The sequence below is a fragment of the Cryptomeria japonica genome, chromosome 3 (genome assembly GCF_030272615.1).
Source record: "Cryptomeria japonica chromosome 3, Sugi_1.0, whole genome shotgun sequence".
NCBI classification, from domain to species: Eukaryota; Viridiplantae; Streptophyta; class Pinopsida; order Cupressales; family Cupressaceae; genus Cryptomeria; species Cryptomeria japonica.
The window spans coordinates 811,317,359-811,389,447 of NC_081407.1; the positions used below are offsets into that span (position 1 = coordinate 811,317,359).

General features: G+C 36.6%; 1 protein-coding gene across 1 annotated transcript; it reads right to left on the minus strand.

The window, feature by feature from the left end:
- Positions 1-10,290: 10,290 nt before the first annotated feature.
- Positions 10,291-45,428, minus strand: LOC131054358 (protein RBL). Its single transcript, XM_057988856.2, has 6 exons — positions 45,054-45,428; positions 44,854-44,952; positions 41,314-42,404; positions 40,932-41,208; positions 11,045-11,265; positions 10,291-10,825 (listed from the first exon to the last, which is right to left on the minus strand). Exons 1-6 carry the CDS (start codon positions 45,070-45,072, stop codon positions 10,700-10,702), a joined length of 1,833 nt encoding a protein of 610 aa, XP_057844839.2. The 5' UTR covers positions 45,073-45,428; the 3' UTR covers positions 10,291-10,699.
- Between the last annotated feature and the right edge of the window lie 26,661 nt (positions 45,429-72,089).

Genomic DNA, 72,089 nt, shown 5'->3' on the forward strand with positions numbered 1-72,089 from the left:
AACAAAAATACATGGGAATAGTGAACCAAAATGAGAAACTACCTGCAAATGCTAATAAAGTACTAGAATGGAAAAGTCAAGATGATAAAGCTAAATTCATTGTTGTTCTTGCTCTCTCTCATTTTAAGTTACGTCATTATATCTAGCAAAATATTTTAAGGAAACCTTGAAGAATTTGAATACTTTGTTTGGAGCAAAAGTGGTTAATGCAAAATAAATTCTAAAGCCTCTTCAAATTTAAGATGGTTGATTGAGTCACTATATCTAGCCACAAACAAGCTAAGATCTCTCCTTCAACAACTAGCAAAATTCAATGCTACTATAGATTATGAGGATGATGAGGATGTCATAACTATATTATTTAACAATTTGCCTATGAAATTCAGCATCATTTCACTCTTAGCTATCTTCTCAAACTCTAGAAGAAGTGATTTAGCTCTTCTAGCTAAAGAAAAAAGGACAATTGTAGGAAATACAAAATATTGTTCTCAAATTGACATAGCATTATACACAAATCACAAAAGATTAGATAAAGACAAAGGGGGGACTAAACGCTACTATTGCAAGAAAATAGGCCATATGGCTTCCAACTGTAGAATTCAAACAAATGTTCTCAAAAGGAAAGTTCAAAGAAAAATTAAATGGTGCTAATGTAGCCATTGTTGAAGATCCTCTAGATCTTGAAAATAGTGAATGATTTATTTTTTATGCATTTTAATGAAGTCCACACTTTGAATGTAGGTAAAAATTTGATGTACATGAAGCTTATATGGATGGTTGCCTAGGTAGTTTGAGAGTCTATGGATCTTTGAAGCAATAGCCTTATAAAGGTTATGATCAAACCTGATGGATCTTTGTGGATGTAACTGAGTATGGATTGTTGTTCAATACATTTGGGAGATTCAAGATTCAAAATTTCAAAGAGATACTAATCTAAGAACTTTGAATTCAACTCAAGATAACACCTTTACAAGGTTTACAAGGCAACTTGATGGAAGTTTGCTTGGTCTATGTTTTATTTATTTTTAAAAGCTTTTAGTGATTTCATGAATCTAAGCATGTTTAGTTTGTTTGGCATTATGTTTGTTGGGTTTGTTTTTAGTGCAATAATCCTTAAGAGGAGGTGTTAGTTTAGAGTCTAGATTTGTCGATTACATATCTCAAACTCTATATAAGAAGATGAACATCTTTGTAATTGTTATCTCAATATCTAATAAATAATATTGTGTTCCATTCCTTTTTACAACACAATTCAAGACAAATTTAAAGCCTATAAAACCCTCTATGCCATGAAAAATTATATTTTATTGACTTTACTTGTAATGCCCTGCCAGGAACCCTAAAGGAAAACAACACAACTAGGCAACTAAGGGTGAAATTAAAAAAAAATTAAAAGATTAAGTGCATTAATTATAACAATAGCACGTTTAATAACACAGCGGAAGTCTAACACATGATTTCCTAAGGGTTACCAACGAAGATTAATTTGTAGATTATATTAACACCATGTTTAACCCAATTGTCCATTTAATTAGGTAAATTAAATGCTTGAGAATAAACCTACACATACATCTAAATTCCATAATGAAATAATCAAAGTATTCCAATGCATTTGTTTATCCATATTTCATTTATACATAAGATCAAACAATTGAATTAACATACATTCCACTGACATAATATTACAATATCCATAAATACATGGCTTCCAAAAATACCACGGAATCCAAAAGTTACAATATCAAGGTTACATAAAAGTCTGATACAATGACCACAAGGTCTCAACTGAACAATGATCACGAACAAGAGCTGGTACATGAACCACGAACCAAGAAACACCAACGAAGCCTTTCCTCGCTTGAAGATACAATCCAGAACATCCGATGGGAAGTGGCACTACCACCCAGCCATGTGATCCCGAAATGGAACCACCCCACCGTGCTAGGAGATAGTAGAAGACCCTCAAGCAAGCAAAATAAGACAAATACGAAATAACTACATGACTCCACAAATATCCATGTGACTCAACTCACAAACACTAGTGACTCTAAGGAGAGAGTGTCATTGCATAGCTTACGGTGGTTACCATGGTAGGCCTCCATAGGTCCCGGCCCCCATCCTGGGTTATCCTGCTAACCTCTCCCGAACCTCCGGCTCCATCTAAGTCTCATGCGGACCCTACCAATCCTTTCGTGAAGACAAGGTGGTAAGTTTGTCGTTCCAAACCTTCTTGCAACATTATGAGCCCTGTACTAGCACTCACCTATGCACGAGGTACATTATCTTAATTAATATTTAATCTACCCACCCCCTAATCAATTATTAGGTTATCACTTCTTAACTGACTTTCGAGGGGTTATCCTGCCATCCACTTCGGGCGCGGGCCCCGCTCCAAAGCCACTCTCTCTCATAGGACACTCACAGGAAAGGTCTCTCTCTACAAGAACTCTATGGCAAAACTTACAGCCATATCTAGTCCTGACAAACCACGGGTGAAGGATACACAATCACTAACCCAGGATTGACCATTTGGAACAAAACACACAATGGCTCGCATCAACAAGGTTATACAACAACACCTGACCAAGGGGGTACAACAACATATGACATAATGACAACTCAACTAGAATTACAATGAAATTAAGCTTGACTACTAATACCATTTACACAAGATCCTAATATGGGCAATCTTTTCTTTAAACAGCCAAAAGCATAAATAACTTGCAATTAAAGATTTTTCCAGAAAATAGAAAATACAACTATATTAATACAAGGAAATCAACGTTGTCATTTGTCCAATAAAGTTAAATAAAATCACATAAAAATTAACCCCCTAATTATATGTTCATGATTAATTTACAAATAAACCCGATGAGATTATATCAATAATCTAAATTAAATTAAAAATTAAAAATTATATATAATAATATAATATAATTACATAAATATAATATTATATAATTATATCACATTAAAATATGTAATAAAAAGAAGATTTAATTTTGAAATATCTTTCATTTCCAAAATAACATAATTAAAACCACAGAAAATACTATATATATATATATATATATATATATATATATTATTATTATTATTATTATTTTGATTTTTTATTTTTTATTATTTTATTTTATTTTATTAATTTAATTTATTTATTTTATTTTATTTTATTAATTTATTTTTATTTTTTTTAATTTTAAATTTATTTTATTTTTTTATTAATTTTATTTTATTTTATTTTTCTAAGGGTGCAACACCGGGACTTTACAGGAGGTCACCCATCCCAATACTACTCTGGCCCAACCTGGTATAGCTTTCCTGGAAGAAATTTGTAGAAGAGAACCAATCCTTCAACAAGCTTCCAAATAAATTTCTCTTCACTTAAATCCCTGACTTGTTTCCTGTGTCCCCCTAAAATAAAAACCTATTCCCCTTTTTAAACTAAAATTCTAGGTTGAATATATTTTTCCCAAAAACATAAATTTAGTAATAAAAGCAATTTTATTTTCTTTTCTAATTTTCTAACAAAGAATAAGTTAACATGCAATAATTAAAAATCATTTTTCTTTCTTTTCTTTTCTCATACAAATTAATTAATTTTCTAAATAAAGAAATTAAAGAAATACTTTATTTCTAATTAATTCTTTTATTCAATTATTCTTTTATTTATTTAATATTCTAGGAAACAATAAATGAAATTAATCTAATTTATTTTTTACTAAAATTTTAATAAAATATATTTCTAATATCATGCAGCTTGCAACTTAATTTATTAAATTCTTTTAATTAATTAAATTTATAATCTTAATGCATAAAATACATAATTCAAAAATACCAACTATGAGATAACTCCATAAATTTAATTAATTAATTTAAAACCACTAAACACACAAACTGAGCAAACCTCAAGCAACTACTCATAAAAAGATCAAATGACAAAATACGAAGGCCAAACAAACTGACAGGATGACCAATTGACAACACTCACATGAGTGTAACTGAGTAAAATAGGGTCAACTATTATCTCCTCCACTTCCATCGGAAAATATAAGGCATGCTCAGACCTCTGAAGTCAGGTGGAGACAATACCCCATACCTACCCGGTACTTGTACTTGCAATATCTTGCATCATCGAACCACACATGCATATATACAATATAGAAAACACAGCATACACACCGATGAAAGAGAATCGCGACGTTCTCTGTCTCACCGAAATGAGTGAAGAAAAATCGTCCCCTTGCATCCAATACACTCGCAGACACACAACATAAAATTCCACATTGCATAGATAAAGTAAAGTGTCAGTACATAGCAATAATCCATAAAATACCATAATTCACAAGTACTAAAATACTGCAAATAAATTATGCATCTCATATCCAGATAAAGCATGAAATAATGCCATATAAGTCTGAATAACACATCATGGTAATGTATTAACCGAAAGTAAACAATAATAAAATATGAGTCTAATAAGTTCAAACGAGTAGGGCTACTACATTACTAATTGTATTCTTTAATATGCATATGTTAAAGCAACTCGACCTCTACTCGAATTGATCTCATCTAATAGATGATATTAGTTAGACACCCCCGAGTTGAGGGGGAGGGGGAATATTGACCATCTCGAAATTGGCTTGGAATAATTGCTTTCAAGATAGAATTGGTCTAGCTGTTAATAGCATTGTTCAATAGTTATATAGTAAAGAAATGGTAGATTCATCCCCCACCCGACTACAATTTAGATCGGAAGCGATTGTCAGTTATCTATGGGAGATTTGTGCTCTTACTCATATGCACCCTCATAGAATTAGGACTAGAACTATGACTACATGTGTGCGCTCTACGGAACAGGGCCAAGATCTAAACACGCAAGTATATACATGTGTGTATATATGTTTATGCCCACCCATCTATCTTTGTTAGGTGTATTAATAAAATGGAACATGCACAATATATTAACATTGTTAATATTTGTGTTTATATGTTTCATTTTATTAACACTATTAACAAAGATATATACATGTGTACATAAACCCTCTTATCCTTGTAAATAGTGTGTGTACATATATCCTCCTATCATCGTTAATAGTATTTGTATGTATATACATACAAACGCATGCATCCTTCTCTTATGTGTCATATACATCCTCCTCCAACCATTGTTAATGGAGTGTGGGTAGAGGCTTCCTACCAAGAAATAGTGGCCATCTATATATAGAGAAACTGAAACAACACACTCCAAAACAAGTCACCAAAAAAATCTGTGCAATCAACTTTTAACCACTCTATTACTATATTAAACATGATATCAAAAACAATGTAATATGTTGATGTGTATCATTAAAAGTGACAAACTAAGAATAGAAGAGATTCTCCCCTCAGGAAAAAAAAAAAAACTATGCAATAAGTTTTAATCGTGTTATTAGTTCCTGCAAGATACTTATGCATCCATGAAGATCTTAAATAGATTAAATAGTTATTAGTCATTGTACTTAGCAACCAATCACTTTTAAAAAAAAATTAAACTAAAATATTTTTCTCTTTTCAAAAGTTAACATGCACAATTTTTAACAAAACTTATTTAAAAATATGATTTATTTCTCATTTGATTGGTCTATATTAATTTCTGTGGGCATAAAATTCAAATTTTATTAACAAAAAAATATAAAATTTGTATGCATAATCAAATCAACAAATACATCAAATCTCCCTGAACCACTCACTGAACCGCTCAACGTGCGTCCAGTGTGGGTTCGCCTCCCTAATCTCCCTCTTCATTTTGGGGAGCATTCTTGCTATGAGGCTATCAGCAACTCTATTGGTCATTTCTTAAAGGCTGATGATGCAACGTCTTCAATGGACCACACTACCTTTGCCCACATCTTAGTCGATATTGACATCTCCTCGCCTCTTCCAGGAGATGTGGTTCTCATGGTTGGGGATTGGCCTTGGACTCAACTGCTGGACTTCGAGGGTCTCCCCTTTCACTGTCGGAAATGTTTCTCTATGGGTCACCTCACTTCGGACTCCTCCATTTCTTGCCATAAAGGTGTTGCTACTTGGTGGAAGGATGCTACTGTCAATCACTTGACCATCCATGTTGTTGATCTGAATCCGGATGACTTCTCTCGTGAGGTTGAGGTGCCCCCTACTACTGTTGATGTTGCTTTTGATTCCACCGTGGCCCCTGGCACTCCCATGGGCTCACCTACTATCGTCGTTGACTCGCAGCTCTACTCTCTACCCATTGGTTCTGCTCTTGATGCCACTCCTCTGCAGCAGCTTGTTGTTGATCCCCTACAACCCCAAGTTGCATCACGTCAGCTGGTTTTTGCCCTGCAGCAGCATAACGTTGGCTCTAGTGATGGTTCCCAAGTTGGTTCCTCACTGCTTGAGCATTCTTTTGATGGTCCCAATGATAGTATCATCTGGACGGTTGTTTTTCGCAGGCGGAAGGGGAATTCCTCCCCACCCCCCAAACCCCCCTGGTCAAGGCTTGGGTCCCCCCCCCTTGCGCTGGGTTTGGGTTGTTGAAGGTCTAATAGTTGTTTGTTTGGGGCTTGCTCCCATATGCTTTTGTGTTGCACTGCATGCGGGCTTTTAGTTTTTCATAGTCTATGACTATGTTTAAGGGTTGGCGCCCTAGTTAACGCTACTTTTTTAATCAAAAAACAAATACATCAATCAAATGTCCTATCATATTAAATTCTGAATACAATATTTTATTAAACTGAAATATAATTCCACATGTTACTCTTCATTTTAAAATCAAATTATCAATTTTTAATATTTTTTTTAATCAACTTTTTAACCATAAGTCATTCAAATCTGTACATATATTAGTGCATTAAATATGAATTCAGATTTTCCTCTTGGTGAATTCTTTCCAACCATACATTTTTCATTGGCACATTTCCCCCAAATTATTTACGTTCATAGATTTTTCATTCACCTATACGTTTGTCATTCACTCGACAGACGTTATTAATAGCATGAATTTAATGTATAAATAAATTAGATAAGCAACATTATTCTATTATCACTATTAATAAAAAAATTATTATGTAAATTGGTATCATCTCTATCCATATATATGTTGCCATAACTTAGTTAATAATTTATAGATAAAGAGAATATTTTTTAATGGTAATTAAAATTGGTTTGAAGAGTTTGGGAATAAGATCAATTAAAATAAATAGATAAAAAAAATTAACATCTAATAAATTACTAATGTTGAAAGCTAAAATAATAGAATAAATTAAGATAAAACTGTCATTGGTGATTTTAGTTTTATTTTATTTTATTTTATTAGCTTAAGTATTTAACTTGATTTTTTCTTTCTAAGAAAATAAGAATTATTTTTACTTATAATAAATGTATATTGAAGTAAGAGTAATACTTAATTTCTATGTAACTATTCTTTTGTAAAAATAAAAGATGATGAATAATTATATAGTGATATAATGAACATTTTTGTATATGTATGTCACCACATAGACTTTGCTCTTAAGATTTATTTATTCTACATTAGAGTTTTATATTAAACTCTCTCATTTCATTTTTAAATATTTATTACAATTATCAATCCAACTAATAAATCTAGATTAATTGTGAACCTAATTGTCACATGTCACCCCATAGGCTTTGGCCTCAAAATTTATTTATTCTAAAATAGAACTATATATTCATTTATTTTCTTTACCTTCTCTCCAATATTTGGTTATGGTTTTATTTCCTCTTTCATTTCACATATACATATGCACATGCACCATTCATTTCTAGAGTTTTAAAAATTAAATTTCAAATATCTTAAATAAGAAATTGTGAATCAAATATTTTTACAATAAAATATTTTTAAACATGTTTGCCTCAAATGAACTTAAAAATAAAAGAATGTATTTTTATTGTTTAATATAGTGGACACATTTTAGGTTACGTTAATAATTGGTGCATTTTTTTGCTCTACTTGTGTAATAAACATTCATTCACAAATAGTTGGTGCATTAAATATCCCTTTTAAACTCTCTTATTTAATTTTTTAATATTTATTACAATTATCAACCCAACTAATAAATCTAGATTAATTGTGATTATAGATTGTATTTGTTGAATTAGTTTACATTATTTAATGAAGATTTTTTTTTCTTATATAAAATGTCATATGTCACCACATAGGCTTTGGTCCTAAAGCTTATCTATATTTATTTTTTTCTTCTTTACCTCCTCTCCAAGTTTTGATTAGGGTTTAATTTGTTCTTTTATTTCATATATGTATTCGTTTCTAGGGTTTGTAGCTCATAGAGTGACCTTACTTCCACCCATCTTATCCACCAATGATTTGACCCTTGGGTTTCATTTATATTTTTATTATTACCTAATTTTATAATTTATGTGAATCCCTACCTCATTCTTATATTAAATCTTCTTCTTTAGTAGGTTTAGGCTTCTAATTCTTGACATTCTTCAAACCCATACCTACACATCCATAATTTGTATTTACTAATCTTTGTTTCTTCCTCTCTCACTCATCTCTTTCTCTCAATCTCTCTTGACCTTTATCGCTTCCTTTACCTTTTCCTCTCTATCACTATATCTCTACCTACTAATGGCAGGAACTTGACGCTTTGCTTGTTATTATGAGATTTAAATAAAAAATTGTATTAGTGATTTAGGCACCTCTCCCAAACATGAATGATAAAGTTTACCTTAGGCTAATGATTAAGGTGACGTTAAAGAGATGATAAATGTGATGCATATAAACTTAAATAGTTCGTATTTGTATGTAATTTGTTTATAACTCGTGGTATTCAATTATAATATTGTTATTAACTGTTTGGCTTGACGAAAACGAAATACTGAAATCTCTTTTTTTTTCAGTGAAAACAAGACTCATGATATCTTCCTTTCCTTTTGAGAGGACACTGAAAGATAAAGAATCCAGAGGAAAACAAACTTTAACAATTAATGCCTCCAATAATTTTTCTCAAAAAACACAGTGAACAAGAAAAAGAGCTAAGTAAAATAAAAACAGCTATCTCATTCAGTATCTTTCATAACTCTTGTCCATAATAAGAATATAATAGCAGTCGACAAAAACTGTTCACCCAATGGTACAACTGCTAGTATATCATTTTTCTTAATTCATAATTGTCATAAGCGCCATGCAATTTTTAAAAGCTTAAAATTTATACCATTCTACCATCAATGGATTGAACTACGATACAAGTTTCAGTAGGCATTGATGACCATCTCAAATATCTTATTCCCATAATTATGTACGTAAAATTACAAGGGCTATATTGAGAAAAACAATTTTACCTTCCATCTTTTACTAGCATTCTCAGAGTGCTGTTAGTGATGTTGAACGAGAATCACAGATTTACTTAACAACACTCTCCCTCTTTCCAGGCACATAACAAACTTACTGAAATCTTAAACTACCTTTGACAGGACCACCTCTTTCCCAACACTCGCCAAACTTATCAAAATCTTAAATTGTCTTTGGCATCCCCCTCCTCTTTCCCTGCACACGCCAAAGTCTTCTATCCAACCAGAACGTACATAACATCCATAACCTTCAAGCCTACCTAGAGGTAATAAAGGAAAATTTGAGGTGAAGCACTGCTTGTATTATGTACTAGGGCATATTACATACTAGAACCGGGCATTGTTTTGTTTTCTTAAATAAACACATTGAAGACAAATATACTCGCTAATAAATAACTTACCATCTATTGATCTCTATCCATGGGTATCTCAACACCTAACGAAGATTATGTACCATTTTCCGACTAAGCAAAATGAATTTATGCTAGTGTGGCCAAAATTTCAACATGTTAGCTGCCAAAATTAAGTTGGTCCAAGAAAATCTCTTTTCATTTCCAAAGAATGGTAATTTGTGACAAATATAATTCCACTGGACAAAAATATCATGCTTTCTTCTGTGTTAGCATTTGCAAGACCATGTCATTATTATAGACTAATAGCAGAGCCGGTCATACATACCCTTGAGATACGTAAAAATTGGGTTAATGTGAAATTGCAAAAATTCAAAAAAGGCAGGAATTAAAGAAGTAATGCAGAATCTGGAGAACTAAAAAACAACATGCATATCAACACTGAATGAATTCCCAAATACTACAGTTATGAAAAAGATTTGGGAAAGGGTATAGCAAATGTAGTAACTTGTAAGTTATGAAACCAAAAAAAATCGCCCATCATGTAGTAATAACTCATAAGTTATGAAAACAAAACAAAAATTCCTGCTCAAGGATTCTGAACTATCTTGCAACTATGGTGCTTCCATTACATAAACCACAGGAAAAAGAATTTACAGAACCCTCCAAAAATGTGTATTGTCCATAAAAGGGAGTATACTCACTAGACAATAAAAATGTAACAATAAAACCCTAAAGAATGGAACTTGTATATGCTTTGCATGCCATGGTGCAAAAATTGATGCTGAAATTAACCAGATATACAGCATCACATATAGCACATTGTATGTGAATGCATGAAGGTTGGTCATGGCTTTAAACTCAAATTATACAATGTTGTTTTCCAACACTGTAATCAAAGCTCATGATTGACAAAGCAGCTCAAAATTCATAAACAAATGAATTTTGATTTTATATTCTGGAAATGCATTTTAGGGGAAAGAAGTTGGATGGGGAAAAACAATGACAAGATTTTACATATATCTTTCATTCTGAAAGCCATTTGCCTCATCTGTAGGTGAGCCGGCTGGTTCAAGATGATGCATTTGAGGACCAGTCTTGAGTCTTTTCTTACTGGTCTTTTGCGGCATGCCTGGAATCTGATGAAAAGAAACAAGAAACAAAAGAAATTAAATATAATAAATTATTTCAAAACATGAACATATAGAAATTCAAGACATTTTCTATTCTTGATATTAAATAATTATTTCACTGAAACTGACTATTTATGTATCCTGCAATACTCTATCTAGCTGCACTAGACATTCCTCTATCATCTATGTATTAGATGGTACAATAAAGTTTATGCAAGTAAATACCTCATCTCCAAATTCTCCCAAACCCTCCTCTTTATCCAGTGAACTACCTTCAATCAGGGCAAAATTGGTTGCAGCCCCAATGCTACTTTTTACTCCAGCCTTCTTCTTTGTGCTAGGACCATGCTTCTGAAATGTTTTGCGTCCCATTTCAGCCTGCATCTCTGCTCCTTTCTCTGATAGCTTCCGTCTCCTCCTAGCTCGGCCATTTAAACTCGTCTCATCTATAAAACATTTTGGAAGCATATTAGAGGTGGAGAACAAGTCAATGGAACCCATCCATAAATTAATGCCCCACTAGAAGAAAAAAACAATCTATAGATACTGAATCAGATTCATTAGGAAAGCAACACATGCATTTTAAAAATCAACATTTCAAGTTTAAAGTTAAACTAATATAGATCATTTATCACAATTCAAAATCATGATGCCTTCTTGAAAGTTACTTTCACAGACTCTATAGTCTAAGGCATGTTTATACATCTACATAAATGGACAAGAATACAAATTACTTACTAAACATTTGCATATATACCCAACTAAGGTATTAATTAACATGAACATTCTTTTATTAACATTTACACCTTCATCAATGCATCTACATGTTTAATATTTCCCGCCACTATTTTGGTTTGTTGCCCTTCAAAATCACAACATGTTGTCTCAAAGCAGTTCTATGCAGGATGCTATTTAGAGGGCCTTGAGTTTGAAAGATACTACAACCAAGGGCAAGCCTTACCCCAGGAGTGCACCATCAAGATCACATGGGAAACCATTTCAAAAGGATGTTTTGCAACTGAGGGCACTACCTCCTAAGCCAAGCAAGATGGAAATATCTAGGAATGAACTTTGAAGGAAGAAGTTGTGTTTCACATGCAAAGAGCCATGGGAGCCAGCGCATAGATGCTTGGGCAAGGGACAAGTACATTACATTTAAGTAGCACCCAAGGAAGATTCTAAAGTTGAAGAGTCCAAGCCTGAGATTGTGGTAGAAGAGTTGGAGCATGAGGAGAAAGAAGAAAATGCTTCTGGAAGCACACTTGCAGCACTTTCAGGTTCACCTAGATATCATTTGTTTCACATAAAAGGATCCTTACAAGGACAAAGGTGCCAGTTTTGATTGATAGTGGGGCCACCCACAACTTCATTGATGGGATGGAGGACAAAATATTTCAAAGGGATCAGTGTCACATAGCAGATGGGTAAACTATTCCATGCAACCAAAGGATCCAGCAGTTAGAGGTGACTCTAGGAGGGGACAAGATGCTAGATGACTTCTATGTGATTGATTATAGAGCTCTCAACAATAAGACAATCGAAAACCACTACCTCATACCCAGGATCAATGAGTTGATGAAAAAATTCACATGGCGGTGTAATTCTCCAAGATTGATTTAAGGTCGAGATATCATCAAAAGAGTTAGAGAGGAAGATGTGTACAAAACAACCTTCAGATGTCACTATGGGCACTATGAGTTCTTGCTCATGCCATTTGTATTTACCAATGCACTCGCCACCTTTTAGTCATGCATGATTTAGGCATTTATTGTGCAATTGCAAAAAGTTTGTGTTGGTTTTCTTTGATGATGTCCTGATTTTCAGTAGAACATGGGAGGATCATTTGAGATACATAGATGAGGTACTGGCATACTGGAGCAACGTTCATTCTACACCAAGGCATCCAAATGCGAGTTTGGTTTGACTGAAATGCTGTATTTGGGATTTAAGATAAGGGCCCAAGGGGATGGCATGAATGAGTAAACAATCAAAGCGATTCAGGATTAGCCTAGACCAAGGAATTTGTCACATGTGAGGGGATTTGTGGAACTTTGCAGCTATGGAGGTTTATGAAGGGGTTTTCACAACTTGTGACCCCATTGACAAATTTGACGAAGAAAGGAGCCTTCTCTTGGGGCCCTACAGCACATATAGTTTTTAGAAAGTTCAAGAAGGTAATGAGATCATGTCCTATTTAGCTATTCCAGATTTTTCACTTACTTTTGTATTAGAATGTGATGCTTTAGGAGAAGGAATTGGAGTAGTGTTGAAGCAAAATAGACACCGATAGCATTTGAGAGTAGAAAGCTCAAGGACATGGAGTGGAGCTTATCTATTTATAACAAAAAAATGCTAGCCATCATGCACGCACTAGCCAAATTCAGTTAATATTTGGTTTGTGGGAAGTTTGTGGTGAAAATGGATCATAATAGTTTGAAGTTCTTCCACCCTCAAAAGGATTTGAATGATAGACAAAAAAATAAGTAAGTTGCAAGCCTATAATTTTGACATTGAGTATGTTAAGGGGAAAAATAATGTGGTGGTTGATACACTCTCTAGGAAGCCATATTTTGCTCTATGATTAATACATATGCTGATGGGAAGGTTTCTATAATAGTAGAGATGCCAAAAACACCCTTGCTATTGACATTTTGGAAGGGAAGTTACAAGATGACAAGAACAAGGTGGTGGACAAACTTATTCTCTATAAGGATCAGATGTACCTTGTGCCAAAATCAAAGTTGAAAGAGAACATTTAGAGGACATGTCATGATACACCACTTGCTAGTCACCCAGGACTTCTCAAGACATACAACTAGGTAAGGGAGCGATTTCCATCAAAAAGGCTCAAAACGGATGTGTTGAGGCATGTTAGGGAGTGTGGGAGTTGCCAACAAAGCAAAACAGAGCATGCATTTCCAGCTGGTTTGTTGCAGCCCCTGCCATTCCAAACCCGGAAAGAGAGAGCATCTCTACGGATTCCATTATAGGTCTCCCAAAGGTGTAAGGTAAGAATTGAATCTATGTTGTTGTTAATAGACTCACTAAATATGCTCATTTTCATTCTATATCTTCAGAGTATAGAGCTCCACAAGTGGCTGATCTGTTCTTTAGAGAGATTTTTAAACTACATGGACTGCCAAAGAACATTATAAGTGACAAAAACGGCAGATTTATCAGCTTATTTTGGCAAGAATGTTTTGAATTGACAGATACCAAATTAACTCCAAGCACTAGTTATCATCTTCAGACCAATAAACAAACAATAATTCTATAAAATGGATAGAATGATATTTGAGGAACTATGCCACGAGGCAGCAAACAGCTTGGATAAAATGGCTCCACCTTGAAGAGTATTGCTACAACTCCACTCACCAAATGTCCATAGGTATGACTCCCTTCAAGACTTAGAAGAGTCCTTGGGGCTAGATTTTGGTTCAGCAATGCCTAGATATTGTGCATGCACTGATAATCTACAACAATCCCATAACCAACAAAAGATGTGTGTTGATCATCACCAAACAGAGAGGGTATTTGAGGTGGGAGACATGATTTTCTTGAAGTTGCAGCCCTATAGACAATCTTCCCTCGAAGGAAGTGGTGCTGAAAAGTTGAAGCCATAGTTTTACAGGCCTTGCAAGATCGTAAGGAAGATTGGTGGGGTTGCTATGAGCGGGAACTTCCAGAAAACAACAGGATTCATAACATTTTTCATGTGTCATGCCTGAAAAAGGCCCTTAGGCAGAAAATCACTCCCTCATTAGAGTTGCCAACCCTTGATGATGAAAGGAAATTGATTTTGGAACTGAAATCCATCATTGATATGAGGGAAAAGAAGCTCACAAATAAGGCCATAACAAAACATTTGGTGAAATGGAAGAATTTACCCCTTGAGGACACCACGTGAGAAGGAGCTAAGATCTTTAATCATCCAGATCTGACGTTGCTCGAGGGTAAGCAACACTGGATGGAAGGACTGTCATATCCCCTACATTTGCTGAGCCTGGTAATATCATATATTTTTATAAAACTGTTTATAAACATTAATTAATAGTAATGAAGTGTGTGTGTATATATATAATCACTTTTTCCTGGGGTCAGCACCAATGATAAACCTCATTTTCATGCCACTTGGCCCTTCCAACTTCAAGTGCAAACAGATATATAAGGAGCTCTCTTGTTCATGCTGAAGTATGGGAATTTGGTGAATTTCTCCTGAGCAAACTGCTTAACTAACTGCCTAAGACACAAACATCAGGGCAGGTGCAAATGAATCCTCTTTCAAGTCAGTGAATTTATTGAGAAAAGCTTCTAGTACTTGTTGGGCTGCAACTACGTAAGTTTGGGGGCTTGAACACTAAAGGCAGCAAGTTTTCCCAGGTGCAGAGGCCACCATGCAAAGTCAACACCACCCACAAGGCGCAGTATTCATCCATTTTGCCCATCATGACAACTGAAAGCCACCTAAGCTGCCACATCCCAACAATCTAAGAGGATCACCTGCTACTGAATCAACATAGCGCCAGGTCTACAGATTGCTGAGGCACTTTTATGTAAGACAGCTTATATCTGCTATCGCCCTAGGGTTGCTCTCTGTAAACTTTGTAATGTTTGCGTAAGAATCTATAAACTATGTAATGTTTGTGTCAAAATATTATGAGCAAAACAGTTTCAAAAGCCATATATGCATGAAGTGATCATTATTTGAATTGATAGAGTTCAATAAAATTTGTTGTTTATCTATGGTTAAGTGTCTAGTTTAGTAGTGGCAAAATTTTGCAGATACCTCATGTTATTGCTAGTAGTTTGGTTTGATTTTTGCAGATACACAGCAGGGTCAAGGGGCGGAACCCCCACCAGCAAGCACAAACAAGGCTTCAAAAACCTCACAAACCTCCATGACAAATGACTTTTCACAATTGTATCACCTTTCTTTTATTTCAATAAAAATAAAGATTATAGGGTGTTTTATAGAGTTTGGGAGGCATCAGTGGGGCCCATTGGCCATTAGGGTTCAGCCTTGGGCACTGGTTCCAAGAAAAAAAATTGTTCTTTTTTTTGCTTTTTTGTTTTTTTTTCACTTTTTCTTTCTGACCACAAGAGAACCATCCCAAGGACGTCCAAGTGTCCCCGCCATCCTGATGACATCCCTGGAGCCCTGCAGAGGTGGCGGTGTGGCGAAGGGATGTCTCCCCCAAGTCCCATTGTCCCAAAAATATCCCTGTCCCAGAAGCATGGGGATTTTTTGGGGGTATGTGTAATCATGATTCACTGCTTTAGTCCTTCAGAGTGATATGCAAAATAGACTAACTCAAACCACTTGAACCTTTCCATATGTTGACACTAAACCTATGTAGAAGTTCCTATCCAAGTAAAAAATCTCAACAGTTTATCAAATTTGAGATTTCAATGTTCGATATAAATGGATTAAGTATAGCAATTGTAAACACCTAAAATTGGCACATCATCATTTCACCTGATAACTTGACCATTTCCTCTATAATTGATTTAGTAAATCCATATTTACTCAATTAGTTATCCAGCTTTCATCCCTTTATTAATTAAATAATATTTAATTATTTAATTGATAGTATCACTATTCATCTATTAATGAAAAGTGGATAAAATAGCCAACTAATAAATATATACTATTTATTTAATTAGCCCACTAATCCCCCACTTGCACATTCTTAACTTTCAATAATCCCTTCAAATCATGCACATCCTCCAAAAATGTACATATGCATGAGCCTTTGTACACAGGATATGGACCTTTATACATGTGACATGGGCCTTGGTACATGTCACATGGGTCAAAGTTTTGCCCATATCCCCAAGGTATTTCAAAGTACCCTTTAAAGCTTGTCCATTCACTTCTTCCAAGGAAATCCTCAGCCATTGATTTCCTTTTAATCTTGGACTCCTCCCCATCCATCAACCTTATGGAAACACTTGTCCTCTCATCATCAACTCAATCCTCTCAAACAATTTGAGCCTTTGATCCCTCAAATTGATCCTAGCCATTCAAAACATCATCCCTCATCCAAAAGCCTATAAATTGGATGTAGCCTAACCCATTTTCATCTTAACCATGAGTGCAATGTTATGTTGTTGATAACAGCAGTCACATAAAATCATCTTGGTGCACAACCACCATAGCTTGGCAACAAGAGTAGGTGTTAGCAAGATTTTTTTGGAACATATTTGGGAACACTCATGCCAAAAGGAGAAAAAAGGTGACTAAAGAGCACCTCAAAAAAACATTTTCTTCATCCATACAAATTTTGTCTTCACACCAAAAAGATGGAGAGAAAGGAGTATCATGATGGCATTGACTCCGATGACACTAATCCATGTTCATATTAAATTGCTGACAATGTGAATACCATGTTCACTAACAAAGATCTCACTGAAATGGAGAAACAAGCAGCAGCAGCAGAAGCATTGGAAGATGACACACTTTATGATTCGATCAACCCGAGGAAGATAATTAAAATTTGCTTTCCAATTCAAAGCTGACAAATACTTGGAAGGAGAAGTTGTACATGTGAATTTTGAGCCTTTAAGGGATACAAGTCACGTGACATATCTAATCATTGATTCATGACAAATTGATGATTAAAATATGATCATGCATTCTCTACATTCATTTTTTATGTTTCTCATGCAATGTTTATATTGATTTTATGAATTTCTGTAATTTATTTTATTTGCCAAGTTTTCACTAAGTCAAATTTTTACACTGCCAAGATTTAGCCAAATCTGAGTTTTTGAAATGTGTTATTGTACTGGAATTATGGCAAATAGCAGAGACGACTGGAATTCCAAGGAGTGTAATGTTTATATAACTGGACTCGAGTACCCAGATTACATCCCATTTATGTGGGATACCAAATCAGGGTAACAAAATCTGCATGTAGTTGGATCCAAACAATAAAAATGACTTGGCCAAAACCAAAATATTGTGTTTCGATTGGGTGAGGGGGATGCAGAAAAAGCTTGTGCAAGTGCTCATGAATCCAACGATTTTCAGTTGCAAAGGAAACCTGGTGATGGCAAAGCCCTGTTCCACTTCCTTTTTCACTGGCAACGGCAACTTATCCTTCTAAGGTGGGCAAACTATGGCACATGGTACAGAACAAAAGTGATAAACAAGCTATAGATAAGCAAGCTAGCCGATGAGCTGGTGGTCCAAGGCCCCAATGTATTTATGTCAATGGGCTCTCCTTTACCTTTGTAAGATTATCATTTGGAAGAAGATGACGTGCGGTATTATCAAAGCCCCAGAAAAGCAGAAAAGCTCTGGTTATGAAGGGATCTGAACCACAATATTAACTAAAGTTAAGGAAATTGTAGAATGAGCCTTAAAACCTATCAGGGATTCATGGAAAGACAGAAATTAAAAATCAGCAAGATTGCTGATGGACACTTGTGCAGCCCATATACTCAATTTGGTGCACACCAAGATGGTCAAAATCAAGTGGATAGGAAAAAACTACAAAGAGGCCAAATACATTCAGACTTTTGAGGAAAAGTATCAACTATTCAGGCAAGATTTAGGATAACAAAATTGAAATTTTAGATTTCATCTGTCAAAGATACTTAACGCCTTATTGGTTTATTTTGTCTAAATTTTAGAACATGCATATTTTGTTCCTCCACTGATCCCACAAGAATAAAGTCTAAACATACTTAACTTGAACCCAGTTCAGAAACTGCAATCATGAACTATGGCACCACTCCTTGAATGAAAACATCCATGCATTCAAGCACATAATCCCTCTGTTACCCTGAGATAAGTGCTCACTAATTGGTTTACTACTCTTAAGACCTGTATATTTGAAATTATCATTTATGGCTCACAACTTGTACTTTGTAGAGATATAATTTAGCTGCACTATCTCTTAACTGCTATAGCCTATAATATCACACATTTATAAGGGATGAAAGCAGAAAGCTTTTACTGTAATGTCCCCAGTTCTAAGACCAAACATGGTGTGGTCCAAGGAGGGCCAACCTAGGACGCATTTGTGTCAATCAATAGCAAAAAAAATAATTAGACAGGTATGTCTGATATGTGGCAATAGTCTTGAGAAAGCTCCTTGTATTATCTTTATAAATGATAACAACATTCAAAGCCAATACAAAGAGCGAGTTATGAACATGCACGCAAGTAGCTACCAATTATGACTTAAGACCAATGATATGGCAAAGCAATGATAGCAATTGGACTTGTTTATGAGACAATGGTATCTCAACATCGCTATGAAATCCAAGTCAGCGATAATATTAGATACATATAAGGAAGCAGCGATTAGGTGGCAAATTGTTTATATGATATAGCAGCAAGTACCAAAGATGATTCAAGTCTTAAGATATCAAAGTTGGTTTTAATATATCAACTCCATAATAGAAAGTTTAGTAACATGATATACAACATGATGACTTTATGATAATGTTATATTGAGACATTCGGTGATCACAAGGAATTGTATGCGACTTCTCTCAAGATGTTACGCACTCAGAAGGTGCAATTATCCTATGTCTTATTAATAACTAATATTCATGTAAATGGTGCGATTAGCACAAATAACCAACATCCATGTAAAAGTGTGATTAGGATCCTAACAATCAACTATGATGAGATGCAAGGATGGGACATGTCTATCCCAAGCCAAGGGTTCGAATTGCCAAAACAATGAAGAGATGCAACTCCTCATATCCACATCTCTTCATCGCATATTCAAGAGATTCTCATATCACTCCAAGGGATCATCGGATGAGATCAGGAAGAATACAAAAGAATCTGCAAGAGGAAATCGAAGCATCACATCCTTATCGGAAGATCAATATTATCTAAGATTGAATTGCATTGTTGGCAATCAACTACTGTAACTGCAGACCGGTATGCTGCATTCATGTTTTAATGTTCGTTATTTACGCCTGCATTCTGTTTGGAATAATAATCAATGATTATACAATGTAAACTAATATACATATAGGAATATCAGACTTACATTTTCCCATAATAGGAATATCAGATGTATATTTGACTACATTCGTGTACATATGCATTCATAATAAATAACAGTTTATTATATTAGTGGCCTAGTCTTAATTCATCTACTAAGACCTATGAGTGGATAGGTCGGTGTGTGTACGGAAGCACAAGTAAAACCTCGCAAGTGATGGTGGGCCCAAGATGGTTAGGGACGTAGTCCTGGACCTTGTGAGAGCCTCCTTGTAGATTGGTGTCAGCACCCTATGACAGTGAATCCCCATCCCTTATTAGGATTAGGGAAGAAGTTATGATAGGACTAATGTAATGAATGTTGAATGTATTGCAAATACTAATTCATGTATTAGTTAGAAATATAAATTGATAAGGGAAGAAGTTGAGATAGGACTAATGTAATGAATGTTGAATGTATTGCGAATACTAATTCATGTATTAGTTAGAAATATGAATTGAACATGATAATGTATAGTAATGTGTGTTAATTCATTGAGAAACAGGCAGCCTCCTAGTAGGGGACATTAAATTTACGTTCTTGTTCTTCTGATAGGGTGAGAATGTATGAGCCGACTTTGCTGTTATGTATGATCAAAGATAACAACTCTATTGTTTCTACTTGTCTGCCATTTGTTTATAACTATGCCTCAAGGTCTGTGTTTGTGTTCAAGTTCAGCAAAAAAAAATAATCGGAGCAAATTTGTCAACTGATAGAATTCAAGTAAAAACTTGTGTTTAAGTTCAAATAATATAAATTTGCAATTCTTATTTTTAGTATAAGAAACAAATCAACGAGATTGTGAAAATAGGTAAACATTAATAAATACATTTGAGATCTATATAAAAATATGTCCATACAAAAAATATGAACCAAGATGCCAGTGATTTATCTAAGACAGCCAACTCAAAATAGATAATAAAGTAATAATAATATATATAATAAAGAAAATTGCTAGGGCCAGACTACTACTTGTTAGGTCAAGCGCTCAATCTGAAAGGACACAACTCTTGCCAAGGGAAAAGGTATGTGTGAAGAGGTACGTCCCTGCCCCAGAAAAAGATATAGAAGTAGAACAATTTCCCCAAGGAAGGGGCATCAAGAAGGGAATTGAATCAGATCAGACCAACTAAAAGCAGAAGAACAATTTTACAAATCAGAGCAGACCTATTACATCCAACATATAAATATATTAATACAGAAGATTATAAGCATTCCATTGAATATCATATCTATTCAAGGTCTAATAAGCAGACCCTAGAGAAGATCTAAGGAACATTTATGAGCAGAAATGTGTAAAGACTATGAGCAGATTATTCAGACATCATCAGTAGTTAATTTCAGACTTTATGAGCAGCAAGAGATCGAACAGGGGCAGACCTGATATAATCAGAATCAGGCATACAGATATTAGTATTACAACTGTGAATTGATGTGAAATAATAATTCTTGTGGATCTCAACTAGGAATTATGATTTTAGGGCAAAAACTAGGGCATGTACAGAAAAGGACATTACAAGTAAAGGCAGCCCAAGCAGATATAAAGCGGTGTAGTTAAGCATTATTGATTAGCATGCATTTGAATACTGATCAGATATGCGTATTTGGTGTGAATATTAAGAACATAATAAAAGCTTATAGGCAATTCATGTTTGATGGCAATTGTTTCTGGTTCTATCCTCTCTAGCTATGGTCTCTTGCAACATGGCTCCCTCTTCTTGAAGTGGGAAAGGAAAGAGGAGGTGCCATGACTATATATTCAACCCTCATGGAGAAGGGAAGGAGACATAAGGAACAAGTATATGGGGAAAAGATGGTGGGAAAATTTGTAAGGTGTATAGAAAACGAGATTCGAAACCCAAACCTTTGCTATTAGGTTTGCTGGATTTGGAAGCGAACAAAATAGGTTGATGGGGCACCTTCTGTAGGAATAAGAGATGCCACGACCAAATTGCTTTCAAATCCTAATCAATCAATAGGAGAAGTAATGTCTTCGATGCAGCACACTCACTAAGGTGGGCCTTTATGATGTCCAATGCAACCAACACTTGCTACATGATAACATCAAGGATGTGATAAATCAAGAAAGAACCTTTTTTTACTACTAACTACATGCATAGAAGTTTAGACCATGCAGAAGATAGCTAAGATACTCAACATCAAACTCTTGAGGAAATGGTTGATGTTTTCGTTTGCTGTGAAGATGAGGAGGAGGGCTTTGTTGAAATTCTTCCCCCTAAGAAATTTGCAAAATTCAGGAAATGTAAAGAAGCTGCAATGGCTTGGGCAGTTCAAATCCCCTGCCCTACCCACTCTTCCTGAAACTCTTGTCAGTCCTCTTGATAAAACTGAAGGGAGGGCCATGGTAATTTGTCCTCTTTTCCTGATATGAATACATTGCTGATAGTAGTGTTAGAAGTCAGTCCTAACCTTCGTTTGGCTGTTTTTATTCCAGTTTCAAGATCTTCATAGAATGTGGTAGTTAACAATGGCAATCCCTTTTGTAATTACAATATGATACTACAAATAGAAGGAAGCATTAGCTAATACTATGTTCTCATAGTTACGTATCTCCCCTACTAAATGTTAGGAAAAATGGTATCTCAACCTTGCAATAACAAGAGGTTACTATTGATAAATGAGCAAAGGGGTACCCCCCTTTGCCAGGTCCAAGGAGGGGAAGGGGGGGTGGCTCCCTTGTCAGCGGTTCGAGGACCACGTGCCCTAGCAGGGGTTTGGGGCAGCGCCCTCAAAAGCCACATTTTATGTATAATTTATCATTGTAAATCTTGACCATTTATTATTAAATCAAAGATCTAACAATGGATATTATGTGTGTTTTGCTTGCACTAGAAGACAACCCTATGTTATGAGGGTATTGTATTACGATTGTGCATTGTGATGTATTATGAGAGTCTAGCAACTATTGAGCTGCCTTTGGATATCCGTTGGTGCTACTCCTCTAAGAAGCTTGCTCTACAAATATATCATAATCTGTTGTTGATTTCTAAATAATATATTGGGCGGCTTTTGGAGAGTGGGGTTTTTCTTTTGAAAGGGTTATCCCCGCATAAATCGCTATGTTGAGGAATGGAAGTTATGTGTTATTTTTGTTTAATTTCTGCAAGTGTTGTAAAAATTTGAAAAATTTTGCATAACCCTCCTCTCAAGGTTAGTGTAGGACGTTCTTGAAGAAAACACACACATACTTATACTAAGAGTGGGGGTGAATCAGTATAAGACCAACTTTTTCAATTTACAACTTTAGTGATCATAAAGTAATAATCAAAGCATCCGCACAATTAAAATCTAACAATAGACGACACAAGATGCACATGGATTCAGGCGGAAAGCCGTACAAGAGAAAAACACGGCAAAATATTGCTTTTATAGAAAACTCCTTACAACTTCGTAGGCGCCAACCCACAAGAGACACCAATTCCCTCCAATGAGCACCAACTCAACAAAAGACACCGATCTCTTCGAGTGAGAGGCTCTAACCTCTTGAAATTGCAAAGTAGAAGGCACCAACCTTCAAAAAGCAAAGTGATTATGATGTTTTGGATCTGCCCTAGATCCTTTCAAGGACTTCAACAAAAATCTGCCCACTCCTTCACACAAATCTGCCTTGAATTTCTGATCTCTAATCTTCACTCGGAGCTGCAATATGATCTTCAAAACTATGCTCACAAATCTGAAATAACTTCACAACAAGCCTTTATGAATTTTGCATAAATTCACCATAGATGCTCCACAAGAATAAGACAAATTAATCTCATAAACTCTACTGTAGATCTGATCTAGAAATACAAATGATATTCAATGAATGGGTGTATAAATGATCCTCAACACTCCTCTATACATCTCCAAGAGGCACCTTCAACCAATAATCATATCCCTTCAACAAGGTCAGTCAAGGCAGCAAAGAATAATTATTTAATCTGAATTTACTACTTCCAAAATGGGCGTCATCTTCCATGAGGTCGGCCCTTGCATAATCATTTAACTTCCTTTTTCTAGTTTGGCCAGCAGCAAATTAATATTTATTTATATGTTATTTAAATCCCTTTTCAATGGTCGGCCAGCATTTAAAGTTTATTTCCCAAGGGTGGGTGCACAAACCTAGGAGGTCAGCCCTCTTTGGGTAGCCCAAAGAAAACAACATTTTATTTATTTATTTTGACAATTATTTCTCATAGCGCCGGCCATCATGAAAGACACATGGGTCAGCCTGTGGACGATTGTTTTGTGACCACACCAACACAGAATAAAGTTTTCCAACGGTCACTTAATACTCTCTTGATCAAAATCATATGTATGCTAAGATTACAGGAAGATCATAAATTGACTCCAAGTTTCCAACTACGTACTAGCGACTTTCTGAAGGATAAAGACTCGTTTGGTTGATGTTGTTGGTAATCCAAGGGGACTTATGTTTGGATCATTCTTTCACTTCTTTGTTGTGGCTGGAACTTCATCATCAGATATAGCAATTTTGTAATAGTTCTGCTTCAAACGAACTAAACTGGAATGAACTCAAATTAAAGGGGAAAGGGTTTAGGAAGACTAAGCTAAATCTAAGAACTCAATAGATAACAATGATCCAGGTGAGATCAACCACACTTTACTTCGCCACTAGTAGACAACTACATAAAGAGGGTGCAATCTTCAAAGGATGTGTTTGTAAAATTTTAAACCATCAATGAACACCATCAGAGAACAATGTTCATCCAACAATTTAGATTAAGAACATACATATAAGAGCTCGGTCCAACCTTGCACTGTAGATAGAAATCATCTATCAACAAAAGGTATGAGCAAGCGATCTCACCATAAAACAATGTGATCAACTTCGTTCATCTAAATTCTTGAAACAAATCTAAACTAATTGAGGAAGGTGAAACCATGCAAGCCACAAAATAACACAAGTTAAGACCATTAGCGAGCAATGTATCACTGTTCTTATCTTAATAACTTATCGCAACAATTTCATACAATCTCCCTACTTCACAAATGAAGGGGTGACCCCCTTTTATAGGCCTCCAAGAGGAAAATGGACGGCTGAGATTACAAACCAATCAATGGCTAAGATTAAACATGCAAAACCCTAATCAAGGTTTGACTAAGAGATTCCCAACCATGACGCCAAGTAGTGGGAATGATGATAAATGAGGAATCACGCCCACTATGTATTATTGCTCTCTACCCCAAAAATGGCGTCCATAATGCATTAAATGCCCATCACTCCTCAAAATTGTCCATTATGCATTAAATGAGCCACTGCTTCCTTGAATATGCCAATTGTCGTGCAATTAATCAGCCACCACTTGGTCAAAGTGTTCACTAGCTAAAAATGCACCATCATGCCGCCATGCATTCAATAGATTCTTGCCATGCAAGTGGACCCCGTCATCATAGGAACTTCTATAATTTTTTGGATTGTGCTTCATTAATACAGAATATTCTCTTTGCATGTTGCCAACTCATCCTTTACAAGAATCTTTCCATTCAGAGCTCACAAAAGATATTTTGGAAGATTTTCCTACCTTGGAAGAATTTTAACAATCTTTTCCACTTCTAAAGGATTCATGAACACCTGGAAATTTTGGAGAGAGAAAATATTTCAAGAGAGAGATTTTTGTCCTAAAGAAAAATTTGTGTTCTTGTGCACACCTCATCCTGAAGGTTGACCATTTTTTTCACATCTGGGGAATTTCCCTTTTCCGGAATTCTAGAGAGAGGAAGTCCTCACTTAGCCAATTTTCCTCGTGCCTTGAAATTCTTCACCTCAGGTGCATTTCTTCCCAGAGGAAGGAATATTTTGAAATTTTCCTCCTTGGCCTTGAATTCCACATTTTGTTTTGTCCTTGGGCACATTTTGAAGGTGGTGAAGGATTTCTTTGGAATTGACATTTTCCTCCTAGACAGTGTTTCCTACATTTTCTACTTGTCCTAGAGTGCATTTGCAAGGAAGTGGAGTAATTCTGGAAAATTAGACTTTTCTTCCTTGATGTCCCTTTGGCGTCCATTCCTTTCCTAGAGTGCATTTTCTCCATGGTGGACGAATTTTTGATGTGGAGGAAAATTCCTCCTTAACATCATTTTGGCGACCAACCTTGACCTTGATTCTACTTTGCCCCGAAGGAAAGAAATTCTTCATGCCTTAGCCAAATTTCACATTTTCCAAGGCCTTGAACATACCTAGGGCACATTTTGACCTTGTAGGAGGAATTTTGGTGTGAAGAAAAAATTCCTCCTTGACCCCATTCTAGCGCTCTCCTTTTGCCTTGGGTGCATTCTACTCGTGGGGGAATTATTTGAGTTGAAGGAGAAAATCCTGCAAGCTTAGGGAAATGCACTCCTCACCTGGTCCTGGGCGCAAATATGGAGTGGAGGAGGAATTTCCTCCACAAGGAAGAATCCTACCTTGCATGGTTTTGGCACCCTCCTCTTGCCTTGGGGGCTAATTTGAGGTGATGGAGGAATTTTAATAAAAATGGATTTTCCTCCATGTCTTGATTCTAGCGCCCATCTTTGTCTTGGAGCACTTTTGGGAGGTGTGATGGAATTTAGATAGATTTTGAACTTTCTCCCTTTGCCTTGGATTTTGAGCTCATCACCTGAATTGGATGCGATTTCTAGATTGAAGAGAATTTCTCATCTAAGGAATACTTTCCTGCCTTAGGATGGATTTTTCAATGCCTATTCCACTTCAGGAAAGAATTCCAAACTTAGCCATTTTTTGATCAATTGCTTGCTTTTTCAACTTTCTAGATTTGGAACTAGGTTTTCAACAATGCTCTGCCATCCGTGTCCTACCAACTACCTAAAATAGACTTGCCAAAAATACACTTACTAAAAATAGTAAGTACTTCTAAACATCAAATTAGGGCAAATCGGGACAGGGTGACACATACTAAAAATAGGCTGCTAAAAATAGTAAGTTTGTTTAAAGGCAAAATTAGAGGCCAATCCAAGACAAAGTGAAACTTACTAAAAATAGCAAGTGCTCACAATTCGCTCAAATTTCATTGGTAGCTTCCTTGAAGGGTCCTGACTTCAATGCTACATTCAAATTTTTTGAAAACCCTAAGGAAATGACCTCAAATCTAAGTCTGAAGGGCAAAAACCCTAAAATAGACAAAACAAGCTCCAGACTTAGTCAAATTCGCTCAAAACACTTGCAAACTTGATCAGAATTTATCAAAAATACTTGCAAACCAGGGAGACTGAAGGGATTGCTGCGAAAAGACCCAAAGAACCATAACCAAAAGACCACAAGGACCAAAAATACAAGGGGGTCCCCATTTGCAATGGGGTGATGTGTGAAAATGTCACAACACGACCATGTACTTAAAAAATGTTGTTTATATATATTATCTATGCTAAATATTATTTATTTTTGCCTTTGACATCAATGACAATTTAATCCAACAATCTCCCCCTTTGTAATTGATAACAACCCTGTAAATATGATCTTCTTGAAGCAACTGGATCAGCAACTCCCCCTTGATGTAATGCTCCCCCTTACTCAACTTCTCCCCCTTTGACATCAATGGCAAAGGGTATGTGGGGCCATCTGAACAAGGCAATGAATAGCTTGTTAATATCTCTTCACGGGTTTAGTTTTATTTAGATTAATTTTTCATTAGTTTATTTATTAGGTTTTTTTGTTCCGGTAGTTTTGTATAACAGTTTACAACTGTTTTTGCCTCCTCTTTATATCTGCTTGTTTATTTTATTTTGGATGTACAATTTTTTTATTGGAATACAAATTATATTCAGATTGCCATTCTTTCCATTCTTTTTTCTATCTGCTGCTAACAGAGATTCCAGATTGTTATTTTCTGCTGGGCTAACAGTGGTATCAGAGCTTTGGAGTTTGGAGTATATTTTTATGTGAAGCATTTGAAGATTGTAGCTTTCTACAAAATCAATATACGGAAACAAAAATTGATTCAGGTGAAATCAATTTATTTATTTGTACAAGAATTTTATATCTTGTTATATTTGGTAAAGTTTGGCAAGAGATTTTGAGCAATCCTATAAAACTCTGCAAATTCTATATACATTTATTTTCAATTTACAATGCAGTCCATTGTTTAATTGATTGGGGAAATATTAACTGGAAAAGATACTTGGTTGGAATGGCATAGAAAAATGGAAAATACATTAATGATTTATGGTATAAAATATGTGATGGAGATACCCAACCTACAGAACCAACAGATGTTAAAGAAAAAGAAATTTGGAATTATAAAAATTCAAAAGCCTTGGCTTTGATAAGAGCTTTAGTTAATGGAGATGTATATCGCCATATACAGGGATGCAAATTTGCTTGGGAAGCCCTTGACAATTTAAAAAATTTATTTGATTCTCATTCAGAATTAGAATTTATTCAGTTACAATTAAAATTGTTCAATCTTGAATTAAAAAATGGTGATGTTATGAGTTTGGCTTCTGAAATTAGAGCCATAAAACAAGATGTTAATGCTGCTGGTGGGAAAGTTGATATTTATCTCACTGCTTTTATTAAGTAACTCCTTCCAACACATTCTACTTATCTAGAGTCCCTTCAAGCAAGTAACCAATTGAAAACCATTACTTTTGATTTATTGGTTGAAAAGTTGGCTGAACGTGAAAAAGCTTTTGGAAGGAAAATAGATAATACTAATGAAAATGTTTGTTTTGCTCACCAAGAAAAACCTCTAAATAAGAGCTCTTCAAGAGGAGGTTATAATGAAAGAGGCAAAGGTAGAGGTCAATGGAGGAAAAATGATAATCAAAATGATAGGCAACATTTATATTGTAAAAGATGTGGTAGAAAAGGAAGTCATGAAGCACATGAATGCAAGTTGTCATGGGATAAGATAGAAAGTTTTAAAGAAAATACTTTTAAGCAAAAAGATAAAACAAAAGTTTATAATGATGATAAACATTCAGATGATAAAATTCCAGGAGCAGCCCAATTTGCTTGTGATAGTGATGGTGATCAATATGTGCAAACTGTTTTTGACTTTGCATCTAATTCCTCATGGTATGATTCTTGGATCTTAGATACTGGAGCCACACAACATATGACATTTCGGCGTGATTACTTTGAGGAATTTCATGAAAGTGCATGTGGTCCAATTTATTTAGCTGATAAATCAAGTCTCAAACCTATTGGAAAAGGAACTGTTCGATTTAAGTTGCCTAATCTTCTAGACTTTGTGCTTCATGATGTATTGTTTATTCCTCAATTGCAACGTAATTTGTTATCACTAGTATTGATTCGACAACAAGGCTACTCTATTATGTTAAAAGATGGGCAAGTTGTTGTTAGAAAACAATCAAATAATCAAATTGTATTCACTGGATGTGAGGATGGGAGATTATTAAAACTAAATGGCACTTCTTTTTCTAAAAATTTTGCATATCTTACTAAAGAAGGTAGTCTATCTCCTGTTCTTTTATGGCATGCAAGACTTGGGCATATTGGTTATGATAACATTCATATCTTGCAAAAGCATGGTGTTGATGGCTTACCTGTTTTGCCTAAAACAATTGAAAAATGTGAAGCATGTATTCTTGCGAAGCAACATAGAAATTCTTTTCCTCGCTCCACTTGGAGAGCACAAAGAAAATTGCAACTTATTCATTCTGATTTATGTGGGCCTTTACCAGTAAATTCTGTGGGAGGATCTAAGTATTTCATGTTGTTTATTGATGATTACAGTCGCATGACTTGGATTTATTTCTTGCAGAAAAAATCAGAAGCTTTTGAAATTTTTAAAAGGTTTCGTGTTATGATTGAAAAACAAGCTCAATCTCAAATTGGTACTCTTCGAACAGATAATGGTGGAGAATTTACTTCTCTAGATTTTTAGGACTATCTACGTCAAAATGGGATCCAACATCATCTTACTGTTCCAGGTACTCCTCAACAAAACGGTGTTGTTGAACGAATGAATAGAACTATCATGAATATGATTCGTGCAATGTTATATTTTAAAGGAATCAAATTACATTTTTGGGCTGAAGCAACAAGAACTGCAGTTTATCTTCGTAATAGATCTCCATCATCTGCATTACACCAATCTATTCCATATGAAGTGTGGTTTGGATATCCTCCTTCTGTTCGACATCTTCGCATTTTTGGTTCCACTTGCTATGCTTTAATTCCCAAGGACAAAAGAAGTAAGTTACAGCATCACAGTATTAAGTGTATTTTTCTTGGTTATTCAGAATCTTCCAAAGCATATCGGTTGTATGATGAAGTCAACAAAACTTTCTTTATTACATGTGATGTTGTATTTGTTGAAACCTCCAACATTGCTGAAAATTATGAATGTAAATTCAAACAGCTTGATACAATTACAATTTTGTCTCCTTTGATAGAAAACTCTTGTGAGATTCCACATATAGAATCTATATCTCTAAGTGATCTAATTCACGTTGCTCCATCAATAAAAGACCAAGAAGAAGCCCATCATGATGAGCTTGAACTCTCTGAACTATTAACCACTAATACAACATCTAGTAATGAAATGGTCACATCTTTTGTGCAACCAAAGTCTTCTCATAAGTGGGCAAAACAAGTCCAACAAACATTGAAAGATTTAAGACCTGATGAAATAGGTAAAACAGGTACAAGAAGCTCTTACAAAGCAAGGCTCCAAGCTCAAACCAATAGTGCAGATAACTTGGAGGCCATTGGTGAACTCAATCTCATAATTGACTCTGAACCATCATCCTATAATGAAGCCAAAAATATTACAGTATGGAGGAAAGCTATGCAAGATGAGTATGATGCTCTTTTGAAAAATGGCACATGGCAGTTGGTTGATCCTCCACTTGGTTGTAAACCTACTGGCTGCAAGTGGATTTTCAGGAATAAATATAAAGCAGATGGTACACTTGACAAACACAAAGCCCGACTTGTTGCCAAAGGTTATGCTCAAAAGGAGGGGATAGATTATGATGAAACCTTTGCACCTACAGCAAAATGGACCACCATTTGTGCTTTGTTGGCCCTTGCAGCTCAATATGGGTGGAAAATTCACCAAATGGATGTTAAAACAGCATTCTTAAATGGTGATCTCAAAGAATCAGTTTATATGACTCAACCAGATGGGTATGCAGTCAATGGAAAAGAACATCAGGTATGCAAGCTTGTCAAATCATTATATGGTTTGAAACGAGCTCCTCGAGCCTGGTATGAAAAACTTACCGAGTATCTCTTAAAGTTGAATTACCAGCATTTTGAATTTGATGATGCCACACTTTTTGTTAAAAAACTTGATAAGATTATTGTCTATCTTATTGTTTATGTGGATGATTTATTTATCACTGGTCCCGATGAGAATAATATTCAAAATGTGAAAGAACAACTGAAGCAAGGTTTTGATATGACTGATTTGGGCCATCTTCATTACTATTTGGGTATTGAGGTAACTCAAACACCTCATTTTATTTTTATCACCCAACAAAAATATATTGGTGAACTTTTGCATAAGTTTGGCATGGCTGATTGTAAACCCCTTAGTACTCCTATGGAACAAAATCTTAAGCTCTCTTCAGATGACCCTTCAGCATTGGTTGATGCAACTATCTATAGGAAACTTGTTGGTAGTTTGATTTATGCTACAACTACCTGTCCGGATATTTCTTTTGATGTTGGAGTTCTTTCAAGGTTTATGCAACAACCTAGAGAAACTCATTGGTTAGCTGCCAAGCGCATTCTTCGCTATTTGCAAGGTACTCAGCACTATGGGCTCAAATACTCCAAGACAAACCAATTTTCTTTGGTTGGCTATTCCAATTCCGATTATGCAGGTGATTCTACAGATGGAAAATCTACATCCAGGTATTTAATGTATCTTGGATCTGCTGTCATCTCTTGGAGATCTAAAAAGCAATCTGTTCCAGCTGCCTCTTCTTCCGAAGCTGAATATATGGCCACCTTTGAAGCAACTCGGGAAATCTTATGGTTTCGAAGAATTCTTGAAGACTTGCAGACACCACAGATTTCATCAACTCCACTCTTCATTGACAATCAATCTGCTATCAAAATGGCTAAAAATCCAATATTTCATGATCGCACCAAGCACATCAATACAAAGTTTCATCTAATTCGGCATTATGTGAAAGATGGCACCATATACCTTAAATATTGCCCCACTGCAGATCAACCAGCAGATATTCTTACCAAGGCTTTGGGCAAAGAAAAGTTTGAGAAGTTCAGAGAAATGCTCGGCTTAACCCCTTCAGTTTAAGGGGGGGATGTTAATATCTCTTCACGGGTTTAGTTTTATTTAGATTAATTTTTCATTAGTTTATTTATTAGGTTTTTTTGTTCCGGTAGTTTTGTATAACAGTTTACAACTGTTTTTGCCTCCTCTTTATATCTGCTTGTTTATTTTATTTTGGATGTATAGTTTTTTTATTGGAATACAAATTATATTCAAATTGCCATTCTTTCCATTCTTTTTTCTATTTGCTGCTAACAGAGATTCCAGATTGTTATTTTCTGCTGGGCTAACATAGCTCCCCCTAACATCACTCCCAATTTCTCTCTCAAGCACTCAAAAGTCTCTTTTGGAAGAGGCTTTGTGAAGTTATCTGTAATCTACTCCTTAGTAGCAACACACTCTGACTTTACTTGTTGCTCAGGTACTTGCTTCCTCAAGTAATGGTATTTAATCGGAATATGTTTTGTCCTTGAGTGCATAACAGGATTCTTTGAAATGTTGATGGCACTCATATTATCACAAAGTAAGGGGATGGGATTCTCATACTCAACCTTGATATCTTTCAATGTCTGCTTCATCCATAAAACGTATGTGCAACAAGTTGCTGCTGCAAAATACTCCGCCTTAGTTGTCGATAAAGAAAGTAAAGCTTAAGAGAGATTAGATTTCCACACTCCATTAGATTATGCTAGTTTCTAGATTTCACTATGTAAGCTTTATTTGCATCAACGTTTTGATCGTACTAAATGATCCATCATCAAGATGAGAAAGCTGAAGGAAGTAAATGAGTGAAAAGTTGATGCAAATAAAGCGTAGACAGTGAAATCCAAAAACCAAGCAGTAAACTGAAGCTTGTTTCTTTCTTAACCAAGATACAAGACAATTGCCAAGGATGAATGCTCCTACACTAGTGCTATTCCTATCATCAACACTACCAGCCCAATTTGCATCTGTATAGGCTCTAAGAGCGAAATCTTTGCCTTTTGGGTACCACAATAAAAAATCTGTAGTTCCCTTCAAATATGTCGATATTCTTTTGACTGCATTTACATGTGTTTCCTTCAAAGCTACTTGAAACCGTGCTACCAAACCAATTGCTTGCATAATGTCGAGCTGTGAAATCATAGATCTATCCATAGTCTAATTTGTTGTAGGAGATTCATCATCTTTGCTCAATTTGCAACCAGTAACCATAGTTGTACTTACTAGATTACAATCTTCATCCTGAACTTCTTATACTTGGTTTGAGAAATAAAGATCCCTTTAACTGACTGAGAGATTTGCAAACCAAGAAAGAAAGCTCACATAGCATAGACATTTCAAATTCCTTCTGCATATTGGAGGTGAAATATTGGCACATCTTATCATTGTTACCCACAAAAATGATGTCATCGATATATTCCACAACTATTATCAATTTATCACCTTCATCCTTGATATACAAGTTGCTATCCACTATTCCTCTTTTGAAGCTTTGCTCTTGATGATACTTGTCTAACCTTGAATACCAAGCCCTTGGGGCTTGCTTTAGTCCATAAAAAGCCTTCTTTAGTCTACACACATAATCTTCACTCTCTGACAAGATGAATCCTTTAGGTTGTTCAATACACACTTCTTCTAAATTTTCATTTAGAAAAGCTGATTTTAATAGCCTCTAATCTTGCAATAGGAGCAAATGTTTCATCAAAATCTATTCTTTCAACTTGTGCATAGACTTTGCACACAAGCCTCGCTTTGTTCTTTGTGACTTTCTCATCTTCATTCAGCTTGTTCCGAAAAACCCACTTTCTTCCAATGACGTTCTTGTCCTTAGGTCTTGGGACAAGCTCCCAAGTTTCATTCTTCTCTATTTGATTCAATTCTTCCTCCATAGCCTTGATCCAATGATTGTCTTCACTTGCTTCTGAAAAGTTCTTTGCTTCAACTTTAGAAAGCAAAGACAAGTTTGCATGCTCTATTGTATAGGCAAGTCTTCTTGTTTTAATTTGTTTGCCTTTGTTTCCAATAGTCAAATCTTCAAGATCATTCTTTTGAACAAACCTGGATGATGGAGTTCTTGGATTTCTTTGCTCCACTTCTTCAATTTCAGTCCCATCCTCTATCTCTTCTCCTTTGCAGCTTACTTCCTTTTGATAATCAAATTCTTGTACTATATCCTTTTGATGCCTTTCTTCGTCGACCCTCACATTTGCACTTTCAACAATTTTGTGCAGTCTCTTGTTATAGCACCTGTAAGCTTTGCTCCTTGTGGAATATCCAAGAAAGATACCTCAGTCGCTTCTCAAATCAAATTTTCCCAAATCTTCCTCATCCCTTCTTATGTAGCATTTGCTTTTGAAAACCTTAAAACACTTCACTGATCTAGGCCTTCCCTTCCAAAGTCATATGGAGTTTTGTTGTTATTTACCCTGATTTGTGCTCATTTCTAAATGTATACAACTAAATGAACCGCTTCTTTCCAAAAAGTATCAGCTATCTTCTTTCTCTCAACTACTCCATTCTGTTGTGGAGTTCTTGCAGCTAAATATTGTCTCCTTATCCCATGCCTTTCACAATATTCTTCAGCCTTATTTGAGGTAAATTCTCCTCCTCTATTAGATCTAAGGCATTTGACCTTCAGCCCTGATTCATTCTCTACTAAGGCTTTAAATGCCTTAAATTTTTCTATTGCTTCAGATTTTTCTTTAAGAAAAGCTACCCACATCATCCTAGAATAATCATCAATCAACAACATGAAATAGTTCTCACCTTGCAAACTTTTCATCATTGTTGGCCCACACAAGTCAAAATGAATAAGTTCCAAAGGCTTTGATGTAGAATTCTCCTTTGATTTGAATCTTGTCCTAATTTGTTTGCCATATTGACACTAGTTGCAAATACTATTTGAAGGTTTTTCAATTTTTGCCATGTCCCTTGCAGCTTGCTTTTCACTGATCTTCACAATGTTATCGATGTTCAAGTGTCCCATCCTCTTGTGCCATAGCCAACTTTTATAAAAGGATCTCCATTCAAAAATGCATGGCATGGCCAATGATAAAGCTCCTCGATGTCCTTGTGAATTCTACAAAATCCTTTGGGAAGACATTGGCCATAATTTGCACAAAGTTTGTCTTTACGTTGTTCATTCTAGGTCATTAGGTTCTATATTACAAAGGAAACATCAAATCCATGCCTAAAGCTAGGGATGTTGAATTGATTTGCAATTGATGGCCCACCACCTTGTTGATTGCCTCCTACAGGGTCATTGCTAAGGCTATTTCCCCTTCATATTAGGCACCTCCTCCCACTAATTGTCCAGTCAAAGCAAACTAATTTTATTGTAAATACCTTTTCCAGTTCACCTCAAAATATAACAGTATGAAAGATCACAACAATTAACAAAGCAAAATGTAAGCAGAATTCAACGGACTTGATCAATTTTCTCATGAAAGTTATATTATTCAATCTACTAACTATCCAAACATACTGGCATTCAAAGTCAGAATATAGTCATTACCAAAATCATTAAAACATCATCAATAACAGGTAGTAGAGATTGTCTCCCTTTACCATAAAGGTTATTATTGGCGAAAATAAAAAAAATAGTCCTTATTCACGACTTATGATCACAAGTCGGAATTCATGGTTTGCCTCCAAGTTCGCAGATCATTTCATGGTAATCTGAAATTGCAAAAACAGGCTCCCTCCCAGGTATTTGTGAACACAAGACAACCTTTCCTACTCAATAACTCCCGAGCTCCAATGGCTATGACCTTGGATCAATGGCAACAACTTTCAGCTTGCCCTATCGAAGACAAAGGCAAGTCGGATGGCTTTCCTGGCCACAGCGCTGAATCACAGAATGGGAATCACACCTGCAGCTAACTCAGCACTTTCCACGACTTCTCTGAATGCCTGATCCCCTGTAAGTCCAATTGCAAGCTTCAAATCAGTCACAACATATGATCACCTGAGGCGCTTAGAAACAATAGGCTAGGTCAGGATTGTTGTCCTACCTGGAAAAAGGTTGCGGGATTGACATCTTAGCAGGCTTGCGTGTACAAAGGCAGACTTCTTACCATCCAAGCATACTACTTCATGCCCAGTGATCCTCTTAAATACTTTTGCATGCTGTGTTAGGAGGAAGCTGACCCTTGGTCAGTTGACAAAAAAAAGGATAATATATCGATATAGGGAAAATTATAATAATCATTTATTATACTTTCCCAATTTATTTATAAGCTATGGCAGAACAACAAAAACAAACAATTAATATCACGTATTCTACAACACCGCTCAGGAGACCAATTAGGCCCTAAAAACGGGCTCATGACATTTATACAAAATAAATATATATTATAACCATGTCATTAATGTCCAGTAAAGTGTGGAATAGGCCAAAAAAACCAACCAAAGAACTATTTTAATCAAGATTGACTTTAAGTAAGCCTATGAAAGAATTGGGTGGCCATACATCCTGGTCATGCTTGATGCTCTTGGCTTTGGCTCCAATGTTATTCAATTAATTCAAGCGCTATTTGCTAATGCTTCTACTTGCCTTACTTACTATCCAAGAAATCCAACGTGAGTCATTTAGCCATTTTAGGTCCATTCATCAAGAATGCCATCTTAGGCCCACCCCCGTGGTGGTTGTTTAAGGCTTTGACCATCTTCTTGCCAATGCCATCTCACAAAGATAAGTGGTGCAGGAGCACCTAGTGGCTCAAGGGGATCTCAATCTTTGGTTTTTGTGTTGTTTATGTTTCTTATGATGTAATAAGGTCCGTTGGACCATTTCATGATGTTTTGTCAACTATTTAAGGCATTTATGCCATTTGATGCTATGTAACCTATCAGGATCTATCAGGACCTATTTGGTCCACTAGTGGTCAATGGTCACCCGAGTGTGTCAAAATGGGTGAGATCAATGTATTTGACATATTTGAGCCATGTTTGGCCTATTTGTAATGATTTTGATGTGTCTAGGTGAGCTTGATAGGTTAGAGTGTAATGTTGTCAAAGTTGCAAACAGTTGCATGACAACTTTTGCATTTTTGTTGACAACTTTTGCAAAATGTGGTTTCTAACGGCCATATGGTTCAAATGGCAGTTATGATCGGTTGGTCTGATGTATTTGGTCTATTTAAGCCTCTCTCTAACCGAGGCAAAGGTTGTTGATACACCTTTGAAGATTTGGCAATACAATTTCATGGTTTTTCCCTGCAAATCCGCTGCAAATCACGTGTTTCAGACTGAATTTCTCCTTTGTACGGATTGGTGCAGACTTTTAATGGATTTGGCATGTTAGGGCAGTGAGTTGGCTTCCATTTCCAACAAGTTTCAGGTGTTGAAGTGCTGTGTGGAGAGAGATCCATCAAGTTTTGTCAGACTGGGTCTGCAAACCCTCTTCAACTAGGGTTTTGCACAAAAATGCTTATAACTTGACATTCCCCTGTCCAAAATTCATGCCACTCGGGGGAATGTCAGGTCTAGGCGTGTATTATAAGATTCTTGGAGTTGCAGGGGTAGCCATGAAGGGTGGAGTAAGATTTTTGAATAGTTAACCTGGCATCTCTATGTGACAGGTTAAGGGTTTGACTGCTCTTTTGTGGACTGGGCAGATTTGACGAAGATTGGACCCCAAATGTTGGTGGAATCTGTGGTTTGGAGGTGTTTGGAAAGTGTTCCAATTGGTGGTTTGACTCTGGGATCAATTTGAAGGGTGGTTCCTCTGTAAATTAGGCCTAATTGGGGCTTTGGGCCTGATAGGACAGTCATAAACCTAAGGGGCTAATCATTGTGTCAGGGTCTGAGTTTGGAGTATGTTTTAGGCCTTGTTAAGACATTTCATTTCATTTGTTGCATTGGCATTCTTACCCTTTGATTAGGTGTGTATGAGTGATGTCCTATGTAGAAGGCTACTAGGCCTAGGAAGGGTCTAAAGGGTGTCAAACCTTAGTTTGAAGGTTGTGACCAAAAGGAGTCTATTTGGGGTCTGAAATTGTTTTTGTAAACATGTTCCAAGGTTCACACATGACTGTCCAAGGAATTCAACATTACGTTCATGTTGGCCTTGAGTTTGAGCATTGAAGCCTTGAGGGATTAAGCTTAGTCGCATGATGAGTGATCAATCATGCTTGATATGTTGTCACTGATGTCTAGAGCCTTGTGAGGGTCTGTGGCTGGTTGGGAGTCTGATCCAAGTGGACCCAAACAAGTTTGGGAAGTTGTGTCCAAAGATTGCCTTGTTTACTCATTCCTCGCTGGGCTCTGCATCAATAAGTTAAAGGGATGTCCCTTCTCAGCAACAATTCCCAACAATTGGTAAATGCTCACTTTGTCAACAACTTTTCCTCACTTTGCTTGAGGATGAAGACAATATTCAACAAGCTTTCAAGTGTCATGACACTTTTTCCTTAGCTTCTCGTTCTATCATCCAATGGAGTAAACCAAAATATTGTAGGTAATCCTTCTCTCTACCTCCAACCTGGCTTAATTCTTTTGGTTGGAAACCTTTTGACAATGGAGAGAATTTCAAGTTGTTGGAAATCTCCTTTGCTTTTCAAGCTTGCCAATCTATTTTGTGGCAGTATGATATTGATAGAGATGAAAAAAATGTTGGCATAATGGATTACTAAGCCACTTCTGCTAGTTGGTAATTTTCTAACATGCTCTAAAGTACTTGTCACCACACATTTTTATTACTCATCATGTAGGGTGCCTTCTAAGTTTCATACCACAAGCTTGAAAAGCTTTTGCAAGCCGTTAGGCCAATTCAAACCACAACAAAGGCTGTGTGGGAGATATGTTGCCTTCAGATAAATTCTTGAGGGTTAGGGTGTGGGAGATATAGACAAGAAATAGAGCTTTGCACAAAATTGATTGTCAAAGCTTGTGATGGCAATGAATCTAAGAAAGTTTTATTGCATAACTGTATTATATCCAATTCCTCATATGGGAGTAATGCCTAGAATGTCCACTACATTGTTATATCCCACTATTCCCATCAAAATTATTCACACTTTTGTTGCCAAAAGTATATGGAAAACCTGGGAAGCCATCAAACCATGGCTAATATGGAATGGAGATGGATTTCATATTGGTCTATCCATCAACTAGCAATCCTTATGGTGGACTCCCACAATTATTTTTCAAGAAAAGTCATTTGTTGAATTTCTCAAATGCAATCCCTAAATTATTTCAGAAGTGAAGTTTGACATCTACAAGATTTGTATTCCAAGTCAATTCCACTTAATTTTCTTGGCAGCAAACAAAGGCTAAGTTCAATTTAACCTTGTGGACAAAGAGACCTTCCAAACAATAATTGAGACTGTACCTTTGCAGCATTTGCAAAAATCTGTGTTCTACTCTGGATAATCCATTCTGCAATTAAACCCCCCAAAAAAGGATATTAATGGCTTTTGCCACATTTACCTATGCTTTAGAAACTAAATTCTAAAAGGTCTCTTGAGACTTTATCTTTTATGTGTAGTAGATACTTTCAGATTGTTTGGAAAGCAATTTTGAAGCCAGTGGTTGCTGCTCATTTTGCCTAGTTGCTTTACCAAGGTCATGTCATTGGCAACCATCTAACACATCATGGCATTGGTAATACTAGATGCTGATTTTGTGGACAACCTATAACTTTGTTATTCTTATTTTGGTTATAAGTTCATGCAGAAATGGCCTGGCAGTGTATCCATGATTTTTTCTAACCTCTTGAGCTAAAGCCTTTAATTTGGCACAATGTTCTATTGGCCAAATCTACCAAATTTCCTACAGAATTCTCCTAGCTATGGCATGCTTTCAAATTGGAGATTATTTAGATAGGAATTTTGCTATATTTGCTAAATCTATTATTAATTCCCATTTTGTTATTAACTCCAAATTGCTGGTTATCTCTCGTGCTCATGCAAATAACAGTTTCAGCCAATACCATGGCCCTTGAAGTTTAACAACTTTGGACCCTGCAAGATCACTGGTGGAATGCCCCCTACACTATTTCCAGAGGTTTAGCCCTCTTCACCTCCACGTGATAGATGCCCCCCCCACCACGCACAAGGGCAGCAGCATGGTAGTTCAAAGTCCTCTCAATGCCACTCTCATAGCCGTCAACAAGGCTTTTTTCCACCATGGACAAGGCAGCCTTCTCCACTTGCTGACTGCCAAAGCGGATGGTAGCCACCAACTTACCACTTTACTACGTCCTCTCAACAATGTAAGAGACCTGCAAAGACCAGGGCTAGTTTCCTCACTTGGCACTTACCATTTTGCCACCGAGAAGTTATCAAATTATGTCAAGTGTTCAGGGTTTGTAGGTCCATGACAGCCCCCAAGAGGGAGAACGCACCACTCTCACAAATCAGCAACCAATAGAAAAAGGGAAAAACTCACTTGATGGAAGACACAGTAACCCTAACGATCAGGACCCCCTCCCAATGTTGGTTTTATAGCTTTAGCTGCTTAGATTTGTTAATGTTTATGTTAAGTCTGAAGCTTTGATGATGTCAATAGTTGTCTCCTTTTCGAGATAACTTTTATTGTGGTTGTTTCCCTTTCGAGGCCACCTGATACTCTAATTCCCAACTAGACCAGCTTGGATGATTTTGAGGATAGAACATACACTTTTACTGTAGTATTAATTTATGGCTCAAATTCATCTAATAAAATAACAAAAGTGAACTTTCCCAACTACTTAACAAAATAAGACACAGTTGGCATAATCAAGTACCCATATGCATTGATCTCCAACAAAGAAATAGAAAGTCACGCTAATCTTCTTACCTACTACAGAATATAAACAACATGCATTTATATTATTAATGGTCCCCTACAAAAACGGAATCATACCCTACAAAAAGAATGACTTGAAGCAGATTAAAATATTACCCACTAGAGAATCCGGAGTTTGACAGGTGCTCTGCTCTGGTGTTTTATCTTTTCCTTCATCTATGATGGGTGACCTATCTGACTGAGAAGGAGTACTATTTTCAGGTTTCGAAGGGCTTTCTGAAGATTGATCCTGCTGTTTAGGACTGTCTGGCAATGGTATTGTAGGTAAATAGTATAGCCCTTCGTGTGAATCATCTGAATCACTATAATCTAAAAAGTTTTTTCTAGTTGTTATATCAACCTCCTCGTCTTCATCCACATGTGCAGTTGTAACCTGTTCAAAGAACATTACAAATTAAAATGCATGCTCTCAACAATTCAAGAAAAAACAATTCAGATGCATTCAAATGGATCAAAAATGTAGTTCATAGGTAAATACCCTCTCAGTATCAGGCTTCATGTCAAACTCATCTTCTCTTTCAACATATTCTTCATTCTCCTCGAGCTCCTTGAAATCTGGAGCAAAAGCACTCCAGTTTTCTGTATAATCTTTAGCCCATATAAACACAGCCCCTCCTGACAGGGAGACTGAAACCACCAGTGGTCTTACAGGATGCCATGACAAATCTGTTAAGCTATCTTTCGGCCCTTCTAGTATCTTAACAAGTTTCCCTTGCCTGTTCCATATACATATCTTGTGTTCCCCTTTGCTAGCAGGTGCACCAACAATCCACTCACTATCACCACTGAAACATGCAACCTTCCATGGTAGACGATTAACTGCATCCTGAAACTCCTTAGAAAGTGTTAAGCATTGAGATCCCACCCGCTTCATGATTTCAGTCACTGTACTGTCTCCTGAACCATTATTTAAGTTTTCTAAAGCTTGAGCTGCTTTATTCTGTGGTAAACAATTCTCAAAAACCCGAATTGTACGATCCCCAGAGTTAGTGAGTAGATACTTTCCACTCTTACTAAAGACAATCTGTCTAATTAATGCACCTCCAGGAACCTGAAATACAGCTTGTATTCTTCTAGTTTGTGTATCAATAATTAAAATCTCCCCTTTGGAATTTCCAACATAAATTAAATCGCCTTTTTTGTTAAAGCTTGCAGTAGCAGAAGAAAAAACTACACCTCCATCAGGAAATTTACTCCGAGAACCATGAACTGGTTCTGTACCTGTAGAATGTGCTGAGAGGGGAAGTACATGTTGAGTGCCTGAATTGAAATCCACAAGGATAGGCGCACTTGACATGGGACAAGCTAAGCCCAAAGATGGATTTGTTGATCCAGGATGAAGACGAGCATACAGGGCAGTCTGCTGGAGCATGACACGTGTCAGTTTTGTCCCCTCACAAACATCCCACAGTGTCAAATATTTGTCAACAGATGATGTCAGTATTCGATAACCATTCTTGGACCAGCACACACTTGTTATGGATGCAGTACAGTCATTATCACGGAGTTCTTTGGCAACTCCTCTGGTTTCAAAGTCCCATATAACACAGGCTCCATCTGTGCAGCCAGCTGTTTCATTTAAATAAAGACATTAGACCCCTTTTACAGTCTTGAAAGCCAACAAGTGAAAGGAAGGTAAGAGACATGACAATTATAATCCTGTGGAAAAAGGTCAGAGACACAAGAGAGTATGGTAAAATGGAATGGCTTGCTCTCTATCAAAAACATATTATTGAGTTACCAGAAACTAGATATGGTTTTTCTAATGATGTCAGATATGAAAAATATAACTTTTATGAAAGTTATGGGTATGTTCACTTACAGATTTGGTGATTCGTTTTCATGAAAAGAACAAAAATATCTTCTGTTTATTGAATGTAAAATTCAGAGTACTTCAGAGCTGCTATCTGTAAGCATAGTTTCTCTTTTCCGCCATTTGAATTAATGATCAAGCTTTATTAACCATTTAGAAAATGCATGAATGACTATAACATGCTAAATATGTACCAGTCACCAACAGATGCTTAATTAGCAGCAACCAATTTAGTTTATCTTTGTTACTAGTCAAGCACTTTTATGTCCAGTCAAAATCCACAGCATTAACTTCTCCTACTTGGTTCTCTTAAGAGGAAAACAAGAACACACTATAATATTTTATGGTCATGAAGTACCCTACAATGGAGCAACCTTCCTTATAAACTATTTCCATCCCCTGAAACTTATGAACACTCCACCTAAAGGTTAAATGAAAACCCCCAATTTTGGCACTTAAAAAACTTCCTCTGTAAAGCAAATTTCCAACCTTTACATTATTGAGTCAGCAGTTACCTACGTGCATGCACACACACCCATGCACAATGCCAAATCTCTGAGATGCCATAATGTGAGATCCTATTGCAATATATGAGGATGCATTTGTTAAACTACGGTAGTGAGTTTGTTAATGTGTGATAAACATTGTGTGCAGGTTTTAACTTACATGTATAGCAACCAAATCACTGAGATGTCATAATGTGAGACCCTATTCCAATATATGAGCATGCATTTGTACAGTATTGATTTGTTAATATCTGGTAAACATTAGTGTGCAGGTTTTGATTTACATGTATAGCAATCACACATTTCTGACATTGTATCAGAGCAATTCCAATGTATTAATGCCAGATTTATTTGTTTGAATGCCTTGGCCATCACCTGCCTGCCTTCTATTTCAGATGAAACCCAAATTTGTGGAAACATTGGAAGCAAGTGCCCCAGAAAAGATCTTAGCTTGTTCTTTTAATGGGGACTCTTGTTTTCAAGTGCAGAAACTCAAGTTAATAATAGATTTTTGAGTTATTGGGAACTTATGAAGGCGATTTATTTCATCTACAACGGAAGTAAACATACTGCATTGGAAAAACACTGCGACTGTGTATTTCACACACGATCTGCAAAGAGATGGCCTTTCAAATCAAATGCACAATATTGTCCTAGTAAAAAGGGTGCATATAGGCTTACAACTCTAGCGACACAGATTTCCAAACCACTAAAATTAAAATATGTTGTGCCTGGATTTCATATAATGGGTAGCATTGAGAATCTACTCAAAGAAGCTAGTAGGGCTGAAAACAGAAAAATGTATGAACTCAGAAACCCTATGTCTGATTTCACACATGCCCCCAGTCTCTATAATATTCCCAAAAAAAAACATACCCGCTAACAATATCCTACCTAATGCCCTGTTGGACGTTCAATCCAATCTACCAAAGCTCAAACTTGTCAAGGGGTTGTAGGTTAGTAGTAGAACACTAAGCAATGTCCATTGTCTATGTGAGCTCTTGGGTTCATCATAACCTACCGAAAGCCAAGATCAAGGTATTGGGGACTAACCACGGCTAGATTCTAAGGAAACCAAAACATAAGATCAAAGGCATTTTCGCAAACTAGCTATCTAAAGCCTTTAACCCACCCGTAAGCTAGCCTTCCCATTGGTACATTCTCCACTTAAATTTCTCATTTTCTTATCTTCTTCATCAAGTTCCTTTGCCGTCTAGCATTCAAATGGGCATTCAAATTGAAAACCCAAACAACTAATTCACACCGTGCCTGAATAGCTCAAATGGGCATAGCTGAAATAGAATCCCCATTAATCCCAATACCATGAAAGCTTCTCCGAGAAATTGATGACCAAAACACTCGAATGGAAAAAACTAAAATTCAAAGCCCAAGACACACAAACGTAAACAGACAAAAAAGCATGAAAACTTCTCCATTTACTTAATGACTTATAACTCAGATGGGCGTAACTGAAATTGAATACACAACAAACGAAAAAACATAAACACTTCTCCATATACTAAATGATTGGCAAACTCCGATCAACCTAGCTGCAATTGAACACCAGGCAAGTCTAAATAAAGATTGTCCTTAAAAAACTCCATCCAATTCGTACTAGAGTTAACGCAAATGTGCATAACTGAAACTAAGTGCCAAACATAACAAAAAATTATATAAGTTAAAAACATATATACCAGACCTGCTAGTAAGGTTCCTCGGCGATTGAACGCAATGCATCTGGCCATGCCCTTCTCCAGAAACTCTTCTATCACTTCCGGGAAATCCCCCTGAAATGGGTCTGCCAAATACAGAATTTTAACCAACCGAAAAAAAGTAACATCTTCAAGCGATTGATTTCCAGTTCACCAATGCGAAAAGAGCGACATTAATAAGCCTTACCTATCACTGTGGCATTCATGGTGGCCTACACTCATAAGACAACCGCTCTCTTCGTCGCAAACCCAAGCCTGCAGGACCCTTCTTCGCAGTATAGGAGCCAAAAAGTGGGAACAAAATAAACAGAAACGAAAAGTGGCAATAAATATGTAAATGGGGGACTAGTTCAACAATGAACTTTCGAATCCTTCCCTTGTCAAAACAAATTGCATATCCAAGAACTCTCTAACTCATCCTCCTGACCAGAAAACTTCATGACTGCAATAATCTTGTGTCCTACGGTTTAAACCTTCGGATCGCCCGCGCTAGAGCAATTGCCCAGATAAATTTATATGCACCTACGGCTACCGCCTAAGAGAATGGAGTGACTTTGAAGTAAATTGCTATGGTAACAATACGGGGTTAATATTTTATGCAAATAATAAAAAGTATGATAATGAGTGTTTTTCAAATAGCAATGCCTATTTTTAGACTATCCCTAACAAATAAGTTGATTGAATTTCTATATATATCTTATTTTCTATTTATTTTTTTTAATATTCTCTCTTTCACTCTCTCTTTAAATTCTTCACTACACATATCTTCCTTTTATTTTATTATTTTTCCTATATCTTTGTCACTTCTACTTCCTCTCCTATCTCCCTTCTTTCCATCTCTCCATGGAAGTTAATTGTCAAATTTGTTATAAATTAATTTAAATAGTATTTTATTAAAAAAATATTAAGTATATATTATATTGTTTCATATTTAATAATGTATATCACATAAATAACTATTAAGTATATATTGTATTGTTTTATATTTAAGAATGTATCTCACAAATAGCTATTAAATATAATTATAGAATAAATTTTGTATATAATATATATATATTTAATTTTATAATATTAGATAATATTAGAAATATTTTTAGTAATTTCTATTATTAAAAGAATAGATATAATAATAATCATAAATGATTGGTTGAAGGGCGCTCTGCAACTAGGGCACAATTTTCGAGGGTGTCGCTGGTTGCCGACCGCCACCGCATGGGAGGGCTTCCTGGCTTCGCTGGGTAGCCCTAGAGCAATAACTGATGGCTTGCCGCAATTAATGGAGGCCGATAAGGATGTCCAAAGCAAGGTTAAACCCCCCATTCTCCATGCCACCGAGAACGAGCACGCGAGACGGAAGACCTTCAGTCAGGCGGTGGAGGACAAGCAGATTCTATTCCCGGTTGATGCAAGATTTGAGACTGTGTTGCAGCATGAAGATGATGCCCATCTCGCGCGAGAAGAAGGTGAGGTTTCCCCCTCCAAGCGCATCATCATTAAACCCAATGGTTCAATGCTTTCTGCTATTTCTTCTAAGATTTCGAGGCTTAGGGACTCGGCTATTTTTTTGTCACTTTTGATGTAAATAATGTACCATCTCGTCAATACATGAACAAATGGTTGCAAGATGTGTGCGACAATAAGCTAGGGTTTCATTTTTCATTTTGTAGAATGATTCAAAAGGGTCTGTTCATAATTTTTTTAATAATAAAGAAAGCCAAAGCAAGATTGTCAACAAACAGTTTTGGTCAGTGGGGAATTCGTCTTTCAGGGCTGTACGTTGGGACCCTGAGGCTTGTAACGATGAAATTCTTGCCCTTTCTTGTCCAAATTTGTTGATAACCCCGAACTTCACTCGGGTCCGAGATCCCAGAACGCTCAACAACTTGTGTTGGAAAATTGAGAAGAGTTGTTGAAGCTAGGAAGGTTCTTGAGCAAGACCTTCATAAGTAGAAGTTGGAAATTGAAGCCTCCTCATGGCAGATACCTAGCCTAGAGGACATGGATAGGGGTGCTCCACTTATGATAGATACCATTAGCAGGGCCTCTAATCAGGGCCTTGAATTGTCTGCATGTAGGGGTCCTACTGAAATTAAAACTGATGAGATTTCTACTCTGGATGTGAAAGTTGGTGGACCTAACCCTATTGTGGATGAGATCTTAGTAGATCCTCTAGGTGCATCCAATGGCTCAGAGGCCTGTGGGCGAGACCCTGGTAGTAGTACCTATTGTACTTCTAGCACCCCTATTGATGCCTTGAATGCAGAGCAAACTGTTACACAAGATACGGGGATCAACATGAACCCCTTCACTCTTGGATACACTAATTTTGAACAAGGCTCGACAAATACACAGGAAGGGTTTACTATGGTCAAACACAGGAAGTCTAGAAGGAAGAGATCCCCCAAAAATAGTAAAGATAACACCTCTAGGAAGGAATCCCTTGGCCCCGAACAGATATCTGAGGCAAGGAAAAAGAGAGGTAGACGTTGCTCCTCTATTGCATTTGATGCTAGCAATATCACAAATAAAGAGAAGTGGCCTAAATGTTTTGAGGGATTTAAATCCCAAACGGACCCTACCCAACAAAGTGAGCCATGTTGAAAACAACCTCTTGGAACATCAGGGGCCTTTAGGCTCTTGATAGGAAATATATCATCAAAAGATTCCTTAATAGACGTAAGGACATGGATTGCCTCGTTCTTCAAGAGCTAAAAGTTGTTGGCTTCACCCTGCAAATCGGCCTTAAATTTATTTGGAGGGAGGCTATATCCTTTCATACTAACCATACCAAGGGTAAGGTGGTACATCCATATTACTTAGTCCTAGATGGGCTAGCAAAGTAGTCAACTGGGGGCAATCCCCCTGTGCCAGGGCTATCTAGGTTTCTATTCAGCTGGAAGACCAAAAGTTTGGAATTTGCTCTGTGTATGCCCCTAATGACTATAGAGAGAGGGGGGAACTGTGGAACTGGCTAGCAGGACTAGAAGACATCCCTTGGATTGTGGGGGGGGGGACTTCAATATGATTGAATCTGCCAATGATAAAAAAAAAAAAGGAGACAACAAGTTTGAATGGAAGGGTATGAAAGGCTGCAATGGGATAGAATGATCAATAAACTACATCTTGTTGACCCTATTGCTAGAAGGAAAGGCCAACTGAACACTGTATGGCTCACCTGGTGTAATTACCAGCAGTTGAATAAGAGAATCTATTGCAGGCTGGACAGACTTTACTTCAATAAAAACCACTTTGGTATTAGTAAAGGAGCGAATGGAGATCACTACTCTATCTCCCCATACATATTGTCAAACCACCACCCCATACTAATGGGAATAGACCTCTCCCCCTCTAGTCACCCCCCCTCTTCAAGACCTCCTTCCTTCACCTTAAACACTAAGCTCTTGGAGGATGAGGATCTCTGCTCTGCCTTGGCCTTCATAAGACTTTTTAATATGAAAGAGCAGAACTGACTCTCTAATATTGATAAATGGAACCTGAACATTAAAAGCTGGACCACCCTCTGCCAAACAGTAGGGAAAAGAAAGCCAAGGATGCTAGGCGGGTTGAAAGGATGCTTCAGGAAGATCTTTGTAATGCAGAGATGAATCTTCAGAACTCACCTAATGATGAAAGCCTTACTAACACCCTGGTGTCAATCAAAAACCACCTTAGGAAGATACAGAATGAGAAAATTAGAGGGTTGAAAACCAAGACCAAATTAAATTGGTTGGACTCAGGAGACAAGGGCTCAAATTTTATCTTCCAATTGCTTAAGGTCAAAGAGGCAAAAGAGAACATCAGTGCTATCTAGGATAACAATACCCATATTACAGACTCAGAGGAGATCCTAAAGTGCTTCACCTAGTTCTACCAAATTTTATTCACTGCAGAAGACTTAAATGATGAACATAGGGCTGCCAGGGTGCTCATTAAGGAATTGATCCTACCTAAGCTTAATGCGGAGGATTATGAGTTTGCAGGGAAACCCATCTCAAAAGAGGAAATTGAAAAGGCCATCTCCTCAATGGGCAATGACAGATCCCCTGGACTGGACGGCTTTCCGATGGAATTTTACAAGAAGAACATTAGGTGGATTGTTGGTGACCTCCACAACCTATATCTAGAAGCTATTAATAAAGGAACCCTAGGCAAAGAAATCAACCAAGGGGTCATAAAGCTCGTCCCTAAGGAGGGGGACAAGACATTGCTAAATAATTGGAGGCCTATCACACTACTAAATGTCTCCTATAAGATATTGGCCAAAGTGGTGGCTAATAGGCTGATTAAAATCCTTCCAAAGATAATCAACCCCACCCAAACATGATTTGTTAAAGGCAGATATATCCTAGAAAATTTGGTAACCTGTTGGGAATCTCTCAAGTGGGCTAAGGACTCGGGACAGAACGGGGTCTTATTGTTGATTGACTTTGAAAAGGCATATGATAGGATAGAGTGGAGCTTTCTAATTCATATGTTAGTAAGTTTGGGGTTTCCAGAGATATTCTGTAGGATAGTTCAAACATTACTCTGTGAGGCCAATGCTGTTGTTGATGTAAATGGAAACAGATCTGGTAATATTGTTCTTTACAGGTCAATAAGATAGGGTTGCCCACTTGCCCCGACCTTATTTGTGTTGGTTGTTGATGTTATGCAGTATGTTCTTAAGGATTGCAATATAACCCCCAGGGTCAAAGGCATCTCTCCCTAATAAAGAGGAAATCATCAATGTTCAGTTTGTTGATGATACAACTATTCTGTTAACCTTGGAAGAGGAGAATTTATCCTCTCTGTTATAAAATATTGAAATCTTTTGTAAGGCCTCAGGCAGCAAAATTGCTCTCCATAAATCTACCTTGCTAGGATGGACTGATTTCCCTCCTAACTGGAGGACAAAATTTGACTTGAAATGGGGAGGACCGAACATGATCACTAGATATCTGGGTATTCCTTTCTCTGTCTCCCCGAATCTGAAAGAAATGTGGGAGTGGTTCAGGAATAAGGTGGATAAAAAACTCACCAAATGGAACAGGAACTTCCTCTCCCTAGCAGGTCGGTTTCAGGTCTGTCAAAAAATCTTGTCATCATATAACATCTATTACTTCTCAGCTTGGCTATTCAGTAATTACCAGTTCAATTATCTTCAAAAACAAATCAGGAAATTTCTATGGGAAGGGGAACAGGAAGCAGCATGTTGTAAAATGGGAGAGGTATGTTAGATCTAAGATGCAGGGGGTATGGGCCTCAAAGACCTCAAAATTCAGGGCATTGCCCTAGCTTCCAAGTGGATTTTTAAAGCCCTTGATGGCAATGAACATTGGAAAGTTCTGATTAGACATAATATACAGCGCTCCACCCCTAAAAGGGCAAATAATTGGAAGAACTTGCCCATGTGGGACCTAATTGCTGGTAATTTCGAGATCTCTCCTGTGAGATCAGAAGTCTTCAAGTTTATATGGAGGGCTTGGAACCATGTCATACAATTCATCAGTAATAGGGGCATTGTTGATAATAAGGGCTCTCTGAACTTGGGTAGATCTATATGGTGGAATACTTTACATAATGGAAAGCAGTTGGGCTGCCCTCAAGGATGCTCTGCCTTGAAATGGCACAACTTAGGACTGGTTACTTTTGAACACATCTTGAAAAATAGTTCCCTGATCTCTTGGGATGCCCTTAGCTTGGAATTCAACCTCCTTGTTTCCCAAGCCAGAATCTACAATGTCCTCAAGACTGCACTTGAACCCATCCTCTCCTCATCTACCCCTTCTTCGCTCTCCCCAATCTCCTCCCTCTGTTGGGGCAATGGCTCTCCCCTCCCTCTAATGAAGGCCAAACTGATCTATTATGCCCTTGCTGACTCTGAAGATATCCTAACCCATCTCAGCAATATCTGGAACCTCACCTGGGATTCTAAAATGTGGCACTCTAATCTCTTGAGATTCTGGTCTGCTCCGACTAAACCAAAAAAGTTCTTTGCCTGGAAACTTTTTCTTCACAAGCTCCCTCTTAAGGACAATAATGGTAACCCCCTATTGTGTAAATTGTGTCATTTCCCTGAGTCTATGCTACATTTTTTTTCTTAATGTCATTTCGCCAAAGAGGTGTGGAAATTGTTTGGTTTTTCAGTTGATAATAAATATCTTTCTATTGATGAGGTGGTACTTGGTTATATTAAAGGTGGAAAGAAATGTGCTAATCTCTTTTGGTCTATTCTCTCTTTGGAAATTCTTTGGATCATTTGGAAATCTAGGAATGATGATGTGTTTATTGGAAAGGGTAGATACATCACTGAGTCTCTTAGGAGACTCATTCGATACCTTGTTGCTATGTGGGTCACTGTGGTTCTACGACTTGATGAGGACAAATTTGACAGATGGCTGAATGATGGAACAACACATGTCTTCATCCGAGAACTGTCCCATGGGTTCACTTGGGACCGAATGGGAAGCAACAAGTCACACTTTGAGCAGGCGCTAATGAGATTTATGCAGAAGATGAAGACAAGACAACAGAGAGAGGATTTCATTGAGATGGAACTGGAAGGACTGCCTACCCACCCCTATAGAGACCAATTCGCCAAAGGAAATGTATTGGTGTGGTACGAGGGAGAGTTAGGATGGACTGCGTGGCTCCCCCCCCTTGGGAGATAATATTGTTCCTGACTCCTCCTTCCTCTTTAGTTAGTTGACAACATGTTTCCTCTATGATATATTTTGTATATGGGACATCCAACTCTGTAATTTTGTAATTCAGCCACAACCTGTGTATAATGCTCACATGATATGGCCCATTGACCTTCCTACCATGGTTTTTTTGTCACTATGAGATCTATCTGCTAGCTGGGTGTGTGTTTTCCAGCCTAGTCTGCTGAATTTTGTAATGATATTTTATGATACTTAATACACAAAAAAACTATAAATTTTTTTTAATAAGTTAGAGGTTTGGGTTCAACACTAGTGGACATGATAGCAAATCAAGGGAAATGGCTAGGGTTTCATAGAAACAATGGCAATCAAGATGGCCAAGAGTAGGGTTGACAGTTGAGCTATCAAAACAAAGCCTGGTGCCCTCCGGGTAGGGCTTGGGAGGATGGATCTCATGGAAGGCCCCTAAGACTGTCAAAAAAGTGTCCAAAGTTTTTACTTGAGTGAAAAGAATTGCAGAGAAGCAAAGGCTTTGGTTGGAATCAACAATGCCAGTTGGGAAGTTTTAAGGATATTGAACACAAATTCTAGAGAGTCAAAAGTCACAATGAAAAGAAAAAGTCAGAGAAGGTTAGTATTGAAACAACCTAGTCTCGTACTCGGTCGGTGCATATAGAAAACATAGAATGGAAGGAAGTTGTTGCAATGTTAAGAGATAGGGCTTTCTTTATGAAATGGGCAGGGGAATGGCCTACATATAGCAGAGTTTGTAAGTGGTGCGATGAACATTGGGGGGGGGCATTTCTCCCTCAATACGCTCCCATATGGTTTCCACCTGGTGGTGTGTGAAAAAGTTTCTAAAAAGGCATGGATTCTGAACAAATGGAACTTTTATGATGGGGGGAATAGTTGTTTATATCAGAGACTAGCCTCCAACTTTTATCCGTTAAAGGCTACTATGGAAGAAAAACCCATTAGGATTAGACTTTACAATCTTCTAAATGAATATTGGAACCATAAAATTTTAAAACAAATCGAGAACGAGCTTGGGAGGTTCATCTATGCAGATGAAGTAGTTGATAAAAAGGACTTCAACATCTACTCTAGAATTTGTATTTATTAGAGGCCTCATCCCCCACTGCCAAAGGCTATGGAAATTTGTACTTCGGAATGAGCTTGGGTATAGCAGATTAAGCTTGAGGAAGTTGCAAAAAAATGTAAGAAATGCAAAAGCACAAAACACCCAACAAAGGATTGTAATGTTGATAAAAGGGTAAAGAGCTTGAACAGGATTGGCTCCATAACAAACTCCAAGAAATGTGTGACGGAATTGCCTCAAAAAACCAATGAGAGTTTGAAATCCACGAGAGTAGGGAGGAAGAAGAGCTTAGAGCTCAAATGAGAGCAATAAATACTTTGTTTAAATTGGGGGAGACTTGGGCCATGGTTAAAGGTGCAGTTCTACCCCAAATGGAAAGAGCCTCTGATGAAATGGATGTGGTAGATGGTCTCCCATCTGTAAACTTTTTGGACAAGGTTTCACCGCCTAGGGTTGCAATGCAAGTTGGGGAAATAAGGGAATGTATTATTAGGAATTTTGGGATGGAAAAGGATATTTTTTGAAGACGGGAAATAGGGTAGATGGTTGTGAGGATATGGTGAAGAAGCAGCATGGAATCCAAAACCTTTGTTCCCCTTCAACATGGCAATGTTCTACTCTAAGTCTTTATGTTAATCAGTTGGGAGATATACAAAAATCCTCCTTATGATGGCAATAACTTGGAAATGTGGGAGGATCGAAGGATCACTCCAAGATTTGAAGTAACTGTTGGTAGGGTAGAGGCGAGTGATTATCAACAAATGATTGAATGTCACCAAAGGAGCAACCTTGATCTTAGGGAATGGGGTAAACATTTCTCACATCGGGGTATAGCTATGGATTCCAATGGAGAGATAGGTGATACTAATTTTGAAGATATCCAAATTTATCCCATTAGAAACTTAGAAAGTTCTCTGGAGGAAGAAAGGGATGTCGGCTCACCCTTAAATGGATGCATTGTGGATCCTGGATATTTAGAAGAATACCAACAGGAAGATCTATTGGATCTTTAGGTGAAGGAAGGCATTTTGGACAAGCATTCGTTGGGCCAATCAAAATCAGATGTGGACAAAGTTAAAAGAGGAGAGAAAAGAAGAAAGGAACCAAATACTATTTAGTCACAACTAGAATTGGTTGGTAGTGCAAAAGGGCAAAGAAAATTAAGATCGGGAAAAGGCTACACCTTTTCTTGGGAGCAATGAAGGTCCTCTCATGGAATGTCAAGGGGTACAGTGTCCTTGGTTAACAACAACTGATCAAGAAGAGCCTTGATTAGACATGCCTAGATATTGTAAATTTATAGGAAACTAAACTAAAGGGGAATGACATTGATGCCTTTAAGAAAAAGATGTACATGTGGAAGGGTTTCTTCATGGAATTTGAAGGTGATGCTAGTGGCTTGGGGGTGCTTTGGAATGATTCAACAATTCTTTTTTAGTTGAAGCAAGATAAAAATTTGCAGATGGTAAGAGTTTTTTCAAAACCACTTAATAAAGCCTATTTTTCTTAATATATATGGGCCTACTAGCTCTGCTAGCAAAAAATATTTATGGCAATAGTTGTTTGAATTGATTTGAGATGAAAAAGGAGCAGTCTTTATTTTGGGAGATGATTTTAATGCCACCCTTCTTCCCTTGGATAAAAAAGGTGGGATTGATTGGCTTGGGACTACTCAAAAAGAATTCAATCATTTTGTAAATGATAGTAGATTGTTGGAAATAAAATTCAAAGTAGGAGACTTCACTTGGACCAACCGTAGGAAAGGCTTTCTGAATATTGTAAAAAACTAGATCAGTTCTTTATTGCAGGTAGTTGGGCTAAGCAACAATGGGTTTTTGAGGCTGAAATTCTTTTAGTTTCAAGTTTGGACCATTACCCAATTAGTCTGACCATTACCCATTTTCTCCTTCTGCTCTCTACAATCATCTTGATGATGGAACACAAAGTGTGATACAAAATGTTGATGCAAAAAGGCTCGCATAATCAAATCCAAAAGCTCATACACAAATAGACTAATGGATTGTGGAAATCTACTAACATTGAATTTATGAAGATCTATCACCTGCTAGGTGCCCTTTTCAATTTGAAAAAACGTGGATGCAAGTTGAATTCTTTAGGGAGCTTGTTAAACATTGGTGGAGCCAAGCTCCATTAAGGTACGATAATATGGCATTTATTTATTTCCAAAAATTATTGTTTCTAAGAGAATGCCTTAAGAAATGGAATGGGGAGCAATTCAAAAACATATTTTCTAATAAATTTCGTTTGGAGGAGAAATTGGAGAGCTTGCATACAAAAGTAATCCCTGGTGGCATGAAAGAGTTTGATTTTGAAGAAGATAAGAGGTTGAACTAGGAATATTTAGAGGTTCTTGCTAGGGAGGAGATTTATTGGTGTTATAAATCTAGGGATACTTGGTTGAAAGAGGTAAACTACAACAACAAAAAAATTCCACAATTCAGTTAGGGCGAGGAGATCACGTAACAAAATCTTTTCAATCAAGAGTGGCGCAAGTTAGGAATTTAGAGAGTGAGAAGACATAAACAATAGGCAATGAGGTACTTTAGTAATTTGTTGAATAGGGACTGTTGATAACAGGTTTGAGGATGAGATATAGGAGGTGATGCTAAAATGTATTTTCAAAGACTAGAACAAGATGCTCGTGGAACCAGTTAAGATGGATGAAGTTAAGATGACCCTATTTTTAATGGGTGGAGGAAAAGCCTCAAGTCCAAATGGTTTCACCATTATTTTTTTCCAAAAATTCTAGGAGATATTTGCAAATGATATCTAGAATGTGGTAGAAGAATCTAGAAAAGGTGGCTTTGTCTTGAAAGATCTAAATAATAGTTTTATTGCTCTGGTTCTAAAGAAGGATGAAGTGGTCTCGTTTGATGACTTCAGACCAATTTCACTCTATAATACAATTTATAATATTACCTTGAAAGTCACTACCAATAGGTTAAAGAGGACCCTTAAATCAGTGATCTCAGATGAGTAGAGTGGCTTTTCTCCAAGAAGGTCTGGCATGGAAGGAATAATCATTGCCCATGAGGCCATTCACTCGGTGTGTTTGGTAGGCATTGAATGAATTGTAAACAAAATGGACAGTCAAAAAGTAGAAAAATATTAAACACAACAACGTGCTTCATTAATCTTCATTCAATACATATTCCCATATATAGGATTTGTTATTCCTATTTTATAGGGAACAACCCAAACAATTTCGCTATTAATATTGAGTTATTTTCAACAACTTAATACGTACCACTCATAGAATAACTTAAATAATAAACCTGGATGTGAACACTAATTATTAATTTCCCAACATTCTCCCCCTTAGTGTGAACATGGTAAAAAATCACACCTTCCATCTACAATATGCACACCCTTGGCATGTCCAACTGATTCGTGATCTTGATCCAAAGAAAGGCTCTCTCCTCCCATGGTTTTAAACATGCTTACCACAAACCTTGACGTGAACAGAAACCTCCACCATCTGTCCACCTCGTGTGGTTTTCTAGATCCTCCCACAAACCCTTTCAAGATCCATGAAATGACTTACTTTGGTGCTTTTGTTTACCACCATCCTTGTACATTAGGGAAGTTGTATAGGAATCAACATACATATCACAAACTTGAAAACCCGCACTAGAATGGTTTTCACATTATATTTCATAAGAACATAATGTTCTTAGTTGTAGTCATTGTTATCAATTGCTGCCACTCAATCCTGAACAACATGAACAACCACCACTGCAACTGGAAGCTGCCCTTGACTTTAGTCATTTTGGCATGAAATGGGAATGGAACATTGGTTGTTATTCCCCCTCACAATGTTAAATTCCAATTATTCACACAACAAGGAACACTGAAAAGCAAATCATGTTATATTGCATACTACTGTATGGATCTTGTTGCACATGATCACCATTTCCAATGAACATATTCATTTAAGGATCATCTTCCTACGAAGTATGGCAGTTAGAGGATCACCATAGTCAAAGGACCTTTGCAGTCATTTGCTCTTCGATACAATCATTTTTCCAACATTCACACACCGTACTAAAAAGAAGAAATTGAAATGCCACCAAAGCTGATAAGCAGCCCCATCGTTGGTGACTAACAAGAGGATGCTAAGTGTCCTCCAACCTCCGATGCCTCCACCCTCCAATGGTTATGCTACTTACTTAGCAGATTTGATTTTGGAGCTCAATTTAATAATGTGCCCCATCAATATGGATGTCACATACAAGTGATAGTGCATCCAATTACAATTGGGACCTTTTTTAATCATTTTTTAAATTTTAATACAACAATCAAAGACTAAAAAAATGAACCCTATTCTAAATAAAATGTTACACTTTGATTTCACTAAAAGTCACTTTGAGACACTAGACTCACAATTAATGACATCAATAGAACCTATTTTAAAGTTTAAACTATGATACAAAATGCCTATAAAACCACTATAAAAATACGAGAGCACCTGGCAATCAATCTCATATCTAATTTCAAACGCTGTAAAACACAAGAGAAGTCTCCCTAAGATACTTTGTTGACAAGGATGGCATCCATTGTAAAATTCCTCATTGAGAACTCGCCGACATTGAAGGAGATCAGGCTGAGTACCAAACGTTGTTGATTGTGGAGGTATTTTATTATGGCAAGATAACAGAGATATTTGTTGTAAGTTGAGGGATACCATGTGTATACAGATTGCAAGAAAAGGTTGATCCACACATGTCATTGCAAATTCAAGGAGGGTTTCAATGGATGCAAATTCACACCAAGCCCAAAATAGACCAATAAAAAATGAACCAACCTATCAATCCAATGCATTAGAAGTGACATGACGCCAAGTAATAATAGGCGAATCTTAAAAAACTAAGAAAATCAAATACTATTCCATGCAGGCCAAAGGTATAAAAAGAAATTCTCCAATAGGAAATAAGATTAACACACATTCGCAAATAAACACCCATTCAATGAAAAGGCATATAGTTGAGCTGAGGAATTAAGGCATCCATCAACCAATGCATGCGCAAGCTAGCAGATTGAGAAAACCCCTTCAAATATTATGTCACTTGATCACGGATGATACTATTATGGTTCCAAAATGGCGTACGACACAACTAACATGCGATGTTAGTCCCACCTCTTTAACCGTAGATTTTCGATTGGATGGTTGAGATTATGTAACACGTCCTTGTTAGTCTGACATATTCGCCCATTTTGGAGCCAGAATAGAATTGTCCCTAGATCACGATGAGAAAAAGTAAACTAAAAAAAAACACACACACACAAGCCACCAAACTTCCACTTTTTCAAGGGCCACCAAACAAAGGATGATACATGAGATGCTTGAATCGGACATAGGCAAATAAGATCTGCAGTGAACACAAAACGACTTCCACAATCTTCAATCAGATAAAACTACTAATTCTTTAATTGCAGACTAAACCACCAGCCTAGATCTGAAAACAAAAAATGGTGAAAACTCTCAATGACTTGAAGGAGGGCAGAATGAGTGGCCCTGATACCATGTAAAGAAAATGGACAAAGTCAAGAAGTAGAAAAATATTAAACACAAGATATGTGCTTCATTCATCTTCATTCAATACATATTCCCATATATATAGGATTTGTTATTCCTATTTTATAGGGAACAACCTCACTATTACTATTGAGTTGTTTTCAACAACTCAATACGTACCAATCATAGAATAAATTAAATAACAAACCTAGATGTGAATGCTAATTATTAATTTCCCAACATGAATGATGGTCAAGCTTGACATCAAGAAGGTCTATGAAGAAGTGAATAGGAATTTCCTTCTGTGTTGGAAAATTTTGGCTATTGCTCTAAATGGGTGGGTTGGATTAAAAGTTGCATTTGGACTCCAAGATTTTCAATCTTTGTCAATGGCATCCCACAATGCTTTTTTGAGTCTTCTAAATGGCTGAGATAGGGAGACCTTATTTCACCTTTCCTTTTCATAATAATGGCAAAGGTTTTAGGGAGGTTTATAACAAAAGTGGATGGAGTTTGGAAAGGTATTAATGTGGCCCAGGGTCTGAACTTAATTTCCCATCTCCAATTTGTGGATGATACTCTCCTTTTGAGAGAAGTATCTCTTCGAGAGGCTTGAGTTATGAAAGCTATGATAGACAGGTATTTAACAAATTATCAAAACAATGTGTAAATTGGAAAAAGTTTGAATTTTTTTTTTAATACGATATTTCAAAAACAAAGGGAGATATCAAAAATTCTAGAAATGAAGTTGGGATCCCTCTCGGGTAAATATCTTGGTATCCACCTCTTTGGTGAAGCCAACAAAGCAAATTCATGGAAAGATCTTGTAGATGACTGTTTTAACATAATGTAAAGTTGAAAAGGAAAAAGGTTATCCTTGATGGATAGAATTATGATGCTTAAAATAGTGATTTCTGTCATTCCTATATACTCAATGATGTGCCTAAAGATCCCACATAAAGTAATAAAAGTGGTGGAGTAGAAGATGCGAAAATTGTTTTGGAATGGTGTGAGGGATGAAGACAAAATCCCTCTCCTAGCATGGGTGTGTAAAGTGGAAAATTGGAGGCTTAGCCGATTCACCACTTGAAAGAAGAGGGAATTTAATAAGCTCAATTTTCACTTGGGAAGACTTTACATTCAAAAGAGGAGGATGAATCATTTATATCCAATCCCTAAGGATGCAAGGACTAAATACTAAGTGGATTGATTATGTTTGGAATGTGGTTGACTCTCTTTTGTAAGTTGAATAGATGAAGTGTTGAAATTAAAGATAAAGTATGTGAAAACAGTGAGCTTCAGGTTCGGGATTCAGCCTTGCACCTGGATCTAAGAAGTTTGAGATGATTCAAAGTTGCTCCACGAAATCCGAAAAAATTTGCAGGGACCGTGTGTCCGGACAGTGGCGCCCTCCTATCGATCCTCCGAACTTTTTGTGAGTCAAAAAGGGTTTTTTCGTCTCTGTGAATAAAGCTTAATTTCATAAGTATAGTTGTGCACCTGTTTCCTACACACAAAAAGAAGAAGAAAGGGGTTGGGAATAGGGGTTTGCCTAAGTCAAACCCCGGTTTGGAATCAATCTTGAATGAAATACTACAAATGCTTGAAATAAATGATGAAAATGTATACCTTCAAATCTGCAATAGATGACAATGATGATGCTTTGCTTCTTAGATGTAACCACATATGTTGTATGAAATGGCATGAACATGACAAAACCCTAATACACACGTGCTTGCAAACGAATGGTGTAGTGTTGCTCCAATGGGTGGATGAAGAGTATGCAGCCTTAAGGAATGGAGAATGCTTGATGTAGTCTCCTTGCCTTATGATCGCTATTGTGTTCTCGCCTTATGATGATGGTGTATGGATGGAAAATGAGAGGGAAGATCTCCTTATATACTTGCCTATTGTCAAATATCTTAATTTTTTGATAGAGGCCGACATAGGGGATTATTTCCTGCTTACTTTTGAGATAGGTCCAAGGGAGAGAAGACCCCAAGATAGGTCCTACCTAGGGAGGACTAGGGTGTAGCTCCTTGGTCCTACCCTAGTTTAGGCTAGGATCAAAGGGCTATGCAAGTTGCAAGGTGAAAAAAGAATCTTAGTTGCATAAAAGAGGCATAGACAGGTCCTGGTCAGCATGAGAATGAGACTAATATGGTGAGGGCCCAAAATGTGGTCAAAATTGCAAAGGGTGCAATTTTAGGATGCTACATTTAGCCCCCACTTTAGTGGGAGTGTGATCTAATGCAAATACTCGCGGTAAAGTAGAAGAAGATGAGGAATGCGAAGAAAAATCACAAAGAGTATAAGATATCACTAATTTTTTAGGAACTAAGCCCCCAATCTTAGGATCTTAACTCACTCAGACATATGCAAGAGCACACAAAACAAGACAAAAACAAAAGGACAAATAAAGACAAAAAGACAGATAAAGGAAAAGGCACAAAGGCACACAAGACCTAAAAGCTAAAGACCAAACACAAGACCTCAAGTCAACTAGTTGAAGAGACATTGATATCAAAATGTCTCAACAATTAATATCATTTTTGAAAATGTCATCTCATGAACACAAATGATCACATAAAAGAGAAAAGCAAGCATCATCCATGAACTATCAATAGCAAAACTATGAGTTCATGAGAGGAAGAAGAGAGAGCATGAATACACGCTAGATGTGTTTATCCAGGTGATCCATGAGAAGAATGATCAGAGAGAGCATGGATTTCTCACCCCTAGATGTTTTTATCTAGGTGATCCATGGTGATAAAAGGACATGGACAACTCACCCCTAGATGTTTTTATCTAGGTGATCCATGTGGGGAGGAGAGTAAGAATAGTCTAGCTGCTTTTAGCTAGTTCCACCCATCCTCATGCATGTGTGCAAGTGATGTCTGGTTTCAAGTGTATAGCACTGTGTGTAAGAGTACTTGCTCTATTTTTTAGTGTGCTTCAACCTATTTAGGACATGTAATGAAAATGCCAAGGGGCAATTGTGTGTGTGAAAATGTGTAAATGGCAAGTGGCAAAGATACATGCTTGGTTTCGAGGCCATCTCGTTTAAGACTTGTTGTTTTCAGTGATGTGTTAACCCCATCTAAGACATATATAAAATGTTGAGTCTAGTTTCGAGTGTGAAGCATCTCGCTCTAAGAATTTTTACTCTAGTTCTGAGAATGAGCACCCCGTTTAAGACATGCAAAAATGATATGCAAGAGCATAGTACAATATGGTACAGAGGGAGCGATGTGGGTGCCCCCCCCTTAAGATATCAACATAGCCCTATATTGATATCTTAAGGAAGCTAGAGACAAGGATACCTTACCTTCAACACCAAGGAGATATCCTTTAGGCAACAATGTTATAAATCCAAGATAGAGAAGGTATACTCTTCAAGCGAGGATAAGATAGTTGAAAAAGAGATATCTCGCAACAAGTGTAAAGGGGATCCTTGGAAGAGAAGAGATCTTTGCTCAGAAGACATCTACCCTGAAGAGAATCTATCCTGAACAAACATAACATCTTCTACCAAAAAAAAGGAAGGAGAACAAGAATTCATACCTTCCTCCCATGCTAGGTGAAAGGGATTCTTGATGAAGGATGACACACTTTTGACCCAACGTGAGGTGTAAGTTTATGATAAATGTACATTGTCAAGTGAAGAAGAAGTTGTAGTCAAGGAATTACACCTCTTGTATAAGAGAGAATCCTTGAGAAAACAATAACTTCACACAGGGAATGACACCAAACCATGAACAAACACCACTCCACAAAGGAAAAGTAGATCCTTAGAGAGGAGAGAGAGAGGAGGAGAAATCAATCATTTCCCCCCAAGTGTAAGGACAATGAGAATAATTACACAATCTTCTAAGGAGAGATTAGGCATAGGGAAATGCACAATAAACTCACATGAATGAATGTCCAATGCAAGAAAAGACATTAGTTTATGTTAAATACATCTCAAAAGAAGTGGTAATCTTCAAAGAGAAAGAGAGAGAGATCACATATTCCCCTAAGGAGGGATTAATCATAAGAGACATACCATTGGAAGAAAGGATATCAACACATAAAAAATGCAACCCCTAAAGGGAATAGTGATACATTAGATAGAAAGAGAGAGGTAGAAAAAGTCATCCTTGCCCCCCAAGCAAGAGGACAAAGAGGAAAATTACACATCTTCCAAAAAGAGATTATTCATAAAAGATGAATCATTTCGAACAAAGAATAGGTCCTAACCAAGGAACAAACGTGTGCTCGCATGAAGGATAATTATATGCAAGAAAGGACATCAAGTGATGAATAACACAACACAAAAGAAGGGGTACTTTTGAATGAGAAATGAAGAGGAAGAGCAAGGTTCACAAAAGTTTCCTAAGAAGAGATTATTCATAAAAGATGCACTATCTCAAGCAAGAAATAAGTTCTATCCAAGGAACAAACATGTGCTTGCATGAAGGATAATTCCATGCAAGAAAAGTCATCAATTTATGAACAATGCAATCACAAAGAACATAGTGAAACCTTAGAAAAGGGAGAAAAAGAGGGGAAATCATGTCGCTACCCCAAGATATTTTAAATTGAAGAAACACCACCTATAATGACAAATAGCCCCCAATTAAGTTTACTACTTGTGTCTTAGGGTGAGGGGAAACATGAGGTGAGAGGAGTGCTAAGGTACTACCTTTTCACCTAGAAAGAGAGAAAGATTTGTTGAAAGACATATACAAGCACGATCGCATTGTTCTTGAACAAATTCCTTAAATGATTTACACTTTCCAAGAGACTAAGAACCACCATGATGAAAAAGGCAATATCCATTTCCTTCTTTATGTTTATTGCTAAACTTCACAAAAGGAAAGACAACATTCTTATCATAGTTTCTAAGCTTTCTTGATCATTGATATATGTAGATTCATTCTTTGGAGATTGAGGATAATAGTTGTTATTAGAAGAAGGAGGATTGTCATTGATGATTCTAACTTTACCACTATCGATAAGTTATTTTATTGAATTTTGAAAACTGGGACAATCATCAGCATGGTGATCATGGGTTTGATAAAATGAGCAAAAGGGAGCTTTTGAAGAAGAATATCTTTTGAGGGTGCTAATGGCTTGTTGTCTTGCAAGATTATTTTTGAATTCTTGAATCCTAAGGAGTTTCATAGGAGATTTATTATCATTTCCTAGGCCTTCTGTGGTTATTTGTGCAAGATGGTTTATAGGGACTCGAATTCCTTGTTCAAAATTTCCAAGTCCTTGTCCTCTAAAACCTTGTTTGATATTATGCTAAAGCCACTCCTATAAGAATCTTTTAATTGAGAAGGCGGAGGAATATTATAATAAATTTCTTTGAAGTTTGTAGTGTAAGGATGTTTTGAAGGAAAGAAAAGATTAGTAGATGAAGAAGGAATATCTTGTGGAGAAGGATTTTCCTTTCTTTCATCATGCATATCCTCTTTGATAGATTGGGAAGTAAGATCCTTATCATCCAAGGCCTCATCTTTGCTTAATGTTACATGGGGAGAGAGATAATGAATGAAATGCATGATATCATCTTCTCTACAAGTGTTTTGGTGTTTAAGATAGGCTCTAGGAGAATAAGGAGGATCTAGAGAGATGGAAGCACCAATATTCTGACCTTGCCCCCCTTGCGCAAGGGTATGTGTATGTGAAGAAGATGGGGCCAAATGTTGCTCATCAATGCTTGCTCTCCATTAGAGAGAATGTTGATAGGAGTATTAGCTCTTTCTTCATTTACACTAGATACCCTGGGAGAGGTACAAATATTAGGTTTCTCATTGTCATCTATAGGATTAGGATCTACAAAAGCTTTTAGGTGATCTGCGTACGAAATGCATTTGCCCAAAAACATTACCATAACACAACATACATAAAAAATGAAAGCTTTGAGATCTAATCTATGAAAAGGAATCAACTTAGAAATTCAAAAAATGCAATATGTCCAAGTGCTATGAATAAAAAGAAGTAACATGAAGTGAAAGAAGCCATTATCCAACACATGATTATAATAAATGTACGTAAAAAGCAATGTAATCATATGTTAAATAGCAAATAGATCAAATCCATTAATTGCCATGATTAATATTGAAATTTAAGTTCAAGCAAATTATTTTAAATAAATTAGGATTTTATAAATAAATTAGTTAAATTATTTAAATTGATGAGATTCAAATTTGATTTTTTAAAAATTTTATTTATTTTTAATAAAAAAGTGGTGAAAATGAGAATTTGAATGTTGAGATTTGGAAATTTGGATTTGAATAATTCAAAATTTTAGAAAAATGATTATTCAATTTTTGAAAAATTATACAACCTTCTAGGAAACTGAAATTTATAATTAGGGCCTTGAAAATAACATCTTAATTTAAATTTAAAATTATCCACTAGAAGATGTGATTTTAAAATTAGGGCTTTGTTAAATAACCTCTTAATTTTAAAATTTAAAATGTCCACAAGAGAATTAAATTTAAGATTAGGGTCTTGTAGAAAGAACCACTTAATTTAAAATTTAAATTTGAAAATAGATCTAAGATTGGAATTTGGAAATTGGAAAATTGGAAAATGCACAAGATTAATTTAAATTTAGAAATTAGGGTTTGTTTAATTAATCACTTAATTTCAAGATTTAAATTTGAATTTGAAATTTGATCCAAGGTTGTAATTTTGAATGTGAATTTTAATTAGCAACCAAATTTGAAGAGGGAAATGCAAAATTTAAACAACCCACAAGCTCAATTTTTAAGATTTAAAAATTATGGTTTTTTGAAATTAACTGCTTAATTTTAAAAATTAACTATGAAATTTGACTTGTAGATGAAAATTTGAATTTGTAAATTGAATTAATGCTCAGATTTAAAATAATTAATTGAAATTATGCAAATCACGAGCTCAACTTTGAAAATAAAAATTAGGGTTTTAATGAGATTTAACCTCTAATTTTTTTAAATTTACAAGGAAATCAAGCGTACATAAATGAAAATTTGAATTTTAAATTGCATACACACAGATCTGAAAATAAAAATCAGAATTAAGGGTGTAAGATGTCGGGTTCACTAAAATGTAAAGTGGAAAATTGGAGGTTTAGCCAATTCGTCACTTGAAAGAAGAGGGAATTTACTATGCTCAATTTTCAGTTGAGAAGACTTTACATTCAAAAGAGGGGGATGAATCTACTAGATCCAATCCCTAAGGATGCAAGGACTAAATACTAAGTAGATTGATTGTGTTTGGAATGTGGTTGACCCTCTTTTGTAAGTTGAATAGATGAAGTGCTGAAATTGAAGACAAAGTATGCGAAAACAATGAGCTACAGGTTCGGGATTCAATCATGCATTTGGATCTGAGAAGTTTGAGATGATTCAAAGCTGCTCCATGAAATCCAACAAAAGTTGTAGGGACTGTATGTCTGGACAGGGGTGCCCTCCTATCGGTCCTCCGAACTTTCCACGCGTCGAAAAGGGTTTTTTCGTCTTTGCGAATAAAGCATAATTCCATAAGAACAACTGCGCGCCTATTTCCTACACATAGAAAGAAGAAGACAGGGGTTGGGAATAAGGGTTTGCCTAAGTCAAACCCCGGTGTAGACACCTAAAATTAATTAAATTAATACATAATTAATTTAAGCCTGTCAACATAATTAACCAATTTAATTGCGTTAATTCCCTTTGTCTCGAGGTTAATTAAATCAAATTTAATCAATCTTATCTTTATAGTCCAATAATTAATTTATCAATAAATAAATTAATTTTCCCATTCTTCTAAATTCCTCTCAGTTAATTAGTCCTACTTGATTAACTTAACTAAAGTGATTCCTACAAATCACTTTTCCTAATCCCCACTTAGCCTAATTAATTCTTATAGAATCATGCTTCATCATTATTCTCTAATTTCATATTCATCCACTCATTCTCTCTCCTCATGTCACATCCTCCTAACTTTCCCACTTGCATTCTAATCCATCATTAACTCACCTAATCGATCCCCTCAATCATTTACTCATCCCTAATCACCTTGATTGGGGATGAATCAACTTTGATCCTTTCAAAGAAATTTAAAATTCTTTGAATCTCCCCATGCATCCTCTTCCCAAGGAATTTTTAATTCATTTTTTCTATTTAGTCTTCCCACACATCCTCTTAGTTTGGAATTTTTAATTCCTTCTCCCTCCCCCCAAGGAATTTTATATTCTTTTTTCTCTTCCCAATGTACTTGGGAGCTCTTTCCCATGTACCTTGAGAGGTGTGGAGACAAGAAATGCCTTTATGGCATATCTCTTGGTCTCCACACCTTGTCCTTTCAATCCATGTGCTCCTTTTCAAATCGATCTCAACCCTTCACCCCAAAGTCAATCTTGGCCCTTCATTTTGGTCTCCTCCAATCTATAGATTGGAGTCTCATTTCCTCACAAATCATGAAAATCCACTTCCATCACATGCTCATGTTGTCCATTTGATGATGAAAATCCCCTATCATACTCCTATAATGCCCAAATCTTCTCTCATCTAATCCATATCCATCATCATTCAAATCCAACCCAAATCTAACTAATCTTATTGTGCGTGGAGAGAAATTCACATCTGAACCAAGGAGCTAATCCAAACAAGTCAAGGAGGGGTGCATCTTTGACTTCACCAATGGCTCAATTGGAGGAACAAGAGAGAACTCTCTCTTGCAAGGTATAAGAAGTTTGGTTTATACTTTATTTGGGTTTAAACTAACCATCTAACCTTGCATTGGTTTTTCCTTGCTTCATTCTGGGATGCCTGGTGGGACCCACGTCTCATTTTTTTTAAACAATTTGTCATTTTATTTTTTTGTTTTTATCATGTAGGTTCTGCTTCAGCGCATACTGTCTTCTGTTTTAGCGCGTCCGTAGTGGATCAGCGCGTCTGTTTCAAATTTTGAATTTATGACCGCCTTTTTTGCAGGTTTTTTCTCGATCAACGCATCCGCCTGCGAATCAGGGCCTCTGATTCACTGTTTTGACACCTTTGTTTGAAAAAAAATCTTCCCACCTAACCTTTTTTTTAAATAATTTTTTCATTAAAAATTGTTAATCAACACCTGCGTAGGCGTCAAAATGCATGCGCTTAATGATAAAATCTTCGCACTTAAGATTTTTTTTTGAATTTTCCATTAAAAACTATGAATCAACGCCTGCGCATGCGTAGGCGTCAAAATGCATGTGCTTAGTGAAAAAAATAGTTTTTATATAAAACGGACATAACTTTTTGCTCGGGTGTTGGATTTTCAAAATTCAAAATGCGTTGGAAAGAGGAATTGGAGATCTAAAATGGGTTGTCATTAGATTTTTCATATAATTTTTCAAAAATTATTTTAACACACTTAAAACCGACCCTTATTTTTGAACTTTAAATGCACATAACTTTAGCATATGAAATCATTTTTCATTAAATTTTTTTTTGAAATTATCTAGAAAATCATAAGGAATCCTTGTATTTGTATCTTTGTACTAATCATCTTGTCTTTGTAGCCTTTTAATTGGTTCATGACAAAAAACTCAAACTACTAATCATCTTTTGCAGGACGTTTGTCGAAGGCTTTCGGTTTTCCACTAAAGTAGATTTCTTTCATGCATTAGATTAGAAAACACATATTTTGAGGTTAAAAAGAACTTGTGTTTTATGTGTCTTATGCACTTGCACGTGTGTAGGGTGGACCCATCGTTACTCTTAGTATCCTCTCCCCTTGCCTTTATGGATCTTGGGTTTAAGAGAAAAGCGATTAACAACACCCATTTTTTCTTGATGGGAATTTAATCACCTCACAAGGGTATCTTGAATTGGGACACGTCGGGGATATCGACTCTCCCAGTGCGATCTCAAGTGGTGTGTTTTCAAGCCACTATAAATAAAACCTCGGTGAATGACTGGAGTGTTGAGTGAATTCAATGTATGTGGGGGCCTTCCCTGCACTTATAAACTCAGTTAAAGCCTTTAGTGGCTTACTTTGAGAATCCATTGTAGGTCTGGACCCATCAGAATATAACTAAGAACTAGTGTTAGTAGTCAAAATCCCACACTTGATAGTGTAGGGGCGTGAATCACACCCCAAAGTTACTCCTCGTGTATCCACTTAGGATGAGACATAAATCCCCATGTAATAGATCCTTGGATATTTGGGGTAAGAGAATCTGGTATGCCCAAGAAGTGTGTGTCGTGGAGTGGAGCCAGTGCTACCAAAATCTCTATTTGTTTGCCTGAGTGAGGTATTTCTTATGTGAGGGGCCTATCAATTGGTTTCCACTTTCCAGTCTAAGTTGTATGTCTTCAAGCATGTTTTCATTTGTGCAAAACCTGTAAAAAAATTTTTGGCCAATCTAAGTCCCCAATCCCTCTCACGCTTATCATAAAGCGTTATCTTGGCCAATATGTATTCATTGCTTGATATCTTGCCAAGTCAAACAAGTCCAACATTCTCACATCTAATCAAACCCTTAAAAATTCCACCTTGTGACTATCAAATCCCTATCCCCTCGTCTCCATCTAAATGATCATCAATCCCCGACCAAATATCTTTATCCCATCATCAGTCCATTCCCGGGTACCCTTCTCCTTCTTCTTCCTTCAATCAATCCATAATCATTTTCTTTTCACCTTCATGGACTTAGCACGTCAACCTAATAAAATCTCCAAAAATCTCAATCAATCAATCAATATTCTTTTAATCATCAATCATCAATCATAATCCAAAGTCAACAATTTGTGAAAGTTTGATTTAGACCTTTATCTTCAATCAATCATCAATTGGATTTTTGTGCTTGGGAAAGAATCTCCCCCAAGTACCTTTGCTTAATCATTTGGGTTTATAAAAACCCTAAATCCTTTGCCCTATTTTGCTTAGGCACGTAAGTCCACCCTGAGTAGAAGAAGGCTTAATCATTTCAATCCCTTTTCCCTATTTTGCTTAGGCACATAAGTCCACCCTAAGTAGAAGGCTTAATCATTTGTATCCTTTTACCCTATTTTGATTAGGCACGTAAGTCCACCCTCAATAGAAGAAGGCTTAATCATGTGGATCATTTTTCCCTATCTTGCTTAGGCATGTAATTCCACCCTAAGTAGAAGAAAGCTTAATCATTTGGATCCTTTTGCCCTATCTTGCTTAGGCACATAAGTTCACCCTAAGTAGAAGAAGGTTCAATAATTTGGATCCTTTTGACCTAATTTGCTTAGGCACGCAAGTCCACCCTAAGTAGAAGAAGGCTTAATCCAAAAGTTTGAATTTTACCTAGCTTGGTTGTCACCTTGTTTTGTGGTCTACATCATCAATTTCATGCCTCACTTAAGTCCTAATACAAGGGCTAAGGTTTCATTTTATTCCAAAGAAATCTTGTCCTAACCCAAGGACCAATCCAATCTAATCAAATTCAACCCAATCCAAGCAAATCAAATCAAATCAAATCAATCCACCAATCCAATCTAAAGTTGCTAAGTGCTAGTCCTCATCATCATCTAACATCATCTCATTACTTTTTTTTATCAAGTTTATCTTATCCCAAGTTATCCCCCCATTCTCAACATTTTGAAGTTACATGGCTACCCAAAATGCACATCCAAACATCAAAGCTTGGTATGAGAAAATGCTCACAGAAGTTCAAGGATCACCCTATCAACCATCCACATATAGCTCATACATGCCTCAAAATTATCCAACTTCCACCTATCCATGTCTCTCATCCCAACCCATTTACCAAGTCAATCCCAATTCATCTCGCATCTCTTATCCTTCTCAGTCTATTATAGCATATATACTATCCACGGAACTAGATGCCTGAAACAAGCATTATGTGTAGTCCCCCCATCTTCTTGCACTCTACACTTGGGGGCAAGCTTCATCCATGCTATCCTACCATCTGCATTATCCAAATCCATTATCCTCCATCCACATCCTATCTAAGTCCATCCTCCTTTCCTATCTTTGGTCTTGACTATCCTATCCATATCCTCCATCTCATATCCCTCATCTTATCCAAATTCATCCCTCATTCCTACCTTTGGTCTTGATCATACTAGAGAAAAAATAATGCGTATGCATGCTTTGGGAAAATGCAAGCCCAAATTCCTCCTCCATTCATATCCACCACACATTATCCTTCAATCTCACACATCTTTATTCACCATCCTTCTAGCCTTAATTGGGGCATTTTCCTCCTTTGCAACATAGTTCTTGGATCCCCATTCCACCTATCCTCCATCCTTTAGTCCTCCATATCCTATCACTATCCATCTACTTAATTCCTTCACCCCCTATCCAAGCAATCTCCCCATCCATCCATCCTCTTAACAAGCCTTGGTTCTCCCTTGTCATTGGTCCCCCTCCATTTATCCTTTATCCACAAACCAATCCCATCATATCATATCATATTCCTCATCCCATCCAATCCTATTCAATCATTTATCCAATCCATTTATGCCCCCCATCACACTAAGCATTTCCTATCTATCCGAGCTTATATTGACTCACACGTAATCCAAACACCCATCTATACTGTGTTAATCAAATCCAAGCATAAATCCTCTCACCTAGAGATCCTGCACACCATGTTGTCTCTTGCATCTATCAATCTATATGTACCCTTCCCATTGGGATGCATCCTTCCCATGTTTGGCAGTTTATCCAAATCCATCTTCCTACCCATTGGGATGTATCCTTCCCATGTCTGGCAACCTAACCAAATCCATGTCCCACTCTTGGCAAGAGATGTCAGTTGGCCATGTGCAAGTTGTTTGCATGATTGAGCTTTCCGCTCTAATTTTTTATCTTGTGTCCCAAGACTGTACCCATTCAAGGTTGCCCCGATCATCCTATATCTCGGCATGTCTTGGTTAGTGTATAATGGGGCATTGTTTTTGTGGTATGGCGTGTTTGATGGTTTCTCTACCACGATCTTACAGTCTCACATTTACATCATCATTGATATTTGCGAACCTGTGTACATAGAGATACCTATTGTTTGAGAGTCTAGTCCATGCCGTAGATATTCACATCTCAATTCCTATAATCAGTGGTGTGGATAATCTGTGGCAATATCAAAAATAGGTTTTCTCTCCACATCTACACAACAAGAAATCTCATCCACTCCATTTCATTCATTCATCCCATTTCACCCATTTATCTTGGAGACTCCAATTTATTCATTCACTCCCCCTTCACCATCTTCATCTTTTCATTATCTAGTCCTCCTATCCACTTCGAGAGCACACCCATGTTCTTAGAACCTACATGTCCTCTCGAGGGGGCATACCACTACCTCCTTGTCATCCTTTCTCATCTCACTTGTGAAGAGGGCACCATGCTACTAGTCCTTATCCTTTCCATCCACTATGTTTTGTTCTTCTTCGATATAACATCACTTCGTGATGCTATATCAAAAAGGGACAAAATGTAGACACCTAAAATTAATTAATTTAAGCATGTCAACATAATTAACCAATTTAATTGTGTTAATTCCCTTTGTCTCAAGGTTAATTAAATCAAATTTAACTAATATTGTCTCTATAGTCCAATAATTAATTTATCAATAAATTAATTAATTTCCCCATTCTTCTAAATTCCTCTCGGTTAATTTATCCTAATTAATTAACTTAACTAAAGTGATTCCTACAAATCACTTTTCCTAATCCCCACTTAGCCTAATTAATTATTCTAGAATCATGCTTATCATTATTCTCTAATTTCATATTCATCCACTCATTCTATCTCCTCATGTTGCATCCTCCTAACTTTCCCACTTGCATTCTAATCCATCATTAACTCACCTAATCGATACCCTTAATCATTTACACATCCCTAATCACCTTGATTAGGGATGGGTCAACTTTGATCCTTTCAAAGAAATTTAAAATTCTTTGAATCTTCCCATGCATCCTCTTCCCAAGGAATTTTTAATTCCCTTTT

Coding starts and splice junctions, on each gene's coding strand:
- LOC131054358 (XM_057988856.2), bottom strand. Junction 11,266..40,931: donor AACTCCGGATTCTCTAGTGG/GTAATATTTTAA, acceptor AATGTTTTATAG/ATGAGACGAGTTTAAATGGC. Junction 10,826..11,044: donor TGGGAGAATTTGGAGATGAG/GTATTTACTTGC, acceptor TCTTTTCATCAG/ATTCCAGGCATGCCGCAAAA.